The 72089-nt window shown below is 44.2% G+C and overlaps 1 long non-coding RNA gene across 6 annotated transcripts; it reads left to right on the top strand.

Moving 5' to 3' along the window:
• Positions 1-8743: 8743 nt before the first annotated feature.
• Positions 8744-16107, top strand: LOC123187439 (uncharacterized). 6 transcript variants are annotated; one of them, XR_006494003.1, is made up of 5 exons: positions 8756-9311; positions 9464-10906; positions 11041-11186; positions 11864-15494; positions 15607-16107. It is a non-coding gene; the product is annotated as an uncharacterized lncRNA (long non-coding RNA). The 6 variants fall into 6 exon arrangements; XR_006494002.1 differs by lacking the exon at positions 8756-9311 and having other exon boundaries at positions 9321-10906; positions 11864-15117; positions 15218-15494; XR_006494005.1 differs by lacking the exon at positions 8756-9311 and having other exon boundaries at positions 9321-10906; positions 11864-12028; positions 13644-15494.
• Positions 16108-72089: the final 55982 nt, after the last annotated feature.

Below are 72089 nucleotides of genomic sequence, written 5' to 3' on the forward strand. Positions count from 1 at the left end.
TTCTCCAACTAGGAAAGAAGGGAGTCCTACTCCCGGTGGGAGTAGGACTCCCCCTTGGCGCGCCCTCCTTGGCCGGCCGCCCCCTCCCCTTGGCTCCTTTATATACGGGGGCAGGGGGCACCCTAGAACACATAAGTTGATCTTCGTGATCGTTTCTTAGCCGTGTGCGGTGCCCCCCTCCACCATATTCCACCTCGGTCATATTGTAGCGGTGCTTAGGCGAAGCCCTGCGACGGTTGAACATCAAGATCGTCATCACGCCGTTGTGCTGACGGAACTCCTCCCCGAAGCTTTGCTGGATCGGAGCCCGGGGAGCGTCATTGAGCTGAATGTGTGCCAAGAACTTGGAGGTGCCGGAGTAACGGTGCTTGGATCGGTTGGACCGGGAAGACGTACGACTACTTCCTCTATGTTGCGTCAATGCTTCCGCTTCGGTCTACGAGGGTACGTAGACAACACTCTCCCCTCTCGTTTCTATGCATCACCATGATCTTGCGTGTGCGTAGGAATTTTTTTGAAATTACTACGTTCCCCAACATCAAGGTGAGGTACTACAGTGCACCGGTGATGCTGCGGTACAAGGTAGCGTCGTCAGCGGGATCACCATCCGAGGCGGAGAGCTTGGACCACGTGTCGACTGGCGTGGAGGCCGGACGACAGTTCGTCATGCCGGCGCGATGTAGCAAGTCCTCGGCGTACTGATGTTGGTGAGGAAAGAACCCACCCGGGGTCCGCCGCACTTGAATGCCGAGGAAGAAGTGCAGCGCGCCCAAGTCCTTGAGCGCGACGGCGGTGGTGAGCTGCGCGATCACACGGCGAAGTAGAACCTCGGATGAAGGGTGGAAGGCGCGTCCTTATGCCTGGTATTGTTGGGATATCACTATTATATCTTGTCTATTTTAATGCACCTATATACTTGGTAAAGGGTGGAAGGCTCGTCCTTATGCCTGGTGTTTTGTTTCACTCTTGCCGCCCTAGTTTCCATCATACCAGTGTTATGTTCCTTGATTTTGCGTTCCTTACACGGTTGGGTATAATGGGAACCCCTTGACAGTTCACCTTGAATAAAACTCCTCCAGCAATGCCCAACCTTGGTTTTACCATTCGCCACCTAGCCTCTTTTTCCCTTGGGTTCTGCAGACTCAAGGGTCATCTTTATTTTAAACCCCCGGGCCAGTGCTCCTCTGAGTGTTGGTCCAAACTAGAGCCCTTTGCAGCGCCCCCTCGGGGAAACTCGAGGTTTGGTTTTAGTTGTACGGAGCGCTCATCCGATGTGCCCTGAGAACGAGATATGTGCAGCTCCTATCGGGATTTGTCAGCACATTCGGGTGGCTTTGCTGGTTTAGTTTTACCATTGTCGAGATGTCTTGTAACTGGGATTCTGAGTCTGATCGGGTTGTCTTGGGAGAAGGAATATCCTTCGTTGACCGTGAGAGCTTGTGATGGGCTAAGTTGGGACACCCCTGCAGGGATTTGAACTTTCGAAAGCCGTGCCCACGGTTATGGGCAGATGGGAATTTGTTAATGTCCGGTTGTAGAAAACCTTAACTTAACTTAATTAAAATGAATCAACAGAGTGTGTGGCTGTGATGGTCTCTTTTCGACGGAGTCTGGGAAGAGAACACGGTCTCATGTAATGCATGATCGTTTTCTTGATCATAGTTTATCGACCGTGCCTTTGTCTCTCTCTCTCTCTCTCTCTTCTCGCTCTCTTTTGCATATGTTAGCCGCCATATATGCTAGTCGCTTGCTGTAGCTCCACCTCATACCTTTTACCCTTCCTATAAGCTTAAATAGTCTTGATCGCGAGGGTGTGAGATTGTTGAGTCCCCGTGACTCACAGATTACTTCAAAACCAGATGCAGGGACCGATGATACCGCTCCAGGAGATTCGACTGAGCTCAAGTGGGAGTTCGATGAGGACTCAGGCCGATACTACGTTTCCTTTCCAGACGATCAGTAGTGGTGCCCAGTTGGGACGATCGGGGACTTTGTCGCATTTGGGGTTGTTTCTTTATTTTGGTTCCGTAGTCGGACCTTGATTGTATCTGGATGAATGTAATGATATTTATGCTATTGTGTGACGTGGCGAGTGTAAGCCAACTATGTATCTTTTTTCCTTATTCATTACATGGGTTGTGTGAAGATTACCTCACTTGCGACATGGCTTACAATGCGGTTATGCCTCTAAGTCGTGCTTCGACATGTGGGAGCTATAGCCGCATCGTGGGCGTTACACATGAGCCCGAGCCCGTGGCCCGGTGAGGAAGACTGGCGGCGATGGATCCCCAGGGATGGCGCAGTTCGTGGGAGCAGGAGACGCTGAGACCTGCGCAAACGGGAACGAGTGCCCGTCGAAGAAAACATGACGGGAGAGGATGATTGTTCTGGTGGCAGGGTCAAAGCACTTGTAGCCAGCATGGTCGGGAGGGTTGCCCAGAAACACGCACGCCCTAGATCGAGGGGATAATTTGTTGGGGGTCGTGGCTGAAGTGTTAGGGTAATATAGGCAACTGAAAACACGTAGATGGGAATAAGAAGGGGGTTTTCCATGGAGGAGTTCGAAAGGTGTGACGTGTTGACGGGGCCGACACGGTCGTAGGTTCAGAAGGTGAGTCGCGGTGGCTAGGGCGTCATGCCAATATTTAGAGGGCGTGGAGGAGTGGAATAGGAGGCTACGCAGCCCCTCGGTGAGGGTCCTAATGATCCACTCAGCTTGCTCGTCCTGTTGAGAGGTGTAGGGGCAGGTGAGGTGGAAAACGATGTCATGTGTGGAGAGAAAACGGCGGAACGCTTTGTTGTCGAATTCCCGTCCATTGTCGGTGTGGAAAGTGAGGATGGGCGTTGAAATTGTGTGGCGACATACGCATGGAAGTTGATCAACACCTCAAAGACGTCGGACTTGCGCCGGAGGGGGAACGTCTAGGCAAAGTGCGTGTGATCATCAAGAACCACCAAAAAATATTGAAATTCGGAGTTGCTAAGGACCGGAGCAGTCCACACATCACATTGTATAGTATGGAAGGGGAACGGTGCAATATTATTTGATTCATTGAACGACAAGCGTACATGTTTGGCAAGCTGACATGCATGGCAAGTATGAGAGGTAGTTTTATTACAATGGAAATCAAAAGTGTCTAAAACATGCGATAAAGCGGCACGTCCGGGATGTCCAAGTCTTTGGTGCCATAGATCAGCAGTGATGGCGACAAAGGCAGTGGGAGAAGTAGCAGCGCCGGAGTAGAGAGGGTAAAGATCATCGTTGCTATTACATTGGAGCACCACCGTCCCAGTGCGCAGATCCTTAATAGAAAAACCAAAGGGGTCAAACGTCACAGAGACAAAGTTTTCACGAGTAAGTGCACGAACAGATATGAGGTTTTTAACGAGGGAAGCAGAGATGAGAACGTGATTGAGAGAGAGGGGGGTGGAGGATGTGGTGATGGGTGTGGTTCCAGTGTGAGTAATGGGCATGGAAGCACCATTGCCGACAAGTATATGGGATGGGTGGGAGGAAGGCTGGACAACCGAGAGCATACTGGGGTGGGCTGCCATGTGCGACGACACACCGGTGTCGAGGATCTAGTCACCGTCGCCGGAGTAAGGCTGCTGCTGCATGGCGAGAAGGGCGGCTTGGAGAGCGCTGGTATCCCACGGGGTTGGTGCAGCGGGCGGACCGGTGCCGTAGGTCGTCGCGGTGAGCCCGAGAGGAGGACGCGGGCCAAGGAGACCGGCGGCCGGCGAGCGCATCATCACGGGCTGATGTCGGCGCTGCCGTAGGAGGGTGGCCGCGGGGTGTAAGTCGGCGAAGAGGGCGCGGCCTGGTGGTAGGGTGCCCCGCCTTGGCCACCGGAGCCGCCTTTGCGTCGTTTGCGGCCGCGCTGCCCGCCACCATTGCCCCCATGGCCACCGTTGTCGTCGGGACCACCTTGGCCGCCGGTGCCATTGGGCAGAGAGGGTGCTGGAGGTGGTGGAGCAGGGGCGGGCATGGGTGGTGCAGGGGCGTGCCGACCGGCGTAGAGAGCCTTCGCCGACTTGTGGGAGGCCGCGTGATCAATGCGGCGCTCTTCCTGAAGGAGATACGTACGCGCCTGAAGGAACGACTGCAGTTTGGAGTCGTCGTAGGTCATCGTCGAGATGGCGTGGATGAACTTGTTGGAGAGCCCGCGCAACATGTTGGAGACGAGGCCACGATCAGTCACGTGCATCCCACAGTCGAAGAGCGTGTCGGCGAGGGTTTGGAGGCGCGTGCAGTACTCCATGACGGAGATGTCGTTTTGGTGCAGGCCGTGGAACTCCTCGAGCACAAGAACGCCCTGCTGGTTCCGGTTGGAGAGGAAGAGCTGTCGGATCGCCGTCCAGAGCGAGTACACCGTGGGATTGCGGTGGTTGACGGTCCCCCGGACCTGGCCGGAGACGGAGCCGAGGAGCCACCGAATGATGCACCAGTCGATCTGCGTCCAGACAGTATCGGTGAGCCGCGACCGGGCGTCCACAGTGCCATTGACATGGTCCTGTATGTTGTACGACATGAGCAGGGCATGAAGGAAGGAACTCCATGTGGTGTAGTTCGGTGGGTGGAGCTCGAGGGTGACTGGAATGGCAGTAGCTATATTGAGGGAGAGGATAAGGGAGAGGGGCACGGCGGGGCCGGCGGGGGAAGGATCGCCGAAGGGATTGGTGCCGCCGGAGCCTGAGGAGGAGAGGTCAGAGAGATCCATTGGGGAGCGGAAGCGAGGAGGAGGGAGATCGTGTGAGTATCTGATACCGCGTAGAGACCTGGACAGAGGGTTTGGGATCGAACACACGAGTTTGTATTGATCTTCAGCTCATATTTGTACAGGTTACAACGCACACAACGCATCTAGCTAACCAACCAACAGATTACCACTAGTCCACCCTAGAAGTTAGGCAGGCATGCAAGGCGTGCCGATCGTGGTTAGAGCATCTCCAACAGCCGCCGAACGCGCCGCGCGTTAAAAACTGCTTTGTCGCGCGTTCATCGTCTGATTTGGCGCGGCGTGCAGCGCTGACTCCAGCAGCCGTGCTAAAATGGAGCGCGCGCGCAACTCTAGCAGTGCGCCAAAATGCAGCGCGCGCGACTCTCGCACAAACAACATATGCATTCCGAAATAGAAGCAAAAAGATCAAACACAAACAAAAATAAATCGAAATAAATAATTTAATTTCGTTATGACAACTCAAACAAACAGTTTATCGTGCAATACAACAAATAATGCAATAAACAGAACAAATAGTTCAACAATACAATATTGAACGCACAAATCATGATGCTCTTTGTCATCCATTCCATGCCCACCACTGTTCGTCGGAGGACGGACACGCGCGAGGGGCGGCGGTGACTAGAGGGGGACGGAGGAAGCCGCCGCGTCACGGGGATAGGTCGGGGAAGCGCCGGAACGGTCACCGGATGGCGCGGACGACGGCGCCGCGGCGGCTAAAGAGGGGGGGTGAGTTGCGAGAGTACAGCGCGCGGGAGCAGGCGCGGCAAATAAGCGGCGCGCGATGCAGTTTCAGCCGCGCGCTGAACTAGATATGCCTCGCGCGCGTGGTTTTTGTGCGCCCGCTGGAGCCACTATATCGGTTACGCACGCTGAAATGAGCAATTTTGCGGCGCACACTAGTTTGACGCAGGTGTTGAAGATGCTCTTAATTGGAGTCGTGTGTGGGCCTCTAGACGTATTGCGCTACCACCACGACGCTCATACCTCGTGTTACGTTCCAGGCTAGAACTCATTTGTACTATAGCCTCTACAATGGGCCGGCTGCTGGGCCGAGTGAGGCCTGCAATTTATTTTGTTTAATTTCTCTTAGGCTTTATTTTTTTTCTGGTTGTGGCTTATTTTTAGGTTTTTATTCATTGAATTGGTTTTTCTCCTGGATTTTTAACATACTTACATAATATTTTTTTAAATAGGCGTCAGTATATGATGAACATGTTTTTAAATACGCATGATTTTTTGAATGCAAGATGAACTTTTCTTTACATATGGGGATTTTTTTAGTATAATGTTCTTTTGGTAATATATGTTGAACATATTTTATATAAAAAATGAAAAAAATTGTAATATATGTTAAACATATTTTAGGTGCAAATTATTTTTTATTAATATACGTTGAATTTTTTTCTTAAGATATGATGAATATTTTATATAATGCGCGGTGAACTTTTTGTAATTTAAGGTCACATTTTCTTACGATTTTTTTACAATGTGTATTTCAAAAAATGTTCAGCGTGTACGGAAAACTTATTGTGTAAAATCATTATTTCATTTCGAGAAACACATCGATTTTTTTAATAAAAGTTAAACAATTTTAATGTATCTTTACCTAATAATAAAGCAAATTGAGTTTTTTTCGTTCTTCATGGCATTTTTCAGAAAAGTCCCTCTATTTTAGAGAATTCAACCCACAGTCCTGTTTTAAGTTAAAACGAATCATTATTTTCGTATTTTACACAAAAGTCTCTGTATTTTCTTGAAATCAACCTGCTGTCCGGATTTAAGTCACACCCAAACCGTTATTTTACATTTTTCAAACCCCCCCTGATGTTTTAGGTAATTCATCCACGGATCATATTTAAGTCAAATAAATGTTTTTTAAAATCATCCATATCTTTTAAACCGTAAATGTTTTTTAAAATCATCCATATCTTTTAAACCGTAACTCCGATTTGAACATGTTATATATGAAATTTGATTAGAAAAATATATAGAATATGAATATGAGATTATTTTTACCTTTTAAGTATTTTAAATATTATTTTGGAATATATTTGAGTCAAACCAAATGATTTTCTAAATTATCTGTATCTTTTAAACCGTAACTTCGATTTTAACATATTATATATGAAATTTTATTAGAAAAATATGTGAAATCTAAATATGATGTTAATTTTACCTGTTAAATATTTTTAATATATTGTTATGGAAGCAAACTTATAATTTATAGCACAAGATTCGCTTTTTTTATACCGGCGGTGATCCGGATTGCAAATAAACACCCCACTATAACCATATACGGAAAAGAAAACATCGATAACTACACGTGCATACCTCTGAAAATTGTCGTAGGGAAAAACAACAGATTTCTCATCGCGAGAATGAGAGAAAGAGAGAGAGAGAGAGAGAGAGAGAGAGAGAGAGAGGAGAGAGAGAGGGAGAGGGAGGAGAGAGGGAGAGAGAGACGCCTTAGGATTAACCATATTCAACACACATTTTTGTTGTTTTGTGTGAACACCGAGGCCATTGCCGGCGAGGGTGAGAGGAGGATAAGCGGCAACACAAATATGATGCCTCGCAAAAATAAAGGAGATGCACCTATTGTGGTCTTGAGTGATGGTTGTTGAGTTAAGAGCGTGTGTTATGTTTTCTCTCTCGTTGCAACGCACAGGCTCTTTTGCTAGTTTAATATCACGATTAAAACAAATCAGTAACTCAAGTTTGGCGCTTGATTGATGAACCTGAATCTTTGTGTGCTAGGGTACTTCGAGCAAAATATTATCCCTCTGGTGACATTTTGAAAGCAGGACCAAAGAAGGGTTCGTCATTTACATGGCAAAGTCTAGTTGCGGTATTCAAACGTTTAAACGTGGGCATATATGGAGAGTTGGCAAGGGAAAAAAGATCAATATTTGGGAAGATCACTGGGTACCTTCCAGGCCCACAAGGCAAGTGATTACACCTAGAGGTGGTGCTATAATCACAAGAGTGAATGAATTGATTGATCCGATTACTGAACAATGGGATGAAGAACTAATACGTAGCATTTTCAGTCCTGTTGATGTTGGGAGAATCCTTCGTATCCCATTGAGCCATAATGGATTTGAGGATTTTGTAGCCTGGCAGGGGAATAGGAATGGAGTTTTCAGAGTTGGCTCAATGGAAAGCGTTGGGATGCCATCGATGCAAGATCTCTGGTATGTGTGGAATGGACGAGGCTACAACAGTACTATTATGAATGGAAACACCAGTTCGGTGCAAGATCTCTTCTAATAACTACAGGACCATCGATGCCAAATCCTGTTTGGTCTATAATTTGGAAACTAAAAGTGCCAGGCAAAGTAAAAATCTTCTGTTGGCGGGCTCTTCATGGTTTAATGCCGTTGAAGTCCATCTTGACTAATAGGCATATTGGTACTGATGGAGGGTGCCCAATTTGTCATCAAGGTGCAGAAGATATCCTACATCTAGTTTTTAAATGTGGAAGGGCAGAAGAAATGTGGAGGCTCCTGGGGATTACAAATTTAATCGCTGATGCATGTCACATAGACAGACCGGGTTCTGCAGTTCTCGAACACTTGTTACGGTTGCCACCCGCTACATTACCACACATGCCAAGCGTTGGGATGAACGAGGGGATCATTACCGCTTGTTGGTATTTATGGTGGCTTAGGAGAAGGCAGACCCATGACGAGGCTGTTCCTCCAATGGCTAGAAACGTTGTTGTTGTCCAGGCTATTTGTGCTAATCAAGAGATAAGAGAAGGATGTGACCACAGGCCTCCTCAGAGCTCAGTGAATCTCGGCCGTTGGATTGGTTTCCTTGATGCGTTTGTGGACGTCGGATCAACATCTGGATGAACCTGGGCCGTCGGATCTGAGGTAAACACTGCTGAAATGAATAGCAATGGCAGCAAAATGTAAATACCATGCCCCCACTGGGATATTTTGGTCATTTCACATAGTGGCCTATAAAAGCCAGCAGCTCCCGTGGCAAGCCCTAGCCGCCTCTCTCTCCCGCACTCGCGCAGCCCCTCGCCTCCCCCTCCCCCTCCTGCCCACTCGCTCGATCCTCCGTCGCCGCCTCGGTCGCCGGTTGATTCCGGCCGCTCCGGTGAGCTCCGGCTCCGCCCAACACACGCACGATTGCTCCTCGACGAGCTCTACCACCTTCACCGCGCCGATCTACTTTTCGTCGCCTCCTGTGGTCGCCCCTTTGATTTCCCCCGCTAGGGTTTCAGTGGTGGAGGTGGACCTCGCCTCCAGCGGCTGCCTGCTCGTTGCGCCGGTCATCTCCGCCCCCGTCAAGGTCGCCCCTCGGAGCTGCTCGTGATCCACCGGGGGAGGCGAGGAGCACCAGCAGATCGAGTCCCTGGCGTTTTCCTCTACGAGCTGGGGCTGGCGTGCGCTTCTCCTCGCCGGTATCACTTCTCCCCTTCCTCTTCTATGGTGCTCGACAGAGGCAGCACGGCCGCCCCTCTTCTCCCTCGCTGTTGGCTGCCCATGAGCACCACGCTGCTCACCGGACCGATTTGTGACACCCCCACCGACCTGAGGTCCGCCTCTGCAGGTATGAGCTCCCCCACCCTCCCCTCCCACCCCAGCTCCTCCTCCCCCTACTCGCCTCCTTTGCTTTCCACGGTTTTGGCCCTTGTAACCTAGGATTTCCGATCTGAACTGTTGTTACCGCGTGCGTGACGATGGTAATTTGTGGTGATGCAGGAGGACAACATTATTGGTTATGTCTGCAATTACTGCTACTGCTACTGTTTTTGGTTTTGAGTTATGTCTATATCTCAGTTGTTCTCTTTATTATTTTGGTTTCAATTTCCTCTCACAAGATCTCAGGTGTCTCTTTCCTCTCTCCAATTTGCTAATGGTGGTCATGTGAATATTTTTGTAGATCAGATGTAGTAGGTTCCAATAGCATATTATGGTCTGTTTTCCTTTTTAGGCAAAAGTAGCAGTGTTTGGTTTCATATCTGACTAGATTGCTTTGAAATATAATTGGTTGTTAAACTCAATTCATTTGGAACTGAGTGAGTAGATGAAGTGATTTAGCTTAGCCTCCTCCAGCTAATTTAGGTGTTGGCCATCCATTATTAGATTGTACGAATCGAATAGAAGTAATCTTTGTGAAATCTTAGCTTTGCCCGGTTCATTCGGCGCCCTCGGATGCAAGGATTTTTTTCACATTCGTGATGGAACTACACTGTTTCCTCTGAAATTGACTTTCAAAAGCAGAGCTCTGTATTATGGGTGTTGCCTGATGCCCCAATGCAGATTTTTGGCTGTGCCCTTAGTTAGTCAATTATTTTAAGGAAATTGTGAGGGGAATGTGTGTGCACTCATAGACATCCCAAACTCTTGTTTTGTTGGTACCATGTTGTCTAGGGGGGCATTGGATCTAGCTACATTTTTTAATAAAGTATGTCTTTGTTGTTGAGGTGGGGTTCAGGCCTGACAGGTGGGTCATACGATAATTAGATGGCTTCATATTTTTTTGGATGAATAGATGGATCTTGTGGGAGATGATGGCATCAACTGTCTTGCGGTTTTGCTACATGGATCAGATGACAGCCAGGGCTAGAATAGATTCAATTGTCTTGGAGATGTTTCTGTCATATGATAGTTAGGAGATGCTTTGCCGCTTCATTTGTGCCCCTTTTGATTGGTATTTTTGGATGAATAAATGGATATTCTGAGGGATGAAGGCTAAAATATATTCAGTTGTATTAGAGTTGTAGTGTATGAATCTGGTGAGAGATAAGGGCTGAAATACATTCGGTCGTTTTGGAGTTTCAGGTTTTTTGTGCATTTGGTTCTGGTTGTTTTGATCTGACTAAGTGACACCTAGGTTTCATTGATTTCTTGGGATTGTTCATTATCTTGATCCATGCCTGGTACTGAATCTGAATGTTTTCATCTCCGGTACCATGGCACGGCATTGGCGGCGGCATCTTGGTGAGGAAGAGGACGACAGTAGCTTAGGGAGGAAGATGACACTGGCAACCTGCAGTGTAAGAGGCTGCCGATGCCGCCGTTGGTGAAGAAGATGCTGGGTTGCGTCATCTTTGTGGGAGTATTGTGGTGAATTACATATTTAGATTATGGTATGGTCATGGAAACCTAGAGAAGGAAACTGACTTGGGTCTCTAGAGCCAGGTGTGTGCCCAGACAGCTGAAAAGCTGATAGAACCACTATAAATTGAGGGACAACAATCTTCATTGCCTAATTCCCTTTGTATTTAAATCATAATTATATCTATCATCTCCTAACCATCGGCTCATGGGGACAGGACATGATCCAGGAGATGTTCGTCATGTCGAGCCTCCTAACCATCAGCTCCAGCCATTGGCAGCTAGAGTTCCTCGATGGTTCATGTGGCCTTAACCGCCGCTGGGCTCCCTGCGCCCACGCCTCAATTCTTCTACCTCTTCTCAGGTATATTTTGTGTCTCCTTTTCCTTATTTATTTCTCTTCCATGGTACTATCGATGTCTGTTGATATGTGTGTCCATATTTTCACTGATGTCATGTTTGTAGTATATGAGGTAGCTTTCCTGTTAAAATGGCATTGCATGTCATGTTTGCTTTAAGGAAATCTTCCTATTTTTATTTTTCTACAATGTAGGGCACAGTTTATACATGTTTCCTTTCTTAACTCGACCTGTTCCTGAAACTTTTATATTGATATGGTCTTGGTGGTCTCTGGTTTTGGTAATTAATTTGAAGGTCCATTTATCAAAAATAATAATAATTTGAAGGTCTACCTTTCTGGTTTTCATTACTTATATGTGTGTATAGTCATGTATATGTTAATTTGATAGCGGAGTTAACTTTACAGAACATATAAGTTACCACTGTTTTGTTAGTTCATTGATGGTCAAATATACTATTTTTATATCATCCTATAAGTGCCACAAAAATTATGCAGTTGATTGTAGCATGTTGTCATTGGATTAAAAATATATTTTTTAAAATGTGGTCTTTATATGCTCATTGTATGCATTTACAATGGCTTCTGGTGGTTTAATATGCCCAAGGTTGTTACAGAACATGTAGATACCACTGTTCTATTTTCATGGTCAAACATACATCACCTCCTCGCCTCCTTGGCAGCTTCGGTGCCTGTGGCGTTTGTGCTCATCGGTGGGACGGTGCAAGGCGCAACTCCGATGCAGCGGCGTGGATGTGCGGTGTAGGAAGCGGTTCCTCGCCGGCTGGACGGCGTTCAGGCGCAACCCTGGCGCCCACTGAGTACTGCCTCGGCTACAGTCTCCCTCAGTGAGCCCCGTCTTCCTTCTGCTCTGCTTCGGCTACTATATGGGGCATGGCCAGAGCTATGATGATCAGTTATGGCTGATATAGGCATGCTCTCGAGCAGTCGAGGCACTTGTGGGTATTAATTTGGGTCCCCCTTGTTTCTTTGAGCCATTTTGATCACGTTCTTATTTTAGTGGCTCTGTCCTTGGATGGTCATTTCTGATGAGTGATAACCAGGTCAGTTTCACCCTCGTAAGAACATATTGATCTGGTGATCCAGAAACAAGAACCGCAGAAGCTTCCGTGCGTTGTCAGCAATTTGGCACATCCGGCCGTGCATTCCGGTTCCTTGATGCGATTCTGGTTGTTGGATTGAGTGCGTGGAAGGCCTCGGCCGTCGGATCGAACCCGTGCTCCTGTGCCAATTAATAGTTACTCCCGCGGTGAAATATCTCGTGCCGCCGCCTGTAATTCACATGCCCCACCGGTTGGAAGCCATTCTTGCTAGGGCGATGATGATTCACCGTGGTTGAAATAAGTGTGCCTTTGAGCAGTCGAGGCACCTGTGGGCATCAAGTTGGATCCTCCCTCTTGTCTCTAGAATCCTTTTCGATCCTGTGATACTTATTGTTCTGTCCTTGGATGGTCATTCTTGTTGAGTGATAACCAGGGCAGCTCCACTGTATAAACAGATTGAGATATGGTGATAAGAGATGACGGGGGTAGGTTATATGATCGAGGAAAGACGAATCTGAGCCCGCTATGCAATTAACCCTGAGCCCTTTTTATTTGTATTCAAACGTGTTGCCTATTTATGCTCCAGTGTTTATAGCCGTCTTATGTAAAGATTTCTTCTCTCTCGTACCTTTATTGCATATAAGTTTTTTTGATCTTTTATTGTTTGTTGTTGGTCCTTGATTTAGTCTGCTTAAGAGTAAGTTGCACTTTGTTATACTAGAATTACCCGCTCCCAGCAAGTTATCGGCTCGAGGCACCTACGTGTATCAAGTTGGATCCTCCCTCTTGTCTCTAAATCCTTTTTGACCATGTGATATTTGTTTTTTCCTTGGATGATCATTCTTGTTGAGTGATAACCAGGGCAGCTCCACTGTATAGACAATTTTTTTACTGCTGTGATTAAGTGCTCGGTTGATCCGAGTCATTGAGCGGACATTTCCTTTTGTTGTCTTTAGTTTGTTCGGAAGCTTTCCCCAGTTCTGTTTGTCACCACTGCATTCTTTGGATCATGCACCAGACTAAATGTAGGTAAACTGAGAATTGCTGAAAGGCAGACTATGACATTGTTACAATGCCTATGCTAAAATAAAATGTATGTTGCTCTCACACCTCAGCTATGATGCTCTAGCATCATTGATTGTAGTAGCCGCAGATCACTAGCTAGCTCTTCTTAGTTAATTTGAGTCAGAGGATGGAAACTTGACCTTCAATGCTAAATGTGGATAACATATACTAGGATACAGAGGTTGGAAACTTCAATTTTAAGACTAATGAGATTCCTTGTAAATCCTCACTTTGGTTTTAAATTTTGCAATGCTCTACACATCTTTGATTAAGGAAACAATGTTCCAAGTGAATAGATTTTTAGTAGATTCATTTTGTGTTATTTGTTTTGCAGCACAGGGAATGTCTTTTGCATGGCAGAAAGAGTTGTGGTGGGCAAAGAGGTCATAATTAACAAATAACCAACTTAATTACTTATATACCTAGAGGTTGTATTTTTAATCAACTTAGTCTTTGCATGTGCGGTGGTTTCAACATGTGCTTTGTCGAAAATCCTTGGTTCATGGCAAATTCAATCAATACTGTGAGTTTATAATCTAGCGGATGTGGAGCCGATGGATTTTTTTCTTGGAGAGTGTATGTTTGTCTGAATTAGTGTTCGCGTCGCCTATGTCATGTAGAAAGCTTGCAAACTTGCATTGATACATCGTTTCCAAATTAGTGTTCGTGTCGCCCATGTCATGTAGAAAGCTTGCAAACTTGCATTGATACAAATGTGCAGATCATATCATATGCCATGCCTTTGACCTTGCGTTATTCAAATTTAGTGCAAACATTTTGTAGAATTGCTGCTCTAATATTTTGTGCATTTGAATTTAATATGCACTTTATCTTCAAGGTTTTCCCATTATGGTTCTGTTTTGTCACAGATAAGTGTCAATTTCTTTAGTATGTACAACTGAAACATGATCTTCCCACATTTGTTCACCCATGTCTACATGTGCATTGTGATGTGTGCAGTTAAAAAATGTCCATGCTGATGCCCGATGAGTTCCGATCATTTATCTGCAATACTGAATAAATATCTCAATGCTTTTCTCTAAGAAATAGATACACTTTTGTACTGGCCTCGGCCCATTTAATGATCAAGAATATTATCAACTACTCTGTCAATAACTGGTAAATAATCTCTCTTTTACTGGTCAAAGAAAGTTATATAATTGTCTGTAGATTAGCTAGATAGGAGTCTATTGGATCGACAGCTAGCAAGTTACAAAAAAAATTCTCTTTTTGTGCTCAGATGTTGAATAGTCACCGAGTTGTTATGTTTTGGGCTCTATTCAAAACATGTATTCTTCTGTAATTTTTTTGGCCCATAATAATCAGACTCGATTCCGAATAGCAAGTGCGCCTGATCACTGTTCGTCCACCTCCAGTGGTTTTTGCTTGTTTTACCTTAGCCTTCATAGTCCCTCAAGGAAATTATCACTGAACTCCGACAATGGCATTCTCTCACTTTTGTGAGCGACGCTTGATTTTCTCTTAGTATTAGTTCTTTACTGAATTTTGTTGGTACATAAATGGTTCTTTACTGAAGATACTTGTATGTGTCCATGTGTATGGAGAATGGTGATGAAACCCGCGCCCACCTCCATGCCCCACCGTCATGCTGCTGCAGGTTCACCTCTCTCTCTCTCTCTCTCTCTCTCTCTCTCTCTCTCTCTCTCTCTCTCGGTCTTGCCTCTCCTTGCAGGTCGACGCCGTCGTGCAGCCACGGACGTGATCTCCGACCATCCCTCCTCATAGCTTGCAGTCCAGGTCGATGGCAAATTCGAGTTCCAGGAGGCCTTTTTGTGCTGCAGCTGCAGGTTTGTGTTCTTGGGAAAAATATTTATTTTTTTCTTATATTGGTGATGCGGGTGAGTTGATTTCTGCCTGATTTGTGCCTTTTCATCTTGATCTGTTTAGCATTGGAGCCCTTGAAGCATTTGAATGGAGCACATATAGGCATGCTCCGGTTCATCTTAGGTAAGTGTGAATCTGCAGAGCACGGCGGAGAAGAGCCAAACCGTGGTGAGTCGATTACATCTTGCGGCTATGCCCGTGATGCAGTGGCTGGTACGCTCCCATGGTGGCGACGCAAATGCACTTGATCAATTCTCTGGAGCGACGCTGACGACGAGTTATGGACCATGACGCCGCCTCCCAGTCTCGCCCTCTGCTACGTCCACCAGTACACAGGGAGGTGGGTACTGCTATGTACTGAAACTGGGACTGCAAGTTTCAGTTCTCAAATATTGTGTCATCACTGTTTGCAAGTTCCAGTTTATGATTGTCAAATTGTTTTATGTCTGCAGTGTTTCAAGCGACAGCAGAGCGAGTACCGAGAGAGGAGATGAACCTGGGCGAGCAAAATTGAGAACTATGGCAGCGGTGAGTACTCCAATGGGCGAGCAAAATTGAGAACTGTGGCAGCGCCTGTACACCAACTCGCCTCCACCTTGGCGGGGGCGAGGAAGAGCCCAGCACCAGCAGGCGAGGAGATCCTGAGATTAGGAGAGAAGGAGATCATGGGCGTGGGAGAGGAGCAGATACTGGGCGTGGACATCTTGGTGCTGGGGATTTATTTTTCTCTTGAACCTAAAAATCAATCGTCTCTTGAGTAGATGTGTGCTAAACTTGCCTTCCTATTAACACAACATGTATTTGATCTTTATTCTCTTGGACAAGTCGTTTGGACCGGCACCCTCGCGCCATGGCGCGATCCTGATCTAGTTTCTAGCAAGCTACAACAATGTACAGGTCATTCATAATGGTGAACAGTGGAAGAAACCCACCTCAGGTCTTGTAAAAATAAATGTTGATGCATCCTACCATGACGAAGAAGGTAAGGGCGCTACAGGGGGCGTGGCAAGAGATAGATATGGAGTTTTTATTGCGGCTTCATGCGCTACAATCCCATATGTCGCTGATGCTTTTCTAGCAGAAGCAATGGCTATGAAGAGCAGACTAATTTTGGCTGAATCTCTTGGATATACCTCCATACAAATTGAATCAGATGCCTTAGAGGTTGTTAATGCATGTTCAGGCCAAGAGAGGATGTGGAGCGAAGCTACTGCTATATATGCGGACTGTTTTATTATAGCTGGAATGATTGGGAATGTTGAGTTCACACATTGCCGATGGGAAGCAAATGAAGCTGCGCACAATTTAGCTAAATTTTCTTATGAGAATAATGTTTCTTGTAATTGGGTTGATGAACCCCCAGATTTTCTTATAAACTCTTTAGTGAACGATGTAACGATTTTGCCAAATCAATAAAGCTAGCCATGGTGGCATTTTTTCAAAAAAAAAAAAATCAGTAACTCACCGCGCCCAACAGCATGCCCAGCGTGTCGGTGCTGTATAAAATGAACCCCGTCTTCCCTGGAACGTAATGGTTGTAATGGCGTGGTGGCTGGGACGCGCTGTGCGCGAGCGAGCGGCAGTTCCCAGGGTTCGAACTCTGCTCTCGCTTTATTTATTTGTTTAGTTTGACGAATACTTTCAAACGAGTCCTCTTCGGTGCTGAAAATACCCATATGATCTGAAATAAATAAAAGAAGTTTGAAAGAAAAATATTTAAAAAAAGTTGAACGGCGGAACATATAAAAATATAAGTGCCTGGTTTTACAACATGGCGCAATGGCAACGAGCATGCACCGTGAAAAATCTTTCTCGGGTTCGAACCTCTGCGGCAGCGTTCGTGCACGTGCCTTAATTTTGTCGGAATTTTTTTTCCAGTCGGGTCCTTTTTTTTGCAACTAAGGGATTTATGCGTGATTAAATAAAAGGTAGAGGGGTTTTCCGCAAAAAAATATGCCACGTCAGGCCCTGACATGCTGGCCCCAACGATCAGATACACCGTCAGTATGTTGTTATATAGAGTTTAGACCATTTTGCAACACTTAGGCTCTAAAGTGGTACTGACTCGTAACATGATGCCAAAGTGTGATACCTTTCTGCAATTAACTCCGGCGCAGGGCATGAACGTTCTGGTGCCACCTACGACAAGGACGACACGGCAGAGCGGAGCAGCAGCTCCATTTCCACATCCATCCTTGGATTCCTCGAGGTGACGTGCATACACGGCCATGAAAACAATACGACTAATTCGGTTATCGATTCAACAACGACGTGAATTGCTTCAATGGTAAGCGTTCGATATGTGTAGAGAGCAAAATCATATTGATTCTCAAAGAATAAAACATGAATGTTACTCAAGTAACTAATAGAATGCATGTGCGTTTCAACGGGCTTTTGAAGCGCTCTTCATTTGTTCCTTTTTTCTCCCCTTAACTAAAATGTTTCTCACAGTGATATATGAATTCATAAATTTACAACCAAAATAACATATCAAGAGGTAAAAACATATTTATGGAAGAGCATATGTACATCAGATTTGACATTAAGGTTCTGATGTCTGGTAGATTGAGAACAAAAAAATGATGACTTACCAACAAATCTCATTTATATTTCAGAACATGGTTGTCCTACAATTATGTGCCTACAAGATCTTTCTCCCCCTTCCTCCCTCGATATATCGTCCCTCTCTCCCCTCTCTCTCACTCACTCTCTCTTGATCTCTCTTAATATCAAATGTGTTGCCTTCTGAAGAGGGCTCTAGCGGTCTAGTAGTTGTCTCATGAGCTGATCGTCATTCTTGTTGTTGGGGGCGACGGCGGATGAATGAGACATGGGTATGTGAGGCATCACAAAAACACGATTTCAAAATTTTATTTGGAAAACTTTTCTAGCTCAAACTGCTTATTCAAGTTTGAAAATCAAATCACATGTATAGAAAACATTTTTTTCACAAACAGTATGGGTGCAAGGAGACATGTATTAGGGCATATGTTGTAGAGGAATACCGACTTTTTATACATGGGAGGAACCAACAAAGAAATACAAATTTGAGAAAATATTGGGCACAACTGTATTCTCACATGTGGACCTACAATAGATGTTAGTAAATATATACTCCCTCCGTCATCCCAAAATAAGTGTCTCAACTTTATAGTTGTAGACGGGTATTTTAACTGCTTTATTTTTTGAGACACTTATTTTGAAACGAAGGGAGTACTTCAGAAGTCACAACGACATTCTTAAAAGTGTTATCACCCATCCGAAGACAGATATTTATGTTGCATAAACATCAGAAACCAAAATTCAGCCCAATAAAGTGTATTGATCTTAGTTATTAGCATTACTCAGATAGGAGCCGTAATAATCTGCTCAGATGTTGCTCCCTTAAGTCTAAGGGTGAGATCAACAACAGAAAAAATCAACAGTGGGAACATGGAAGGCCATTTCAATCAATTTTCTAACAAGTTCTGGAAGCACCTTACCAACAGCATGCAAGAAATGAAGCAGTTAAAATACCCGTCTACAACCATAAATGACGTAGTTTACGTATCACGAGAAAGTATGTTCAGTCCTAGCTTGTATTACGAGTAATATACTCCCTCCGGTCCTTTTTAGTCTACATATAAGTTTTGTCTGAAGTCAAAGTATCTCTATTTTGACCAAACTTATAAAAAAAAGTATCAACATTCACAATGCCAAATCGATATTACTAGATTCATTATGAAATGTAGTTTCATAATACATATATTTGATATTGTAGATGTTCATATTTTTTAATATTAATTTGGTCAAACATTGCAAAATTTAACTTGACACAAATCTAATACGCAGAGTAAAAATGCAGGAGGGAGTATGTAAAACAAGTTTTTTCAAGGCGGACAATACTATGTTGTGTCCATAAGACTGAAGATATACTATGAACATATCACCTTCTAACATGCCTGCAACTCTTGAATTTACTTCTCGGAGGATGATTCAACAATCTTCAAGTGTACTGTAGAAGCTCCATCTTTTCCTTTCCCCACACCCGTGCAAGAATGCCGCAAGTTCCACGTCCACCTCCCTCTCCAGCAAGACTTAACCGACTGCCTCTCCCCTCCGGCTTCCTCCACCTCAAGTCCACATAAAAAAAATCAGAAACCACATAAACCGGACCACAAAGCACTGAACAAAATTAGAACATACTTGAAGTCGCATACACCATGTTTTCCATCGATGGCGCCTACATCCCATGGCACATCAATCATAGGCTAAAACGCTCAGAACTTCCAATGATGACATGATAAATATCAAGCATGTGATAACAGTGCAGTCTGATGTACAAGAACTCTGATGAAAGCATCACTAAATCTAGCAATACTTGGTTATGTAGTTTCATGCATGAACAATTGAACATTCATACACGCTCAAATAAAGAGAGCATGTTATATATTCAAATTTCGAGCTTGGCACAAAAACTGAACATAGTCTAAAAATTCAAGCATTGGTGTTTTGATGATCCTGCTAGTACAACTTTTATAGTTAGGATAGTCACCTTGCTATTTCCATTTGAAAGAGAGAGAAAAAAACCAACAATTGGGATGGGTATGGCGATACGACCCCTCACTTGCGTTCTGCAAAACCTTGTTAGTTACTAGCATCCATAGCTCCAGCTCACCCCTTCGACTAACAGCGTGCGAGAGAGCGCACCGGCCGGCCCCTGCTCACTGGCAGGAGCAGGTGAGGAATGCAGCAACACACACACATCATCAAGCAAGCAGCCAAGCACACATAATTATAGAACTAAAACTACGTTTTTCATAGTTGAGAAACAGGGTGGATGTTGTTGGAGCTGATCCCCAGCTCCTTCTTCCTCTCAGCTTCTCAAAAGTTCACACAGGAACAATGGAACACACAAGTTTTTTGGCGTCGTGCTGCTTCACACAGCCACGACCTTTTCTCTCTGTATTTCTTCTTCTCAAAGCAAACATACGTACAACTTTTAATTTTTAAATAAAACACACACGCACGCACATAGCCGGGGCAAAGCCGCCATTATTTTTGTGGCACTAACCCACGCACCAACGCACCACTAACCAACTATCCCATGTGGCTAATCTTCTTCCTGGACCTGGCATGCAATCTATATCTATATCTATACTACTATTAAAAGAGCAAACATAACTCCCTCTAAAGCCACACAACAAAGTGTACACAAAATAACCAGAACCCTCCGATCAAATCGGTTAAAACATATTCTACCATCGATATTAAGTTAATAGTCTGCCATCCTAATCGATGGCTAGGATTGAATGTTCTGCCGAGCAGACGTCTGCCAATCCCCCTGCTGTCGTCTTCATCCGCCTCTCGCTTCATGATTAGCGTCACCCACAAATTGCTAATCACATCTGGTCGCTAATGAGCCTCCGCACATATCTGCCTCCTTCCTTTACGCGTTCTCCTCCACCTCTGCCACTCCCGCACGCCGCCGCCAGCCTTAGCACGCGTACTCCCCTCCTCTGCGTTGACGCTGCTCAAGCACGCTTCCTTCTCTGCACCTTCCTCCGGCCGCCGGCCTCCTCTGGCCGGCCGGCCGCCGGCCATGGGATATGGGATGTGATACGTCTCCAACGTATCTATAATTTTTGATTGTTCCATGCTATTATATTATCAACCTTGGATGTTTTATATGCTATTTTATATGATTTTTGGGACTAACCTATTAACCTAGAGCCTAGTCTAGTTTCTGTTTTTTCCTTTTTTTAGAGTATCGCAGAAAAGGGAAATCAAACGGAGTCCAATTGACCTGAAACTTCACGGAACTTATTTTTGGACCAGAAGAAGCTCACGGAGTATCGGAGTTGGACCAGGAGAGTCCCGGGCTGCCCACGAGGGTGGGGGCGCGCCCCCCTGCCTCGTGGACAGCCCAGAGATCCACTGACGTACTTCTTCCTCCTATATATACCCATATACCCTAAAAACTTCGAGGAGCACAATAGATCGGGAGTTCCGCTGCCAGAAGCCTCTGTAGCCACCGAAAACCAATCTAGACCTGTTCCGGCACCCTGTCGGAGGGGAATCCTTCTCCGGTGGCCATCTTCATCATCCCGGTGCTCTCCATGACGAGGAGGGAGTAGTTCTCCCTCGGGGCTGAGGGTATGTACCAGTAGCTATTTGTTTGATCTCTCTCTCTCTCTCTCTCTCTCTCTCTCTCGTGTTCTTGAGGTGGTACGATCTTGATGTATCGCGAGCTTTGCTATTATAGTTGGATCTTATGATGTTTCTCCCCCTCTACTCTCTTGTAATGGAGTGAGTTTTTCCTTTGAAATTACCTTATCAGATTGAGTCTTTAAGGATTTGAGAACACTTGATGTATGTCTTGCGTGGGATACCCGTGGTGACAATGGGGTATTCTATTGATCCACTTGATGTATGTTTTGGTGATCAACTTGCGGGTTTCGCCCATGAACCTATGCATAGGGGTTGGGACACGTTTTCGTCTTGACTCTCCGGTAGAAACTTTGGGGCACTCTTTAAGGTTCTATGTGTTGGTTGAATAGATGAATCTGAGATTGTGTGATGCATATCGTATAATCATACCCACGGATACTTGAGGTGACATTGGAGTATCTAGGTGACATTAGGGTTTTGGTTGATTTGTGTCTTAAGATGTTATTCTAGTACGAACTCTAGGGATTTTTGTGACACGTATAGGAATAGCCCAACGGATTGATTGGAAAGAATAACTTTGAGGTGGTTTCATACCCTACCATAATCTCTTCGTTTGTTCTCCGTTATTAGTGACTTTGGAGTGACTCTTTGTTGCATGTTGAGAGATAGTTATGTGATCCAATTATGTTATTATTGTTGAGAGGACTTGCACTAGTGAAAGTATGAACCCTAGGCCTTGTTTCCTAGCATTGCAATACCGCTTACGCTCACTTTTATTACTTGTTATATTGCTGTTTTTACATTTTTAGATTACAAATACCTATATCTACCATCCATATTGCACTTGTATCACCATCTCTTCGCCGAACTAGTGCACCTATACAATTTACCATTGTATTGGGTGTGTTGGGGACACAAGAGACTCTTTGTTATTTGGTTGCAGGGTTGTTTGAGAGAGACCATCTTCATCCTACGCCTCCCACGGATTGATAAACCTGAGGTCATCCACTTGAGGGAAATTTGCTACTGTCCTACAAACCTCTGCACTTGGAGGCCCAACAATGTCTACAAAAAGAAGGTTGTGTAGTAGACATCAGGATGAAGGAACCCTTCCACCTTGGGATGGACGCCACGGAAGCGACTATCTGGATGCCGCCACCTGGCACTGGCCAGGGTGCTTGCGATGTGACCAATCGTCCATGTCGGCCCCTCACAGATCTGTGCCGGTTTTGCATCGCCATGCCGCCGTCTTCATCCACCTCTCACTGCGTACTATTATGGGTGGCCGGCGAACAAATCCACCTACTGCCATATCTGTCTCAAGATTGAACGCACCTCACCCATCCTTCGTTTCACTAGTCAGCCCCCAATTTGTTGTGCCACCATCCTTGTCACTGGTACAGCAGATCCATTCGTGGTTTTTTTCACATTTGGGAGAAGACGGATAAGTAACAGATTTGTGTCTAGATTATCAACAGTTCGTGCTATTTAACCATCAGTTTGTCATAATCATGTTTTGACCCTAGGCACCCATATCCCAAAGTGTTTATGTATTTGTGCTTCAAGAGATGAACAAATGCGCTCCTGTCCGATCGATATTTGTGAAAAACATGTTTTTGTTTGGCCATGCGGGAGGTGGATTTTCCCTTCAGGTTTTATTCATCTCTGTGATACAAACTTCACCACATTGGAGCTGAGATGATGCGTGTGATGTAGCCTTTGTTCATACTTGAATTGAATGCTCATGAGCTTTGGTGGTTGATATTTTGCTGGATGTTTGAACAGCCCTGGGCGGCTACATTGACGACCGAGGGAGCAAGCAGACGTGTAATGCGAAACATCTGATGTGCAGTTCAGGACTAAATCCACTGGGACCGATCGATGGAATTCAGAGGTGCATGTACTGACGAAATCTCATGTGACTGTTAATGTAGAATCAATTTTTAGAAAATGACTTTTCTTTGTTACCACTTAGCCGCAGTCTATCGTATACCACAAGGATCGTTATGCATATTTTTTCTGTGTCTTATATCCTAACATTCATTTCTTTGATGATCAGTACAACAAAACTTGTTGAGACCTTTAGAATGGTTATTTTAGTGACTTAACTTCTCTCTTTTTTGTAAGGAACCTTTAGAGAAGTCGAAGCTGAGCATCAAAGTTTGGAATATTTTTTACCAACAACCAAGAGATTCCCATGTCCTAGGGCCCGGTCATGTGCAGGTTGTGTCGCTCAGCAAGAAAAGACACCATCCATGATTGTTGATGGCTTTGGCCTTTTGATCATGTGCTTTGTTGCCATAGAGAATTTGAGTGTTAGAGTTCTCAGGAGTCAATCACAAGTTCACCATCCATGATTGTCGATGGTAAACATTTACTAAGTAGTGACTTCCTATTTTTGCATTCAATCTAATCATCAGTTCATTAAGTTGAGTTCTACGAGATGCTCTAGTGCTCTATAGAATATAGCATTAGATATACAAAGGTTTCTACAAGATTTGCATAAGAAGGTAATGTTCCATCTTTAAATTATCTGAGCTTGTGGGACGGAGCCAACTTTCTTACTTACTCGACGTCTATATCATGCATGTTTAGGGCGTTGTATCTATTTTTTAATGCGAATTACAGAGTAATATGTGAATGACATTTGCACTGGTGTAAGCTTGCACGTTTGCTACATTAGGGAGAGTGTTGGTGTAGCATCATTAGTTTCTTTGTTGATATACTAACAAGTTACCCTATTCGATTTCTCGACTATTTGGAGCCCTATTCGCTTGCAAGATTACTAAGAGCACCCTGCACAAATTCCTTGACTGTTTGACACAGCGAGCGTCGAACGGAAGGGCTCCTGGGGGACGCACAGCCGCCAGGGCATCTCCTTCGTTTGGCTACCACTTCCCTTGGCCAACAGTGAATAGCAGTCGTGGTATCGTATCATTCACTTGCCTACCATAGATTGACCACTAATGCGGGCGCTCCGCTCCACTACTCCATCTCATACTGTATATTTCCCCTCTTTATATCTAGATAAAGTATAGCATGTAAATATGGTTAAGTTCAGAAATAGCTTTTTTTCCCTGCTATCTTCACTTATATTCTTTGGGTTAGTAAAAATGTAACTAAATTCAGCGGATGTGTTACTTGAAGCCAGATTATAGGATTACTCAAGTGGTGTTGTTGATGATCTGATCTAGAATTTGGTATGATGTATAACCATCAGTTCAGTAGATGATTCCTTTATATTATTCCAAAGGCTTGGCAATGAATTTGGATTAAAGTTATGAACATGATACACTGAAAATTGGTAGACGGACGTCATGAATTTGTAATTATAGGAAATGAATGTACTTTCTAGGTCTATTTCTCTATGGTCTTGCTTCTTAATTTGATTTTATCTTGGGTGGATTTTCAAAGCAGACATGACTGTTATCCTTTGTGTTTAGCATGCCTTCTTTAATGGTAAGAAACACATTAGATATATTTGAATTTTAGTTGAGTAAATGAGTATGAGTACAAATAAATTAAAATCACGAAGCAAAAGCTTTGACGTTTCATTGATTAAGCAGAAGATTGTCCAGTTAATCACGAAAAACCGGGAGAAAAGCAAAATAAAAGGGCCAAGCCCACTCTAGAACACCGTAAACACACATGGCTAAGCCCACACTTGACGGCGTGGTGAATGCCACAACGCCAACCACACAAACACACACTAGCTAGGGGACTCGCTCCGCCGAACAAGCCGCTCTTCCATCACCTACCGGAAAGAAGTCATGAGGCACTCTCTTGCGACGATGAAGAGACAAGAATTCCACATGCCTGTAGTAGTTGCAACACACACGGCACGAGGGCCAAGTCGTTGACGGTGTCCTGGACTAGGGGGTACTCACTACGTCGTCTTTCGATCAACTGGATCGGGCCAAGGACCCCCGTGGCGGTTCACTCATGGGACACTTCGGGCAGTCCATGTCGTACATAGAAAGATTCCACAAGACTTGATGATCAAGACAAGGACTCTTCTCCACCAACGTATTCAACTAAGACTCTTGTTATCCTAGGCCTCCGGTACATTATATAAGCCGAGGCTAGGCTAGTCGCTAGATTATTATGACATTATTCATCATACCCTCAGGTTTTAGACCACAACATATGATCTCGAGGTAGATCAACTCTGTACTTGATACTTCATCAATAGAAACAAGAGCAGGACGTAGAGTTTTACCTCCATCAAGAGGGCCCGAACCTGGGTAAAATATCGTCTCATTCGTTCCTGTTACCATTGATTCGAGAATCCACAGCTTGGAACCCCCTACCCTGAGATATGCCAGTTTTGACACCGACAATGATGCTTTCATTGACAGTTTCGCTTTGAGATCGACAAAGGATCAATGGCTCGCCTGCAGATCAACTGCAACATCGGCGTCTTCATCGCCGGCTCGACTGGTCATCTTGGCTTGACCAAGGACTGTGCCCCACCTCCAGTCGTCATATTTGGCGAGGGCCTTCATCAAACATCAACTCCGATCTCTATCATGATCATGGAGGAATCATACTTGGAGCTCGGGGGCTCAACGCCAACATTGCCCTCGGGCGACCGTGCTGGTCTTCCGGACAGCAAACTTGTATCCGCTTCCACCACCTCCTTGAGCATCGCTTTGACGATTCCTTCGGTGGAATTGTGTGGAATTGAGTATTCAACAACCCTATAAAATTTCTTTGCGTTCCGATGAAGCAATCTCCGCCGATGTCCGATCTACAGGAGCCCTGTCGAGTTTGGACGGGAATCAGGACGAGTTTAGGATGTGGTCTCCAGAGCCCGGCTCGGAGGTTATTTGGAAGATCCAACCGTTCATCTGCTGCGGAATTTCCATATCTACCACCTCTCCAAATTTCAGCTTGATCTGACCGTTCAAACTCTGGTAACCTTCCGATTAGTGCATCACTTTTCGGATCTATTTTCTGCGTGAATACGAATCTGACTTGAGATCATCTCTCTTCATGAACGAGATATTGGACAACCTTTTCGGAAGAATCTCTTTCTAGGGTATTGTGTTTTGTATCCGAACACAAGCTCACGAATTTTGATCCTTTTCGGAGGTAATCTTCACCGTCATGCTGGTGTCAAACCAGTCCAGCAATATTGCTTCACGGCTGCCGACCTGCACTAGATACGTCGTCGCTTTGTTGAGCCGAGCTCAACTTCTTCGGATTATCATCTCGGCGAGCCGAACAAAGAGTTCAGAATCGCAAAGGATAAATCATCACCAACATTGCCACCTTACGGATCACACGGAGCGGGCACACCGGCATCGCCACATGGTCACTTCATCAAGCCGGCATTGACCGCGTCACAAGTTACGAACTGCGTCGGCATGGCCGCATTGTTGCTTCTTCAAGCCGATGTCCATCACGCCGAACTGCTTCAACACCACGGCTGGCACACAGCTGCAACGTCTCCTTACCAACCTGCTCCATCACCTCGGCTGAACCGGGGGCTTCACCATTTCTTCATCAAACCTACTCCAGTGACTTTGGCGTCACCAACCGACCTTCTTTGACTCATAGGCTGACATGGAGGCTTCGACACCTCGGCTGGATCGGGAACTTTGCTATTTCTTCATCAACATACTTCAGTGACTCCTGCGTCACCAGCCGACCAGCTTCGTCACGTTAGCTGGACCGGGGGCTTTGCCTCGGTGAGCCAACCATTGCCAGCATTGCCATACCGTCGATTTATCGCCCATCAAGCAATGGGTGTGCGGATCGAGTCCCAATTTTGGGAGTCACCTTTCTTTGGATTGCTACAACAAATAAACCAGGTGCTATTAATCCTAGTATTTTTTGCTTGTTTGGGTTTATTTTTTCCAAGGAATTATTACTATGGTTTGTTTCATCATCTGTACACAGGTCTATCAAATGGTGGCCGCATTAACGACGGTTGCGTGGTGGTTCGGCTTTGCCACGCCTTTACCGCATCACGCCGACGCCCTGCATCGACATTGACTTCGGCGCCAGGCCACATATCTTTAAATAAATTACTTTACGTAAATTAATCACGCGAAGATTTTTATGTATTTATATTATTATTATTAGACTACACTATTTTACATGTGTATGTAATCGACTTCGACTGCGTCACGCGGTCACTTCGGCAAGCCGACGTCATCGTCCCAATCGGCCTAAATCGGCTCGCGTGATCACGCTTGTTGGTCGAATTGCCATACCGACATGTTGATACGTCTCAAACGTATCTATAATTTTTTATTGATCCATGCTATATTATCTTCTGTTTTGGATGTTTATGGGCTTTATTATACATTTTTATAATATTTTTGGGACTAACCTATTAACCTAGAGCCCAGTGCCAGTTTATGTTTTTTCCTTGTTTTAGAGTATCGCAGAAAAGGAAAATCAAATGGAGTCCAATTGACCTGAAACTTCACAGAACTTATTTTTGGGAGGAAAGCAACCCGAGAGACTTGGCGTCCACGTCAAGGAAGCTTCGAGGAAGCCACGAGGTAGGGGGGCGCGCCCTCCACCCTTGTGGGCCCCTCGTGGCCCCCCTGACGTACTTCTTCCGCCTATATATCTCCATATACCCTAAAACGATCGGGGATCACAATAGATCGGGAGTTCTGCCGCCAAAAGCCTCCGTAGCCACCGAAAGCCAATCTAGACCCGTTCCGGCACCCTGCCGGAGGGGGAATCCCTGTCCAGTGGCCATCTTCATCATCCCGGTGCTCTCCATGACGAGGAGGGAGTAGTTCTCCCTCGGGGCTGAGGGTATGTATCAGTAGCTATGTGTTTGATCTCTCTCTCTCTCTCTCGTGTTCTTGAGATGATACGATCTTGATGTATCGCGAGCTTTGCTATTATATTTGGATCCTATGATGTTTTCTCCCCCCTCTACTCTCTTGTAATGGATTGAGTTTCCCCTTTGAAGTTATCTTATCGATTGAGTCTTTAAAGATTTGAGAACACTTGATGTATGTCTTGCCGTGCGTATCTGTGGTGACAATGGGATATCACGTGATTCACTTGATGTATGTTTTGGTGATCACCTTGCGGGTTCCGCCCATGAACCTATGCATAGGGGTTGGCACACGTTTTTGTCATGATTCTCCAGTAGAAACTTTGAGGCACTCTTTGAGGTTCTATGTGTTGGTTGAATACATGAATCTGAGATTGTGTGATGCATATCGTATAATCATACCCACGGATACTTGAGGTGACATTGGAGTATCTAGGTGACATTAGGGTTTTGGTTGATTTGTGTCTTAAGGTATTATTCAAGTACGAACTCTGGGGTTGTTTGTGACACCTATAGGAATAGCCCAACAGATTGATTGGAAAGAATAACTTTGAGGTGGTTTCGTGCCCTACCATAATTTCTTCGTTCGTTCTCCGCTATTAGTGACTTTGGAGTGACTCTTTGTTGCATGTTGAGGGATAGTTATGTGATCCAATTATGTTATTATTGTTGAGAGGACTTGCACTAATAAAAGTATGAACCCTAGGCCTTGTTTCCTAGCATTGCAATACCGTTTACGCTCACTTTTATCATTAGTTACCTTGCTGTTTTTATATTTTCAGATTACAAAAACCTATATCTACCATGCATATACCTCTTGTATCACCATCTCTTCGCCGAACTAGTGCACCAATACAATTTACCATTGTATTGGGTGTGTTGGGGACACAAGAGACTATTTGTTATTTGGTTGCAGGGTTGCTTGAGAGAGACCATCTTCATCCTACGCCTCCTACGGATTGATAAACCTTAGGTCATCCACTTGAGGGAAATTTGCTACTGTCCTACAAACCTCTGCACTTGGAGCCCCAACAACGTCTACAAGAAGATGGTTGTGTAGTAGACATCAAGCTCTTTTCTGGCGCCGTTGCCGGGGAGGTGAGTGCTTGAAGGTATATCTTTAGATCTTCCAATTGAGTCTTTTAGTTTCTTGTTTTATCACTAGTTTAGTTTATAAAAGAAAATTAAAAAATGGAATTAAGTTTGCCTCATACGCTTCATCTTTCTAATATCTTTCGTGAGTATGATGGAAAGGAAAATTGCGCCAAAGTTTTAGAAGAAGAATGCATTAAAATGTTTGGCACTAAATATTTGAATGATGAGCATGATTGCAATGTTGTTAGTATGAATTCCTTGAATATCCATGATGCTAATGATATGCAAAGCCACAAGCTTGGGGAAGCTATGTTTGATGAAGATGAAATATTTTGTCCCCCAAGTTTTGATGAGCAAATTTATTATGATGAAAGCATGCCTCCTATCTATGATGACTATTGTGATGACACATATGCTTTAAAGAATAATGATAACAATGAAACTTGTCATCTTGATTTCAATTTTCAATCCCATGATAGTTACTTTGTTGAGTTTGCTCCCACTATTATTCATGGGAAGAATTTTGCTTGTGTGGAGAGTAGTAAATTTTCTATGCTTGTAGATCATGAAAAGAATGCTTTAGGTGCTGGTTATATTGTTGAATTCATTCATGAAGCTACTGAAAATTATTATGAGGGAGGAATATATGCTTGTAGGAATTGCAACAACATCATTTTTCCTCTCTATGTGCTTAAAGTTTTGAAATTATGCTTATTTTACCTTCCTATTCAAGTTGATTCTTGTTCTCACAAGTTGTTTGCTCACAAAATCCCTATGCATAGGAAGTGGGTTAGGATTAAATGTGCTAGTCATATTCTTCATGATGCTCTCTTTATGTTTCAATTCTTATCTTATATGAGAGCATCATTGAAATCATCATGCCTAGCTAGGGGCGTTAAACGATAGCGCTTGTTGGGAGGCAACCCAGCTTTATCTTTGTTCCTTGATTTTGATCCTGTTTAGAAATAAATAATTTATATAGCCTCTGTTTAGATGTGGTTTTATTCTTTTAATTAGTGTTTGTGCCAAGTAGAACCTTTGGGAAGATTTGGGGAAAGTCTTGTTGATCTTGCTGTAAAAAACAGAAACTTTAGCGCTCACGAGAATTGCTGTCATTTTTTATTGGAGAGTACTGTTTAGTTAATTATTTTTGAAGATGATTAATAGATAAATTCCTCACGTCCCGAAATTTATTTGAGAATTTTATGAGTTCCAGAAGTATACGTTTGATCCAGATTACTACAGACTGTTCTGTTTTTGACAGATTCTGTTTTCGATGTGTTGTTTGCTTATTTTGATGAATCTATGAGTAGTATCGGAGGGTATGAACCATAGATAAGTTGGAATACAGTAGATATTACACCAATATGAATGAGTTCACAATAGTACCTAAGTGGTGATTTATTTTCTTATACTAAGGAGCTTACGAGTTTTCTGTTAAGTTTTGTGTTGTGAAGTCTTCAAGTTTTGGGTAAAGATTCGATGGACTATGGAATAAGGAGTGGCAAGAGCCTAAGTTTGGGGATGCCCAAGTCACCAAAAGGTAATATTAAAGGACAACCAAAAGCCTAAGCTTGGGGATGCCCCGGAAGGCATCCCCTCTTTCGTCTTCGTTCATCGGTAACTTTACTTGGAGCTATATTTTTATTTGCCACATGATATGTGTTTTGCTTGGAGCGTCATTTTATTTTCTTTAGTTTTGCTTTATGTTTGAATAAAATACCAAGATCTGAAATTCTTAAATGTTAGAGAGTCTTCACATAGTTGCATAATTGTTCGACTACTCATTGATCTTCACTTATATCTTTCAGAGTAGTTTGTCATTTGCTCTAGTGCTTCACTTATATCCTTTTAGAGCATGGTGGTGGTTTTATTTTGTAGAAATAATTGATCTCTCATGCTTCACTTATATTATTTTGAGAGTCTTTATAACAGCATGGTAGTTTGCTTTGGTTATGAAACTAGTCCTAATATGATGGGCATCCAAGAGGGATATAATAAAAACTTTCATATAAGTGCATTGAATACTAAGAGAAGTTTGATACTTGATGATTGTTTTGAGATATAGAGATAGTGATATTAAAGTTGTGCTAGTTGAGTAGTTGTGAATTTTAGAAATACTTGTGTTGAAGTTTGCAAGTCCCGTAGCATGCACGCATGGTAAACGTTGTGTAACAAATTTGAAACATGAGGTGTTATTTGATTGTCTTCCTTATGAGTGGCGGTCGGGGACGAGCGATGGTCTTTTCCTACCAATCTACCCCCTAGGAGCATGCGCGTAGTGCTTGGTTTTTGATGACTTGTAGATTTTTGCAATAAGTATGTGAGTTCTTTATGGCTAATGTTGAGTCCATGGATTATACGCACTCTTACCCTTCCATCATTGCTAGCCTCTTCGGTACCGTGCATTGCCCTTTCTCACATTGAGAGTTGGTGCAAACTTCGCCGGTGCATCCAAACCCCGTGATATGATACGCTCTATCATACATAAACCTCCTTATATCTTCCTCAAAACAGCCACCATACCTACCTATTATGGCATTTCCATAGCCATTCCGAGATATATTGCCATGCAACTTTCCACCATTCCGTTTATTATGACATGCATCATCATTGTCATATTGCTTTGCATGATCATGTAGTTGACATCGTATTTGTGGCAAAGTCACCGTTCATAATTTTTCATACATGTCACTCTTGATTCATCGCAATCCCGGTACACCGTCGGAGGCATTCGTATAGATTCATATCTTGTTCTAGTATCGAGTTGTAATCTTTGAGTTGTAAATAAATAGAAGTGTGATGATCATCATTAATAGAGCATTGTCCCCCCCCCAAAAGAGAAAGGCCAAATAAAAAAAGGAAGGTCCCAAAAGAAGAAAGGCCAAATAAAAAAGTAGAAAAATAAAAGGGACAATGCTACTATCCTTTTTTGCCACACTTGTGCTTCAAAGTAGCACCATAATCCTCATGATAGAGAGTCTCTTGTTTTGTCACTTTCATATACTAGTAGGAATTTTCATTATAGAACTTGGCTTGTATATTCCAACAATGGGCCTCCTCAAGTGCCCTAGGTCTTCGTGAGCAAGCAAGTTGGATGCACACCCACTTAGTTTATTTTGTTGAGCTTTCATACATTTATAGCTTTAGTGCTTCCGTTGCATGGCAATCCCTACTCCTTGCATTAACATCGATCGATGGGCATCTCCATAGCCCATTGATTAGCCTCGTTGATGTGAGACTTTCTCCTGTTTTTGTCTTCTCCACATAACCCCCATCATCACATTCTATTCCACCCATAGTGCTATGTCCATGGCTCGTGCTCATATATTGCGTGAAAATTTATAGGTTTGAGATTACTAAAGTATGAAACAATTGCTTGGCTTGTCATCGGGGTTGTGCATGATGAGAGCATTCTTGTGTGACGAAAATGGAGCATGACTAAACTATATGAATTTGTAGGGATGAACTTTCTTTGGCCATGTTATTTTGAGAGGACATAATTTCTTAGTTAGTATGCTTAAAGTATTATTATTTTTATGTCAATATGAACTTTTATCTTGAATCTTATGGATCTAAATATTCTTGCCACGATAAAGAGAATTACATGGATAAATATGTTAGGTAGCATTCCACATCAAAAATTCTATTTTTATCATTTACCTACTTGAGGGCGAGCAAGAATTAAGCTTGGGGATGCTGATACGTCTCCAACGTATCTATAATTTTTGATTGATCCATGCTATATTATCTTCTATTTTGGATGTTTATGGGATTTATTATACACTTTTATATTATTTTTGGGACTAACCTATTAACCTAGAGCCCAGTGCCAGTTTCTGTTTTTTCCTTGTTTTAGAGTATCGCAGAAAAGGAAATCAAACGGAGTCCAATTGACCTGAAACTTCACGGAACTTATTTTTGGAAGGAAAGCAACCCGGGAGACTTGGAGTCCACGTCAAGGAAGCTTCGAGGAAGCCACGAGGTAGGGGGGCGCGCCCTCCACCCTTGTGGGCCCCTCATGGCCCCCCTGACGTACTTGTTCCGCCTATATATCTCCATATACCCTAAAACGACCGGGGATCACAATAGATCGGGAGTTCTGCCGCCAGAAGCCTCCGTAGCCACCGAAAGCCAATCTAGACCCGTTCCGGCACCCTGCCGGAGGGGGAATCCCTCTCCGGTGGCCATCTTCATCATCCCGGTGCTCTCCATGACGAGGAGGGAGTAGTTCTCCCTCGGGGCTGAGGGTATGTACCAGTAGCTATGTGTTTGATCTCTCTCTCTCTCGTGTTCTTGAGGTGATACGATCTTGATGTATCGCGAGCTTTGCTATTATATTTGGATCCTATGATGTTTTCTCCCCCCTCTACTCTCTTGTAATGGATTGAGTTTCCCCTTTGAAGTTATCTTATCGATTGAGTCTTTAAAGATTTGAGAACACTTGATGTATGTCTTGCCGTGCGTATCTGTGGTGACAATGGGATATCACGTGATTCACTTGATGTATGTTTTGGTGATCAACTTGCGGGTTCCGGTAGAACCTTTGGGGCACTCTTTGAAGTACTTTGTATTGGTTGAATAGATGAATCTGAGATAGTGTGATGCATACCGTATAATCATACCCACGGATACTTGAGGTGACATTGGAGTATCTAGGTGACATTAGGGTTTTGGTTGATTTGTGTCTTAAGGTGTTATTCTAGTACGAACTCTAGGGCTGTTTGTGACACATATAGGAATAGCCCAACGGATTGATTGGAAAGAATAACTTTGAGGTGGTTTCGTGCCCTACCATAATCTCTTCGTTCGTTCTCCGCTATTAGTGACTTTGGAGTGACTCTTTGTTGCATGTTGAGGGATAGTTATGTGATCCAATTATGTTTATTGTTGAGAGGACTTGCACTAGTGAAAGTATGAACCCTAGGCCTTGTTTCCTAGCATTGCAATACCGTTTACGCTCACTTTTATCATTAGTTACCTTGCTGTTTTTATATTTTTCAGATTACAAAAACCTATATCTACCATGCATATACCACTTGTATCACCATCTCTTCGCCGAACTAGTGCACCAATACAATTTACCATTGTATTGGGTGTGTTGGGGACACAAGAGACTCTTTGTTATTTGGTTGCAGGGTTGCTTGAGAGAGACCATCTTCATCCTACGCCTCCTACGGATTGATAAACCTTAGGTCATCCACTTGAGGGAAATTTGCTACTGTCCTACAAACCTCTGCACTTGGAGGCCCAACAACGTCTACAAGAAGAAGGTTGTGTAGTGGACATCACATGTTCGGTTGCCTTGGGACTTCGGCATCGCTGAGGGAGCTCTACCTCATCGAGTGTTCGACACACATGCCATATTTCTTTTATTACCCACTTTGCATAAAATATTAATCATGCATCCTTTTAAAAAATATTATTATTATTATTACTATTGTCTCCGGCTTGCACTATCTTCTGTGCACAGGTAAATGATCCGGATTGGGCAGCGTTGTCACCTCGGCGTATCGACATACCACGTCACCTTGGCCGGATCGGGGGCTTCGTCATCACTTCATTAACCCACGCCGGTACTTTGGCGTCACACTGCCGGCCTGCATCGGCCGTGCTATGTCGCCACTTCGGAGCGTCGAGCTCTTTGCTCTGTCATCTTGGGACCGGCTTGGGGGCTGGGAGCTCATCCCGCCGTAAGCTCGGACCGCATCATCAATACCGAGCACATTAACCAGGTAAGTCGCTTTCATTCTCAAAAACTTTTAGTTTTCAATTTTGTTCGGTTCGACCAAGCATTATACTTTTTTGGCAAAAAGTTCTTTGTGAAAAACCTCCTTGTCAAAACTTTGTTTGTGACACACAAATTCAAATACCCTGTTTACTTGGGGGCTTCCTTTATGAAGCCTTTCCTCTTTCATATGATTATACTTGTATAGCTTCGTTCCTTGTTCATGTATTATGCCACAATATGCACCATGTTGACTTAAGTGTTTCGCAAGCTGGGTTGCCTTGCTCCTGTGTTTATCCCTACGTTCCCGATTGTTCGGCTAGGGAGTAAAGGGAGCACCTCTGCGATTGTCACGATCGGGTCATCCGAGCTCGGACCTCAGACTGGGTGAAGCCGAAAGCTAGCGCTCTTATTGTTTTCAATCATGGTCGGCACACAACAGAACTCATGAGTACAAAAATCTATTGCACAAGTCTCATAGTAACAATGAGCAACCGAAGAAAGGTATCAATGGGGGTACTATTTTCTTCGAAGATGCTTCTTACACTTCGTCAGTAATATAGCATAAGTTCCCTGAGCGCGCTTTGTCTGTTACAGCCTTATGTCCTAATTGCCTGGTTATTGGAAGCACCGTCGATATTCTCGACAGATGGAGTACATAACACTTTTTGGCCCTTGACCGAAGAGGGAGAAGCCGACGGTCGGTTAAGACGCGTTTAAAAGTTCGGGTGAACACATATATGATATAAGTACTTCGGTACATACAATCATTATACATAAAATTCTTTTACCCAAGTTTACTGGGGGCTCTTAAATTTATATGAGCCGTTTTATAGTAAATGTGTTTTCTTCCTAGTCGTTGCAAAATCTTTTTCTATCACTCTTTTTTCGACGCGCGTGTGTGGTCAATAGCCGGATAGCCCATTTTCTCTCTAGTGACCGCTCGAGTTTAGTTCGCTAAACTGGTCTAACGAGAAGTACTCCGCCTTCGGGATAGGAGGTTGCAGCCGTAGGCTGACCCGCTTGAAGTCTTGCGATTGGATGTGTCATATTAATGCACGACAGAAGCACAAAAATAAGACCAATTTTCGGATTGGCACCAAATGACTTGATTTAGTTCGGGCGTAAAGTTTTTACTAATTTTTTTTGTTTTTTCAAGCCTATGGCGCTTTTAAACTATTTGTTTGTTTCCAGCATAAGTCTCGTAGTGCAGCGTTGGACACCTTTAGAGATTTGGCACAAAAATTCTCGGATATTGCTATATATGCATCGGTTTCGAATTGTGTCTTTGGTCAATAGTTGGGTTGCCCGGCTCCTGTGCTTGCATCCTACGTTCCGCTTTGTTCGGCTAGGTGTGCAAAGGGAGAACCACTGCGATTGTGCTTCCAACTCGAATGGTCAAGCACCTCAGTGGAGAAAGCCAAAAACTGACTGTCACAATGGGCGTAAACTGGTCAGCGATCCGATGACGGTATCAAACTATAGATCGATGATGACCCACAAGTATAGGGGATCTATCATAGTCCTTTTGATAAGTAAGAGTGTCGAACCCAACAAGCAGCAGAAGGAAATGATAAGCGGTTTCCAGCAAGGTGTTCTCTGCAAGTACTGAAATAAGTGGTAACAGATAGTTTTGTGATAGGATAATTTGTAGCGAGCAACAAGTAACGAAAGTAAATAAAGTGCCGCAAGGTGGCCCAATCCTTTTTGTAGCAAAGGACAAGCCTGGACAAACTCTTATATGATGTAAAGCGCTCCCGAGGACACATGGGAATATCGTCAAGCTAGTTTTCATCACACTCATATGATTCGCGTTCGGTACTTTGATAATTTGGTATATGGGTGGACCGGTGCTTGGGTACTGCCCTTACTTGGACAAGCATCCCACTTATGATTAACCTCTATTGCAAGCATCCGCAACTACAACAAAAATATTAAGGTAAACCTAACCATAGCATGAAACATATGGATCCAAATCAGCCCCTTACGAAGCAACGCATAAACTAGGGTTTAAGCTTCTGTCACTCTAGCAACCCATCATCTACTTATTACTTCCCAATGCCTTCCTCTAGGCCCAAATAATGCTGAAGTTTCATGTAGTCGACGTTCACATAACACCACTAGAGGAGAGACAACATACATCTCATCAAAATATCGAACGAGTACCAAATTCACATGACTACTAATAGCAAGACTTCTCCCATGCCCTCAGGAACAAAAGTAACTACTCACAAAGCATAAACATGTTCATAGTCAGAGGGGTATTAATATGCATATAGGATCTAAACATATGATATTCCACCAATTGAACCAACTAGCATCAACTACAAGGGGTAATTAACACTACTAGCAACCTACTAGCACCAATCCCGGACTTGGAGACAAGAATTGGATACAAGAGATGAACTAGGGTTTTGAGATGAGATGGTGCTGATGAAGATGTTGATGGAGATTGCCCTCTCCCGATGAGAGGAGCGTTGGTGATGACGATGGTGATGATTTCCCCCTCCGGAAGGGGAGTTTCCCCGGCAGAACAGCTTCGCCAGAGCCCTAGATTGGTTCCGCCTCGTGGCGGCGGAGTTTCTTCCAAGAAGATAGATTATGATTTTTTTCCATTGAAAGACTCCATATAGCAGAAGATGGCCACCGGAGGGCCACCAGGGGGCCCATGAGGTAGGGGGCGCGCCCAGGGGGGTAGGGCACGCCCCCACCCTCGTGGGCAAGGTGTGGCCCCCTTGGTAAAGTTCTTGCTCTCAGTATTTTTATATATTTGGAAAACATCTTGCGTGAAGTTTCATGACTTTTGGAGTTGTGCAGAATAGGTCTCTAATATTTGCTCTTTTTCCAGCCCAGAATCCCAGCTGCCGGCATTCTCCCTCTTTATGTAAACCTTGTAAAATAAGAGAGAATAGACATAAGTATTGCGACATAATGTGTAATAACAGCCCATAATGCAATGAATATTGATATAAAAGCATGATGCAAAATGGACGTATCAACTCCCCCAAGCTTAGACCCCGCTTGTCCTCAAGCGAAAAGCCGAAATCGAAAAATATGTCCACATGTTTAGAGATAGAGGTGTCGATAAAAATAAAATACAGACATGAGGGCATCATGATCATTCTTAGAACAGCAACTCATATAATTCTTCGTCATATAATATCTAATGTTAGAGTAATAATTCAATCACAATATCAAGTATGAATCGTAAACTTCATTGAAAACTAACAAACTATAATCTCAGTCATTAAAGCAATTGCAATTTATCATAACATAGGAAAGAGTCAATGTATAAGAGCTTTTTATCAAGTCCACATACTCAACTATCACATAATCTTTCACAATTGTTGACACTCACGCAATACTTATGGGTATGGAGTTTTAATCGGACACAGAGAAAGATAGGGGCTTATAGTTTTGCCTCCCAACGTTTTACCTCAAGGGTAATGTCAACAGTAATAGTTCATGAAAACTCACATCCAATTAGCCATATATACCAGGATCTTTCCAACATACTGTGCTTGCCAAAGGATAAAGTGTAAAAAGGAAGGGTGAAAATCACCATGACTCTCATGCAATGCAGGAGCTAAAAGTAAAAGATAGGCCCTTCGCAGAGGGAAGCAGAGGTTGTCATGCGCTTTTATGGTTGGATGCACAAAATCTTAATGCGAAAGAACGTCACTTTATATTGTCACTTGTGATATGGACCTTTATTATGCAGTCTGCCGCTTTTATTACTTCCATATCACACGATCGTATAAAGCTTATTTCCTCCACACCAATAAATCATACATATTTAGAGAGCAATTTTTATTGCTTGCACCGATGACAACTTACTTGATGGATCTTACTCAATCCATAGGTAGATATGGTGGAATCTTATGGCAAGACTGGTTTAAGGGTATTTGGAAGCACAAGTAGTATCTCTACTTGGTGCAATGAATTTGGCTAGCATGAGGGGGAAGGGCAAGCTCATCATGTTGGAGATCCAAGACAATATAATTCATCTCACATGTAAGAAAACATAACCCATTACGTTGTCTTCCTTGTCCAATGTCAACTCTTTAGCATGTCATATTTTAATGAGTGCTCACAATTGTAAAAGATGTCCAAGATAGTATATTTATATGTGAAGACCTCTCTTTCTTTATTACTTCCTATTAATTGCAACGATGACCAAAACTATGTTTGTCAACCCTCAACAACTTTTATTCATCATACTTTTCTATGTGAGCTCATTACTCTCCATAAGACTCACATGATCTCTTTGTTTCTTTTTATTTCTTTCTCTTTTCTTTTATTCACTTAGGATCATGGCAAAATAATCAAGCCCTTGACTCAACACTAATCTTTATTATATAGCTCATGGACTCGATTACATAGAAGGATAATAAAGCAAAACTCACAACTAGATCACACTAAGAACTTTTATTCTACTAGATCAAGATATTACCAAAAGGATCGAACTAAAAAAGATAAAGACAAAAGTGATGGTGATACGATACCGGGGCACTCCCCCAAGCTTGGAAGTTGCCAAGTGGAGTGCCCATACCAGATACTCAATTCTTCTTTGTTGGTGGAGACGGTGGTGATTTTGTTGATGGCGTAGGCTTGTCGTCCTTCTTCCAAGGTGTAGGCTCACCATCATAGAAGGATGACCGAGTCTACGGGATCCTCAAATCTGCATCCAAACTCATCCTTTTGAATCTATATTCATACTCACAGTTTTGGTTTTGCAGGCCATAGATTTGAGCTTGAAGGTGCTCAATTTTCTCGTGAAGCTTGAAGATGGTCTCCCCGATGTTGTCAGCATCCAGCTTGTGTTTGTTGGTGAATTCTGCGATCATCATGTGGTTGGAGTTGAGTCCACGCTCCACCATCCCCTGACACTTGAAAACTTGTTGCTCCATTGCTTCGAGCCTCATCTCCATGCTTCTGGTCCCCTTCGGTCCCTCAGCATCACGGATGTGCAGCAACCCATCACGCATCTCAATAGTTTGAGGGTGTCGCTGCACCTCCGCGAGGTAAGGGTTGATGACCTTCTCGAAGAACTTGTCCTTGGGAGCACTTGGAGACGTCATGATAATCTAGATCTGTCAGAAAAATAGTTTGAAACAAAGACAAGAGATTTTTGCGTGATACAGGCGTCAAAACCCCCGGGAGATTATATAATGAATTTTTACCGACCAAAATACGTGTCGTGTACGAAAACAGAGTTCGGAGAGCACACAAGGTGCCCACAAGGTAGGGGGCGCGCCCAGGGGGTAGGGCGCGCCCTCCACCCTCGTGGAGCCCTCGTGTCCTTCCCGGACTGCTCTTATTTTTCTATTTTTCTAAATATTCCAAAACAGAGAAATATTGCCTTAAAAACTGTTTTGGAGTCGGTTTACTTACCGTACCACATACCTATTCCTTTTCGGAGTCTGAAACGTTCCGGAAAGTGTCCCTTATGAATTCCTCCGGGTTACGGTTTTAATAACATTGGTTTCAACATTTATGGGATTACCTGAGATATAGTGTTTGATTCTTTGACCGTTCACCACCTTCGGATTTGTGCCTTCGAAGTTGTTCATTTTTATGGCACCGGAACGGTAGACCTCCTCGATAACATAAGGACCTTCCCATTTAGAGAGAAGTTTTCCTGCAAAAAATCTTAAACGAGAGTTGTATAGCAATACATAATCACCTACATTAAACTCACGCTTTTGTATCCTTTTGTCATGCCATCTTTTAACTTTTTCTTTAAACAACTTGGCATTTTCATAGACTTGGGTTCTCCATTCATCAAGTGAGCTAATATCAAATAACCTCTTCTCACCGGCAAGTTTAAAATCATAATTAAGTTCTTTAATAGCCCAATAAGCCTTGTGTTCTAGTTCGAGAGTTAAGTGACATGCTTTTCCATAGACCATTTTATACGGAGACATACCCATAGGATTTTTATATGCAGTTATATAGGCCCATAATGCATCATCAAGTTTCTTGGATCAATTCTTTCTAGACCTATTAACAGTCTTTTGTAAAATTAATTTGAGTTCTCTATTACTCAATTCTACTTGACCACTAGACTAAGGGTGATAAGGAGATGCAATTCTATGATTAACATCATATTTAGCAAGCATTTTATGGAAAACACCATGAATAAAATGTGAACCACCATCAGTCATTAAATATCTAGGGACTCCAAATCTTGGAAAAATAACTTCTTTAAGCATTTTAATAGAAGTGTTATGATCAACACTACTAGTTGGAATAGCTTCTACCCACTTAGTAACGTAATCAACAGCAACTAGAATATGTGTATAACCATTAGAGGAAGCAAAAGGTCCCATATAGGCAAAGCCCCAAACATCAAATGGTTCAATAACAAGTGAATAATTCATAGGCATTTCTTGACGTCTACTAATATTACCAATTCTTTGACATTCATCACAAGATAAGACAAACTTACGGGTATCCTTGAAGAGAGTAGGCCAATAAAAACCAGATTGCAGTACCTTATGTGCAGTTCTATCTCCAGCATGGTGTCCTCCATAAGCTTCGGAGTGACACTTGCGTAGGATCTGTTCCTGTTCATGCTCAGGTACACAATGTCTAATAACACCATCCACTCCTTCTTTATAAAGATGTGGGTGATCCCAAAAGTAATGCCTCAAATCATAGAAGAATTTTTTCTTTTGCTGGTATGTGAAACTAGATGGTATAAACTTAGCAACAATATAATTAGCATAATCAGCATACCATGGAGCAGTATGAGAAGCATTTATGACATTTAATTGCTCATCAGGAAAGCTATCATCAATAGGTAGTGGGTCATCAAGCACATTTTCTAACCTAGACAAGTTGTCTGCAACGGGGTTCTCAGCTCCTTTTCTATCAACAATGTGCAAATCAAATTCTTGTAGCAAGAGAACCCATCTAATAAGTCTAGGTTTAGCATCTTCCTTTTCCATAAGATATTTAATAGCAGCATGATTAGTGTGAATAGTTACTTTAGAATCAACAATATAAGGTCTAAACTTATCACAAGCAAATACAACTACTAAGAATTCTTTTTCAGTGGTAGCATAATTTCTTTGAGCATTGTCTAGAGTTTTACTAGCATATTGAATAACATTTAGTTTCTTATCAACTCTTTGTCCTAGAACAGCACCTACAGCATAATCACTAGCATCACACATAATTTCAAAGGGTAAATTCCAATCAGGTGGCTGAACAATAGGTGTAGAAATCAATGCTTTCTTAAGTATTTCAAATGCTTCTACACAATCATCATCAAAGACAAATGGTATATCTTTTTGTAATAAATTAGTCAAAGGCCGAGAATTTTTTGAGAAGTCCTTAATGAACCTCCTATAAAAACCGGCATGACCAAGGAAACTTCTTATACCTTTGATGTCCTTGGGACATGTCATCTTTTCAATACCATCAACCTTGGCTTTATCAACTTCAATACCTCTTTCAGAAACTTTATGCCCCAAGACAATACCTTCATTAACCGTAAAGTGGCACTTTTCCCAATTCAAGACAAGATTAGTTTCTTCACATCTCTACAAAACTCGATCAAGGTTGCTCAAGCAATCATCAAAAGAAGATCCATAGACGGAAAAGTCATCCATGAAAACCTCACAAATCGTTTCACAGAAGTCAGAGAATATAGCCATCATGCATCTTTGAAAGGTAGCAGGTGCATTACATAAACCAAAAGGCATACGTCTATAAGCAAAAGTACCAAAAGGGCATGTAAAAGTAGTCTTTGATTGATCTTTGGCTGACACAAGTATTTGAGAGAAACCGGAATAACCATCTAGAAAGCAAAAATGTGTGTGTTTGGACAATCTTTCTAGCATTTAATCGATAAAAGGTAAGGGGTAATGATCCTTTTTAGTAGCCTTATTTAATTTGCGGAAATCGATTACCATCCTATAACCTGTAATAATTCTTTGAGGAATCAATTCATCTTTATCGTCAGGAACAATAGTAATACCTCCCTTCTTAGGGACACAATGGACAGGGCTTACCCACTGACTATCAGCAACGGGATAAATTATACCTACCTCAAGGAGCTTTAGTATCTCCTTTCTTACCACTTCTTTCATTTTAGGATTCAGCCGGCATTGATGATCACGAACTGGTTTAGCATCTTCTTCCAAATTAATTTTATGTTGACATAGAGTGGGACTAATGCCCTTAAGATCATCAAGAGTATACCCAATAGCAGCACGGTGCTTCTTCAGAGTTTTCAATAATCTCTCTTCCTCATGCTCTGAAAGGTTAGAACTAATAATAACATGATATATCTTTTTCTCATCAAGATAAGCATATTTAAGAGTATCAGGTAACGGTTTAAGCTGAAACACGGGATCACCCTTGGGTGGAGGAGGATCCCCTAGGATTTCAATAGGTAAATTGTTTTTCAGAATAGGTTCCTGTTTAAAGAATACTTCATCTAATTCCCTTCTTTCATTCATAAACGTATCATTTTCATGGTCTAGCAAGTATTGTTCTAAAGGATCACTAGGAGGTACGGCAATAGAAGCAAGACCAATGATTTCATCCTTACTAGGTAATTCTTCTTCACGGTGTTGTCTACTAAATTTAGAAAAATTAAATTCATGAGTAATATCATCTAAACCGATAGTAACAACATCTCTTTTGCAATCTATGGTAGCATTAACAGTATTTAAGAATGGTCTACCAAATATAATGGGACAAAAGCTATCTTGTGGGGAACCAACACTACTAGGGAAAAGCCTATACACAGAATTTTACTAGTAGCACTGTACAAAATCAAGCGCTGCTGCTACTTAGTAGCAGCGCGCGTAAATAAACCGCGCTACTGCTATGACTTTAGCAGTAGCGCGTACTAGCGAAAAGCGTTGCTGCTACATTTGAACTGGGCCCACATGGCTAGCCCAATCTAGCAGTGGCGCGTATAATGGCCCAGTGCTACTACTAATCTCCTTAGCTGCAGCGCGCTTACATGTAAAGCGATGCTGCTAACGGAAATAAAATAAAGTGAAAAAAGGGGGAAAAGGAGAAAGTAATAGCAGTAGCGGGTTTCAGTAAACGCGCTATAGCTAACTTAGCTATAGCGCGTTTCCGGAAACGCGCTACCGTTACATTTCACTTAAACAGCGGTTTCCCCCCATCCCGCCCCCGGCCACCAATTCTTCGCCAAATCGTCCCTCGCCCTCGCTGCCGTCTCCTCACCGCCACCGCCTGAGGCCGCCCTCAGCCTCACCGCCGCCGCCCAAGGCCGCCCTCAGCCTCACCGCTGCCGCCCTCAGCCTCACCGCCGCCGCCCGAGGCCGCCCTCAGCCTCACAGCCGCCGCCCAAGGCCGCCCTCCACGTCACCGTCGGTGTCCTCCACCTCACCGCCGCCCGAGCCCGCCCAGGACCGCCCTTGCCCGTGCCTGAGCCCGCCCTCTCCGCCCCTGCCTCCGTCACCGAGCACCTCCCCGCCACCGTCTCTCCCCTCTCTGTAAGTCCCCCACCCCTCCCCCTCACTCATCTCTCTCTGTATTTTAGAGAAAAAATTAGATGTTAATTAGATGGTTTTCAGTTAGGGCACTAGAGTTTTGCTAGGTTAATTAGGTTAGTAGTGCTGCTAGTAGTATTGGTACAGTAGGTTAATTAGGTGATGTTAAATGAATAATCTAAATGAATGAAATTAGTAGTTAACTGAGTTTTTTTCCTTTCATCATTATAGAGCACTAAAGTTAACTGAATTTTGTTCTATTAGTAGTTAAATGAATTTTCTTCTACACTTTGTTTTTGAATTAGCTTGCGAAATTTGGACATGTGGTTGCTCGTGTATATTTGGATACTGTTTGCAGGGAATGATGCTTAGTGGCCTATGTTTTGCTGGAATGTTGATTCATTTCTTTTCCGGCAAATTTCAGGTTCTCGATTTGTCCACTTTTTAGCAAAGCTCATGCCGAAATTTTCTGTGAATTTCGGCATGACTTGTGCTACAAACTAGGACATATCGAGTGCCCGTGATTTGCCGCACCAGGAAGGAGTCAACATTTATGCAAAACAATAGGCCTTTTTTATGTCATTATTCATTTTATTACGTCTAGAATTAATTGACTAGATTTAATCATAGGAAACATGGCTAGAAACGATGAAGGGCAGGGTTCTGGTGATTGCGACGACGCCTACCGGACGACAGACGATTTTTTTAGCCTTACCGATGATCAACAAATGTTATTGCTGGGCCCACCGGTGGCATCAGGGACTGATACCGACACGCAGACCGGTGCTAAGACTGAGATTGGCGCTCAGACTCAGACCGGCATCGAGACCGGCGCTGCCTCGGGGAGCGGAGCCGGTGTAGAACCGAAAGCAAAGAGGCAACGGGTTCCTAACAAACTCAGGACTACTAGAGTGGTGGTCACGGAGGTGGACGACGACAATTTTGAGCCAACGGCGCCTGAGGAAGCGCGTCGATGCTACGTCAATCAAATAGGCTGCATCGTACGGACAACCGCCACCATCAACGATGAGAAACTACAGAAGATAGAAAATATGAGGAGCTCCCTCCTAAAGAAGTTTCACCAGATATTCTTGTTCCCGAGCTGGAATGAGAAGGATTATAAAGATCCAGATGAGGACCCGGCAATGAAGAAGATAAACAAACACGCCATGACCTAGTTTAGCGACGCGTTGGCCGCCTGGAAAAATCGAGTGAAAGCAAGGATCATTGACAAGAAGGAACCCTACTCCGAGATTGTAAAGGATAATTCGACAATCACAGAAGAGCAGTTTCAAATATTCAAGGAGGCTTGCGAGGCCGAAGATGCCAAAAAAAATTCTAAGTACATGAAGGGGCTTCAAGAGAGGAACATTGGGAGCCACCACCTCGGAAGCCGTGGTTACGGCGGAAAGAGGTCCAAATAGGCCAAGGAGGACGCGGAAGCCGCGAGTCTAGGCATCCCAGACCCCTTGGCGGAGTTCATTGTCCCGCAGGAGCGTGACGTCCTCAGGGCCCGGCACCATTGGGACCCAGTGAAAAAGGTTAACGAGACAACACCGGTCATTACGGAGTTCATGAGACTGCTGGTAATTTTAGTTTCTGATCAATTCGACTGCACACGTTAGTCATATTTGTAAACGATCGTTGTGCCTTTTGGAGAGAGAGCAGCACAGGATTGCGGCCGAAAGCGAGTCGCCGTCTGAGGCATTGGCGAGGCCCAAGTGGGACACTCCATTCAACTGGGCGTTGAACATATTGAAACAACAACCGGTGGATACTCGACCGTCGTATGGACGTGTGCACGGTGTTGGAGACGGCGCCACGTGGAAGAAGTACTACCGTGAGACCACGGAGGAGATAAAGGGAAGCTGGAGGTTAAATGAAGAAAACATCGACAAGAGGGTTGAGATTGCGGTTGAGAAGAAATTAACTGAGACAGTCGCAACAGCGGTAGCTGCCGCAAAACAGGTGGGTTTAGATATTTCTACTACCTTGGTTCTGGCCGTTTTCAATTGGACCAGGCAAAATCCAAAAAAAGATGCAGCGGACTTTCCCCTTGCTGACTTCTTGGCGGGGAGCAGCTCGACTAGCGTTGCACCAGCACCTGCAGCTGCACCTGCTCCCGCACCGGCTCCCGCACCGGATGTGCTAGGTGGTGCTTCGTATTTGGCTGAGCTCGACGCCCTCACGGTATCTATCACACCGGCCCCCTTCAATATAAATGTATAATCTACCGTTTTCGTTGCCTTTCGGATGTCTCACGTCGCAGACTTTTCTTTGCAGGCCGACGAAACCCCGTGCACCATATTGTACACCATCGGCGACCAGAAGGTGGACGTGGGGAAGGCAACGATAATGGAGCCGAACGTCTTCAAGGTTTCCGTGGCCAGTGTCAAACTGGGCCACGAGAATTTGCCTCCTCCAGTACTACTGGGGGATGACGACAAGACACCGGGGCGGCTTGGTGATTGTTGCAATGCTTGGTGGTTCCTGTTGTGGCCAAAGAGTCTGCTTCGTCTGGAGGCGGCCGGGAGCACACCCACGAGCACGCAGCCTCAGCAAGGTATGAACATCAACACCCCACCTACCCAATTATCGTCGGGTGTCGGGTTGGGTGATAGCGGACAGGGTAAGGAGGAGGCTCCATTAGTCGCTGATGACGTCGCCATGGATGAGGATGAGGACGACGATGGCGCTACTGAACAGTATGTCTATACTGGCGCCTCCTCAGGGTTTGAGCGTCATGAGTCAGTGCCTGAATTGTCGTCTCAACATATTATGGACGACCTTTCAGTAGTAAAGAAGTTTAGGAAGAGTGCGAGGAAAGGCAAAAAAGCTGTTTCTATGATCCAGCCGCCTCAGCAGCCTCGGCTTCAGGACCGTATAGATATCCCTGGTGCGGATAAATGGCATATCCCCGATCAACCAATCCTACCTGCAATAGCGCTACAGGCCAGATTCGGTGATCTAAAGAGACTTCATCGCCTCGAAAGATCCAGGATACCCACTCTACGTGGTTAACGTTCCGCGGCAAATGTCGTACGTCGGCAGCTTCCCCGCGGATAAGTTCTTCCTCTGATTCGATTACATATTCGACATGTTTCACGTGAAGAAGCTGGATTTTACGTTTGTCCGCCTTTATGCCTTGCACATGAACTACATCATCGGGGTTGAGCAGATATCTCATATCTGTGTCACTGACCTGTACTACATGCACGAGGGCTTCTTGGGAGTCTGCACAAATCACCGTGAATACGCGAGGGATTACATCGTCAGTTTCATGCTCACCAATAAGGACAAGGGGGCGATTCTCGTGCCTTATCATCCCGTGTAAGTCATCCGCGCTGCTATCCTTCCTTCGATTTCAATCATTCATTTGCATGGTGGAGGCTAATTAATTTGAGGACTTATTTTGCGCAGCGGCGGGCGCGCCGTCCTCATCATCCTCTACCCCCGATTCTCCCACGCTCTTTACTTGGACACGTCGAAGAACATTCACAAAAAGGATTACACCCACATCAAGGATGTTCTAGACAGTGCTATGTATCACTACCAATCACTGGGTGGAGAGGTCAGGGACAAGAAGATGAGGGGCGGCAGGGTCGCCTTCGGCCATAAGACCAACTTCTGCTGCATCCAGCAACCGGACGATTCTCTTAATGATGGATTCTATGTCCTACACCACATGCTGGAGTACAGACGGGATCACCAGAACCTTCGCATGGCACCTTCTTCCGGCGATGCCCATATTCTGCAATGGGCAAAGGACATAGGAGATATCGAGGATCATCGACTTTGAGCTGAGTTCTATAACATCCAACGCGAACTTGCCCAAATCATCATGAAGGAGGTCGTCGGAAAAACAGGGATGTTCTACGGAGAAGGACAAATGTCGCGGGAAGACGTCCGAACATGGATAGCCTCTCAGCGTCTCGACCTGAAGCCTTTCACTAGGCTCGGGGACTATCTCCCTGACTTGGATGGATGGAACGACATGTTGGAGTGATTGTCGATATATGACAATGTGTCCGTTTAGTCCATACTTTCTGTATGACAAAACTTTGAGTTATGCACGGTGAAACTTTATTTGAGATGTAATTAAACCGTCCTCCTCCTCGACTAGCGAAAATCACTCTAGTTAGGGCATTTTGGGGTACGATGAACTTTGTTATTTATGCTTATGATATGTTGTTTTTATTTTTGCCAAGTCTGTCTCTTTCTGTTGCTCAACTATATATGTTGCATATCATCGACTCATGTGATGATGCAGGTGCATAGATCATAGATGGTGAAGAAGTGTTATGCCAGGAGTATATATACGACAAGTGGCCGGAGTGTCAGGCCCTTCCGGTTTTCGAGCGACAGTCAGTAGTTAGTTTAGAGGTTCACGCTAATGCGAAAGAGGGATACGAACTCATGTTCTCAAAGTGATAGCTCTTCTCGCGTATATCATTGTCTAGATGGATGACGATGTATTTGCATATCATTCGAGACTTGTATCGCTATTTTCGAGATGATGACGAGAGACCACTTTGTGTTGGATGATGATTATGATGATGACATGATTTGATGAGACTAATTGTATGTATATGCTATGATTACATTTGTATGTGTATGATATGCTAAAGATTATTGTATAAAGCCTATTCAAATACAAAACAAATACAAAACAAATATGCAGGAAAAAAATAATAAATAAACTAGTAGTAGCGAGGGGGGAAATTTAGCAGTAGCGCACATTGTCAGTAGCACGTCCCAGCAAACAGCTATAACGCCCTCGATGCGCCTATATCTCCCACGTGTCGAAACACGACTTAGAGGCATAACCGCATTGAAAGCAATGTCGCAAGTGAGGTAATCTTCGCAAACAACCCATGTAATACAATAGGGGAAAAGGTACATAGTTGGCTTACAATCGCCACTTCACACAATACGTGAATATAACATTACATCATCCAGATACAATCAAGGTCTGACTACAGAACCAAAATAAAAGAAGCACCCCAAATGTGACAAGGTCCCCGATCGACCCCAACTGGGCTCCACTGCTGAACAACTAGAACGAAACAACACAAAGGACAAGATCTTCATCGAGCTCCTCCTTGAGCTTGGTTGCGTCATCTGCATGGTTTCATCGGCACCTGCAAACTGGTTTTGGAAGTATCTGTGAGTCACGGGGACTCAGCAATCTCACACCCTCGTGATCAAGACTATTTAAGCTTATAGGGAGGGTAAAAGGTATGAGGTGGAGCTGCAGCAGCGACTAGCATATTTGGTGGCTAACATACGCAAATGAGAGCGAGAAGAGAAGGCAAGGCATGGTCGTTAAAACTATGATCAAGAAGTGATCCTAGAACAACCTACATCAAGCATTACTCCAACACTGTGTTCACTTCCCGGACTCCGCCGGAAAGAGACCATCACGGTTACACACGCGGTTGATGTGTTTTAATTAAGGTCAACTTCAGGTTTTCTACAACCGGACATTAACAAATTCCCATCTGCCCATAACCGCGGGCACGGCTTTCGAAAGTTCAAATCCCTGCAGGGGTGTCCCAACTTAGCCCATCACAAGCTCTCACGGTCAACGAAGGATATTCCTTCTAGCGGGAAGACCCGATCAGGCTCGGAATTCCAGTTACAAGACATCCTCGACAATGGTAAAACAAGTCCAGCAAGACCACCCGCTGTGCCGACAAATCCCGATAGGAGCTGCACATATCTCGTTCTCAGGGCACACCTGATAAGCTAAGCGTACGGGAGCCAACGTAACCCAAGTTGCCAAGGGACGGCCCCGCACGGTGCTCTGGGTTGGACCAACACTTAGAGAAGCACTGGCCCAGGGGGGTTAAAATAAGATGACCCTTGAGCCGGCCGACTCAAGGGAAAGAAAAGGCTAGGTGGCAAATGGTAAAACCAATGTTGGGCCTTGCTGGAGGAGTTTTATTCAAGGCGAACTGTCAAGGGGTTCCCATTATAACCCAACCGTGTAAGGAACGCAAAATCCGGGAACATAACACCGATATGATGGAAACTAGGGCGACAAGAGTTGAACAAAACACCAGGCATAAGGCCGAGCCTTCCACCCTTTACCAAGTATATAGATGCATTAATTAAATAAGAGATATTGTGATATCCCAACAAGTAAACATGTTCCAACAAGGAACAACATCTCCATGTTCCCACAAGGAACAAACTCCAATCTTCACCTGCAACTAACAACGCTATAAGAGGGGCTGAGCAAAGCGGTAACATAGCCAATCAACGGTTTGCTAGGACAAGGTGGGTTAGAGGCTTGGTTCAACAATATAGGAGGCATGATAAGCAAGTGGTAGGTATCGCATCATAGGCATAGCAAAAGAGCGAGCATCTAGCAAAGCAAAGATAGAAGTGATTTCGAGGGTATGATCATCTTGCCTGAAATCCTGCAAGGAAGAAGAGCGAGTCCATGAAGAAGACAAACGGACGTGGACGAACGGGTCCTCACAAACGCGACATTACCGGAACCAATCCGAAGAAGCAACACCGGAAAGAAGCACACAACATAGTAAACAACCACCACATAAGCATGGCATGATGCACAAACAATTATGATGTATGTCCGGTTTAAGGATGCATGGCATGGCAAAGTGCACAATCAATCCTACAAATTAAGTGGGGCTCATTATGCAACGGAGTTGCATATTGAAGAAAACACCACATGACTTATTTAGTTCTCTCTCATTTAGGTACTCAACAATATTAAATGTTGTTAAACATGGCAAGAGGGTGAAGCAAAAGAAGACTACACATCTAGTCAAGGTTAAATGAGGTCGGAAGCAACGAACAACAAATCCGGAAACTCCTCATGTGCATATATTAGGTTAGGTCATGTTCTGTCCTAAACCATATTTTAGAGTTGTTTAACATGCAAAACAATGTCACCATGATAAACTAGGCAAAATTCTACCCCATTTACATATAAAGTTTATTAAATTCCGAGTTACGGTTAAATAGTTATGAATTAAAGCATTTTAACATGACATAGGAGCAAATTTAATCAAACAGCATTTTAAACATTTCAAACATAGATGAAAGTTGGATATTATGAATCCAGACAAAATTCTAAGCAAGTTTCATATATAAATCATTTTAATCCGGTGCACCAATTGTGAGTTATTACATGCATGATCCACAAGGGCTTTCCTGCAAAAATGCTCTCCTCTGGAAAAATAAACAAATTGCAGATCTGAAAAAAAACAGAGGCGGGCTGAATCGGACTGGGCCAACAGTGCACAGCGGGGTTCTCACCCAGTGGGCCTTGGCCCAAGGCGGTGGAAACAGCAGGCTGGGCGACTGGGCCGGGAGCTGGGCCTTGGGGCGCATCTGGCGGTAGCTCGTGCGAGGCGCAGTCAACGCGAGCGTCGACCGTGTCGTCCTCCTCTCGAACGGAGGTGGCAACTGTACTTGGAGGCGGCAAGAATGCAGGCGTGCGTGGACTCCAGGGCGCGGGGAGGCGATGTAGGGACCAAGGCGAAGCAGGGGAGGTCCGGCATGGGCGTGGGACTCCGGGACGGCGGATCTGGCCGGGAACGGGCTGAAGCTGCTGCTAGTTCGGGCGAGGAGACAGGCGCACTTGTCCTGGACGAAGCAGAGGACTTGGCGCGGCTACAATAGTGAAGACCTGCCATGTCCGACGAGGAACCGAACAAGGAGGACGGGGAGGGGCGTCGGGGCCGGATCCTGCTCTGCTGCTGCGGGCACGGGGATGAGGAGGAGGGAGCTCGTGCTCCTGCGGGTTCGGGCAAGGAACAGAGCAACTCCGGCGCTGCATGGGCGGGAAAAGGCATTGACGAAGACTCGGGCTCCTGCTCAGGGTCTGAGGCGGGCGCACCACGAGCGCGCGGGGATGGTGGTGGCACCATTGCCCTGTTCACAGAGAGACAAGGGAGAACAAGGTGAGGTTTGGGGGGAGAAGAAAAGGGACGGGGAAGGAAGAAAAGGCAGGGGTGCGGTTCCTCCGGCGACTGGGAGCTGCTGCTCCGGCTGCTTGCAGGTGAGGAGGCCCGCAGGAGGTGCGAGGTAGGGGCTCCTGCTACTGGCCGGAAAACACGGGAGGTGGTCGGAAGCCATGGGTTTGAGGCGGAAGGATCTGAGAGGGGTGGTGGTTGGCTCGGTGCTGAAACCAAGGAAGAGAGTGGCGGCAGCGTGGGGATTTGGTGGAGATTGGACAGGCTAGGGCTAGGGTTGGACTGTTATTTATAACAAGATGAATTTAGGTTAGGGGATACCTCGTCCCTCCGATCACAATTGGACGGTCGGGAAAAATATACTAGGGAGTCCAAATAAGAAAACGGTGATGTTTTGTAGATGTTTGGGGATGATCCGGACACAACGGTGACGACTGCCCGGGTCGGGTCCGGGGAAGTTTCGGACGCGCACGTGAGTGGGGTTGATGCACTGAGCAGAGAGGGTTAGGTTGGGCCTGGCGGTGGACTGTGGAGAGCGGGTTGGTCTGAGAGAAGAGGGGAGAGAAACAGCTCGGCACGGTTTCCGGAGACCGAAAACGTCCGACGTTAGACCGGCTATACTGCCGCTATAGTTATCCGTTGGGGCGTCAAACGGACTCCGAATGCGATGAAACTTGACAGGCGGTCTATCTGCATTATAATAAGACCACACGTCAACTCTCATCCCATTCCGAGAACATTTTCCGGCCACTTATAAAATACTATTTTGGACATGCCGCGGGCGCGTGCAAGTGTGGTTGGGCTCAGAAAGGACAACAGAGAGAACTCGGAGAACCCGGACGAATGCAAGTTTTAAAACATGATGATGCAATGCGCGTGATGACATGATATGCAATGCATGACACGCAAGCAAAGACAAGGCAACAACAGTGAAAAACTGGAGGACACCTGGCACATCGGTCTCGGGGCGTTACAACAGCGCTGCAGATAATATCAGTAGCGCCCTTTCCCAAAGAGCGCTACAACTATTCATGTATAGCAGTAGCGTGGGACAACCGGCGCTACTGCTATACGTTAGTTGTAGCGCCTTATTAGTAGCGCCGGTGCCCGTGCTACTGAGAGGCCCAAAACCCTCGCTGCTGGTAGGCTTTTCCCTAGTAGTGCAAGAACAAGAAAATCAGCAGGATATTTAGTTTTCCCACACAAGACTTCAACATCTCTAACAATTCCCATTGGTGAAATAGTAAGTCTATTGGCAAGTTTAATTGTGACATCAATATCTTCCATCTCAGCAGGTGCAATATCATGCATAACTTCTTTGTATAAGGAATAAGGTATTTCACTAGCACTAGCACCCATATCACATAAGCCATGATAACAATGATCTCCTATTTGAACAGAAATAACAGGCATGCCTACCAGCAGTCTAGGTTTATCTTTATCACGGGGTTTAGCAATTCTAGCAGTTTCATCACAGAAATAAATAACCCATCAATATTATCAGACAAGAGATCTTTAACGATAGCAATATTAGGTTTTAATATTGCTTTTATGAACCACAGTTGAAGCTTTAGCATGATCCTTTATCCTAACAGGGAAAGGTGGTTTCTCAACATAAGAAGTAGGAACAATAGGATCATTATAAGTGATAGTCTTTTCTTCAGCTTTAATAGGTACAGCTACTTTTACTTCTATGGGAGGATGATATTTAAACCACTTCTCCTTGGGGAGATCAACATAGGCAGCAAAAGATTCACAGAAAGAAGCTACTATCTCAGAATCAAGTCCATATTTAGTGCTAAATTTACAAAAAATATCGGTATCCATAAAAGATTTAACACAATCAAAACTAGGTGTCATACCTGACTCCTTACCATTCTCGAGGTCCCAATCTTCAGAGTTGTGTTTAATTCTTTCCAATAAATCCCATTTGAATTCAATAGTCTTCATCATAAAAGAGTCAGCGCAAGAAGTATCAAGCATGGTGCGATTATTACCAGAAAGCCGAGCATAAAAATTTTGAATAATCATTTCTATTGAGAGCTCATGATTGGGGCATGAATATAACATTGATTTAAGCCTCCCCCAAGCTTGAGCGATACTTTCTCCTTCACGAGGCCAAAAATTATATATATAATTGCGATCACGATGAACAAGATGCATAGGATAAAACTTCTGATGAAATTTCAATTTCAATCGTTTGTAATTCCAAGACCTCATATCATCACATAGCCTATACCATGTCGATGCATCTCCCCTCAAAGATAAAGGGAAGACGTTCTTCTTAACAACATCTCCGGATACACCTGCAAGCTTAAATAATCCACAAACTTCATCCACATATATCAGATGTTCATCAGGATGTTTTGTTCCATCTCCTAAAAAAGGAGCTAGCAGTCTTTCTATCATACCCGAAGGAACTTCAAAGCAAGCATTTTCATTTTCATTTTCAGTAGGTTCAGTAGGTTGAGGAGCAACTCTTTGCTCTACTGGTCGGGGTGAAGATACCCCGAACAAGCCCCTCAGAGGATTACTTTCCATGGTAACAAGTGACAGTAAATTTCAGCACACTATATAAATTTTTCCTTACCAAATTCCACCCACCAAAGGCGCTTCACTCCCCGGCAACGGCGCCAGAAAAGAGTCTTGATGACCCACATGTATAGGGGATCTATCGTAGTCCTTTCGATAAGTAAGAGTGTCGAACCCAACGAGCAGCAGAAGGAAATGATAAGCGGTTTCCAGCAAGGTGTTCTCTGCAAGTACTGAAATAAGTGGTAACAGATAGTTTTGTGATAGGATAATTTGTAATGAGCAACAAGTAACAAAAGTAAATAAAGTGCAGCAAGGTGGCCCAATCCTTTTTGTAGCAAAGGACAAGCCTGGACAAACTCTTATATGATGTAAAGCGCTCCCGAGGACACATGGGAATATCGTCAAGCTAGTTTTCATCACGCTCATATGATTTGCGTTCGGTACTTTGATAATTTGGTATGTGGGTGGACCGGTGCTTGGGTACTGCCCTTACTTGGACAAGCATCCCACTTATGATTAACCTCTATTGCAAGCATCCGCACTACAACAAAAGTATTAAGGTAAACCTAACCATAGCATGAAACATATGGATCCAAATCAGCCCCTTACGAAGCAACGCATAAACTAGGGTTTAAGCTTCTGTCACTCTAGCAATCCATCATCTACTTATTACTTCCCAATGCCTTCCTCTAGGCCCAAATAATGGCGAAGTGTCATGTAGTCGACGTTCACATAACACCACTAGAGGAGAGACAACATACATCTCATCAAAATATCGAACAAATACCAAATTCACATGACTACTAATAGCAAGACTTCTCCCATGTCCTCAGGAACAAAAGTAACTACTCACAAAGCATAAAAATGTTCATAATCATAGGGGTATTAATATGCATATAGGATCTGAACATATGATCTTCCACCAATTGAACCAACTAGCATCAACTACAAGGAGTAATTAACACTACTAGCAACCTACTAGCACCAATCCCGGACTTGGAGACAAGAATTGGATACAAGAGATGAACTAGGGTTTTGAGATGAGATGGTGCTGATGAAGATGTTTATGGAGATTGCCCTCTCCCGATGAGAGGAGCGTTGGTGATGACGATGGTGATGATTTCCCCCTCCGGGAGGGAAGTTTCCCCGGCAGAATAGCTCCGCCAGAGCCCTAGATTGGTTCTTGCCAAGGTTCCACCTCATGGCGGCGGAGTTTCGTCCGAGAAGATGGCTTATGATTTTTTCCCATCGAAAGAATCCATATAGCAGAAGATGGCCACCGGAGGGCCACCAGGGGGCCCGTGAGGTAGGGGGCGCGCCCAGGGGGGTAGGGCGCGCCCCCACCCTCGTGGGCAGGGTGTGGCCCCTGGTGAAGTTCTTGCTCTTAGTATTTTTTATATATTTGGAAAACATCTTCCGTGAAGTTTCAGGACTTTTGGAGTTGTGCAGAATTGGTCTCTAATATTTGCTCCTTTTCCAGCCCAGAATCCTAGCTGCCGGCATTCTCCCTCTTTATGTAAACCTTGTAAAATAAGAGAGAATAGGCATAAGTATTGTGACATAATGTGTAATAACAGCCCATAATGCAATAAATATTGATATAAAAGCATGATGCAAAATGGATGTATCAATCGATACCGATTACTCCGTGTTAAACGATGTGCCTTTCATAACATTGCCCGAAGTGATAATGGCTAGACTTCGATCGGTGTCGAACACTAACCGGGGGCTCGTAGCTAGCTCCCCTAGTTTAAAGCTCCTATGACTAAGTGAAAGTTATAAAGCCTGCATATCTGATTGCCTCGTTTATGCTAACACAACCGCCTTCGGGCACCGAGATGTCGGCTAAGGGTTGTCTTGTTATTGCGGAGACACCCTGCGTAGCATCTACAAGGGGGTGAAAGCCGACGATGGGCAACTTTCAAGTGATAAACGATCGCAACGGAGTCAAAATAAATATATCATCGGCGTTCGTATTTTATATACGAGGGCTATCTTCCGTAATCATCGTTATAAAGCCATAAATATGCATCAATTTGACTTAAGATTTTGGCCAAGCTGGGTTGCCTGGCTCCTGTGCTTACCCCTACGTTCCCGATTGTTCGGCTAGGTGGTAAAGGGAGCACCTCTGTGATTGTTACTACCAGGTCATCCGAGTTAGTACCTCAGACTGGGTGAAGCCGAAAGCTAGCGATCTTAAAGGATATAATTGGTCGGCAACGAAGGAAGTGAAAATTTTGGTTCATTAATACCATAGAGTTCGGGAACTTTCCCCGAACTAAATCCTCAATATTTTCCTTCCACATTGATTGAAGGTGAGGCCTCATGATCATGATCAGCATGACAACCCAAAGAAAGGAACCAATAGCAGGATTAGTTTCTTTGGAAGATGTTTCATATCTCTCTGCGTACCTTTGTTTATAAAAATGTATGGCCGGATTGCCTTGTTTTCCATAAATCTTTGCCCTTATAACGGCTTTATAAAGTAGGACAAACACTCCCCAGCTTCTGGCCGAGGAGGTTGAAGCCGATGGTCGGTCAGCAAAGTTTTGTACAATGCGGATCCGAGCATTAATGATGTAAAGTACTTGGATACGTAGAATCATTACACATAATTTGTGATTTTACTCTGGATATCGATCCTTAGTTTGGCCACCCGTTCCCACATTAAGACTCGGGGGCTACTGGGCTTCGGGCTTATCATTCACTAATATTAAAAGGGGCGTATTGATCCCCTGATCTGGTGTTGTCACCTGACCAGTGTCTCGGGGGCTACTGCATTGCCTATTCAATGCAGAAAATTCAAAGTGCTCAGTGTTTGGCTCGATCGAACTATGGGCAAACGCGTCTTCGGACAACAATAAGTACCATCTAGGACTTATCCGGCATCAAGCTAATATATTACGGCGACTTCTCAAAACCCTCTCTCAAGGGTCCGTCCGCCGATCACTATTACCTCTAATATATTACATTGCGTTTCTATTCCTATGTCTGCTGCCGAGCTTGGAGTTGATCCTCAGACCGATTCCATGACCTGAGTCTCAGAAGCTACTAGGATCAACGGTTTCATATTTTCCTTCAGGTGCATCTCGGATTTTAGGCCGACAGACACCTTGAGGGCTACTGGCCATACATCTTGTCAGAAAATAAATGTATACGCATCGGAAATAAAATCCGCAAACAATCAGCCCATGACCGAGGTGCTGAGCCACCTCGGAAGCAGTTCGGCATATAGCTCCAATGCAACTGGCTGGCTCCTTAGAGGGCATTTCCAGCATTAAGCTCGGCTAAAACTTTTTCAAGACCAAGGTAATCTATGACACCTCGGATACAGTCCAGCGTTGGAGCTCGGATACATTCCAGCGTTGAAGCTCGGAAGCGGTCCGGTGTTGGTGCTCAGCTGCAAAAGATACCTCGAATGCAGTCTGATACGTCTCCAACGTATCTATAATTTTTGATTGCTCCATGCTATATTATCTACTGTTTTGGACTATATTGGGCTTTATTTTCCACTTTTATATTATTTTTGGGACTAACCTATTAACCGGAGGCCCAGCCCAGAATTGTTGTTTTTTGCCTATTTCAGTGTTTCGGATAAACGGAATATCAAACGGAATAAAATCTTCGGGAACGTGATTTTCTCACCGAACGCGATCCAGGAGACTTGGACCCTGCTCCAAGGAACAAAAGAGACGGTCACGAGGGTGGGGGCGTCCCCCCCTAGGGCGCGCCCCCCTGCCTCATGGGCCCCTCGTTGCTCCTTCGGCGTACTTCTTCCTCCTATATATACACACATACCCCCAAACGATCAGAACAGGAGCCAAAAACCTAATTCCACCGCCGCAACTTTCTGTATCCACGAGATCCCATCTTGGGGCCTATTCCGGAGCTCCGCCGGAAGAGGGCCATCATCACGGAGGGCTTCTACATCATCATAGCCTCTCCGATGAAGTGTGAGTAGTTTACCTCAGACCTTCGGGTCCATAGTTAGTAGCTAGATGGCTTCTTCTCTCTCTTTGAATCTCAATACAAAGTTCTCCCCCTCTCTCGTGGAGATCTATTCGATGTAATCTTCTTTTTGCGGTGTGTTTGTTGAGACCGATGAATTGTGGGTTTATGATCAAGTCTATCTATGAATAATATTTGAATCTTCTCTGAATTGTTTTATGTATGATTCGTTATCTTTGCAAATCTCTTCGAATTATCCGTTTGGTTTGGCCAACTAGATTGATAGTTCTTGCCATGGGAGAAGTGCTTAGCTTTGGGTTCGATCTTGCGGTGTCCTTACCCAGTGACAGAAGGGGCAGCAAGGCAAGTATTGTATCTTTGCCATCGAGGATAACAAGATGGGGTTTATTTCATATTGCATGAATTTGTCTCTCTACATCATGTCATCTTGCTTAAGGTGTTACTCTGTTTTTAACTTAATACTCTAGATGCATGCTGGATAGCGGTCGATGAGTGGAGTAATAGTAGTAGATGCTGAATCGTTTCGATCTACTTGTCACGGACGTGATTCCTATATACATGATCATGCCTAGATATTCTCATAACTATGCTCAATTCTGTCAATTGCTCAATAGTAATTTGTTCACCCACCGTAGAATACTTATGCTCTTGAGAGAAGCCACTAGTGAAACCTATGGCCCCCGGGTCTATTCTCATCATATCAATCTCCATTACTTTAATCTTGCTTTGCTTTTTACTTCGCCTTTACTTTTTACTTTGCATCTTTATACCTATCAGATCTCACTCTCGTAAGTGACCGTGAAGGGCTTGACAACCCCTAATCGCGTTGGTTGCGAGTAGCTATCGCTTTGTGTAGGTACGAGGGACTTGAGCGTGGGCTCCTACTAGATTGATACCTTGGTTCTCAAAAACTGAGGGAAATACTTACGCTACTCTACTGCATCATCCCTTCCTCTTCGGGGAAAACCAACGCAAGCTCAAGACGTAGCAAGTCCGGCGTTGGAGCTCGGACGCGAGAGGACACCGCCGCACGAGAAACACTTCAAACCCGAGGTGGGCATAAAAATAACAAGGCATTGATAACGACCGATAACTTAAAGGGGCTCCTCTGGATACCCGACATGTAAACTCTTCGGATTTATTTTGGCGATCCTCAAGATCAAAGATAAGAAGATTTGTTGAACCGGTTTTCAAGATCGACGACCGAAGATGAAGAACAATTCGGAAGAATCAAGGAGCGTCCCCAACTTGAAGACCGGTTCAGGGGGCTACTGACGGTGTCCTGGACTAGGGGTACTCACCACGTTGTCTCCCGACCAGCTGGATCAGGCCGAGGACCCCCATGGCGGTTCACTCATGGGCCACTTCGGGCAGCTCATGCCGCACATGAGGAAGATTCCACAAGACTTGATGATCAAGACAAGGACTCCTCTCCACCAACGTATTCGACTAGGATTCTTGTTATCCTAGGCATGTGGTACATTATATAAGCCGAGGCGAGGCTAGTCGCTAGATTATTAGGACATTATTCATCATATCCTCAGGTGTTAGACCACAAGATATGATCATGAGGTAGATCAACTCTGTACTTGATACTCCATCAATATAAACAAGAGTAGGACATAGGGTTTTACCTCCATCAAGAGGGCCCGAACCTGGGTAAAACATCGTCTCCTTCGTTCCTGTTACCATTTATCCGAGAATCCATAGCTCGGGACCCCCTACCCTGAGATCTGCCGGTTTTGACACCGACAATCGTCAAAGTTGCAAAGCTCTCCGGGCCGCTGCCCTGACGTCCACTGCTCCAAAACGCGTTGCACTCAACTGGTACCGTTTCTAGGGTCGTTGCCCTGACATGCCATGGCAGAGACGTGTGTTGCACGTGCACGCTTACTAGTACTAACAAACTCACCCGTCTACTCCTTAGGGCCTTGGCTTCAGCTTGCCGTTTCACACGACACCAGGCATCTCACCATCTAGATCGCTTCACACGATTTGGCATCTCGCCTTGCACACTTGCTGCTCCAAGACTCCTACCCACGACTCACCTGATGAACTACATGCAGTACAAAAGCAAAAAAACACATGCAGATATGAAATCAAGATTAAACCTAACAGGTGTAATGATGTAACACCCTCGATGCGGCTATATCTCCCATGTGTCGAAGCACGACTTAGAGGCATAACCGCATTGAAAGCAATGTCGCAAGTGAGCTAATCTTCACAACAACCCATGTAATACGTAAGGGAAAGAGATACATACTTGGCTTACAATCGTCACTTCACACAATACATGAATAAAGCATTACATCAACTAGATACAATCAAGGTCCGACTACGGAACCAAAATAAAAGAAGACTACCCCAAATGCTACACAGATCCCCGATCGACCCCAACTGGGCTCCACTACTGATTAACTGGAAACGGAACAACATAACGAACACGATCTTCATCGAGCTCCTCCTTGAGATCGGTTGCATCACCTGCACGGTATCATCGGCACCTGCAAGCTGGGTTTGGAAGTAAACTGTGAGTCACGGGGACTCAGCAATCTCACACCCTCGCGATCAAGACTATTTAAGCTTATAGGTAGGGTAACAGGTATGAGGTGGAGCTGCAGCAAGCGACTAGCATATATGGTGGCTAACATACGCAAATGAGAGCGAGAAGAGAAGGCAAAGCATGTTCGAGAAACTATGATCAAGAAGTGATCCTAGAACAACCTACGTCAAGCATAACTCCAATACCGTGTTCACTTCCCGGACCCCGCCGAGAAGAGACCATCACGGTTACACACGCGGTTGATGCATTTTAATTAAGTTAAGTTTCAGGTTCTCTACAACCGGACATTAACAAATTCCCATCTGCCCATAACCGCAGGCACGACTTTCGAAAGTTCAAATCCCTGCAAGGGTGTCCCAACTTAGCCCATCACAAGCTCTCACGGTCAACGAAGGATATTCCTTCTCCCAAGACAATCCGATCAGACTCGGAATCCCGGTTACAAGACATCCTCGACAATGGTAAAACAAGTCCAGCAACACCACCCGAATGTGCCGACAAATCCCGATAGGAGCTGCACATATCTCGTTCTCAGGGCACACCGGATAAGCAATCCGTACAACTAAAACCAGCCCTCGAGTTTCCCCGAGGTGGCGCTGCAAGGGGCTCTAGTTTGGACCAACACTCAGAGGAGCACTGGCCCAGGGGGTTTAATAAAGATGACCCTTGTGTCTGTCGAACCCAAGGGAAAAAGAGGCTAGGTGGAGAATGGTAAAACCAATGTTGGGCATTGCTGGAGGAGTTTTATTCAAGGCGAACTTGTTGGGGAACGTAGTAATTTAAAAAAAATTCCTACGCACACGCAAGATCATGGTGATGCATAGCAACGAGAGGGGAGAGTGTTGTCTATGTACCCTCGTAGACCGGAAGCGGAAGCGTTAGCACAACGCGGTTGATGTAGTCGTACGTCTTCACGGCCCGACCAATCAAGCACCAAAACTACGGCACCTCCGAGTTCTAGCACACGTTCAGCTCGATGACGATCCCCAGACTCCGATCCAGCAAAGTGTCGGGGAAGAGTTCCGTCAGCACGACGGCGTGGTGACGATCTTGATGTTCTACCGTCGCAGGGCTTCGCCTAAGCACCGCTACAATATTATCGAGGATTATGGTGGAGGGGGGCACCGCACACGGCTAAGAGAACGATCACGAAGATCAACTTGTGTGTCTAGAGGTGCCCCCCTGCCCCTGTATATAAAGGAGCAAGGGGGGAGGCAGGCCGGCCCTTGAGGCGCGCCAAGGAGGGGGAGTCCTCCTCCTAGTAGGAGTAGGACTCCCCTTTCCTAGTCCAACTAGGAAGAGGGAAGGGGGAAGGAAAGAGGGGGAGAGGGAGAGGGAAAGAGGGGCTGCGCCCCCCTCCCCTAGTCCAATTCGGACTCCCCATGGGAGGGGGCGCGCCACCTCCTGGGCTGCTGCCCTCTCTCCCCTCAGGCCCACTAAGGCCCAATACTTCCCCGAGGGGTTCCAGTAACCCTTCCGGCACTCCGGTTTTCACCGAAATCATCCGAAACACTTCCGGTGTCTGAATATAGCCGTCCAATATATCGATCTTTATGTCTCGACCATTTCGAGACTCCTCGTCATGTCCGCGATCATATCCGGGACTCCGAACAACCTTCGGTACATCAAAATATATAAACTCATAACGAAACTGTCATCGTAACGTTAAGCGTGCGGACCCTACGGGTTCAAGAACAATGTAGACATGACCGAGACACGTCTCCAGTCAATAACCAATAGAGGAACCTGGATGCCCATATTGGCTCCCACATATTCTACGAAGATCTTTTATCGGTCAGACCGCATAACAACATACGTTGTTCCCTTTGTCATCGGTATGTTACTTGCCCGAGATTCGATTGTCGGTATCTCAATACCTAGTTCAATCTCGTTACCGGCAAGTCTCTTTACTCGTTCCGTAACACATCATCCCGCAATTACCTCATTAGTTGCAATGCTTGCAAGGCTTTAAGTGATGTGCATTACCGAGAGGGACCAGAGATACCTCTCCGACAATCGGAGTGACAAATCCTGATCTCGAAATACGCCAACCCAGCAAGTACCTTCGGAGACACCTGTAGAGCACCTTTATAATCACCCGGTTACGTTGTGACGTTTGGTAGCACACAAAGTGTTCCTCCGGTAAACGGGAGTTGCATAATATCATAGTCATAGGAACACGTATAAGTCATGAAGAAAGCAATAGCAACAAACTAAACGATCAAGTGCTAAGCTAACGGAATGGGTCATGTCAATCAGATCATTCACCTAATGATGTGATCCCGTTAATCAAATAACAACTCTTTGTCCATGGTTAGGAAACATAACCATCTATGATTAACGAGCTAGTCAAGTAGAGGCATACTAGTGACACTCTGTTTGTCTATGTATTCACACATGTATTATGTTTCTAGTTAATACAATTCTAGCAAGAATAATAAACATTTATCATGATATAAGGAAATAAATAATAACTTTATTATTGTCTCTAGGGCATATTTCCTTCAGTCTCCCACTTGCACTAGAGTCAATAATCTAGTTCACATCGCCATGTGATTTAATACCAATAGTTCACATCACCATGTGATTAACACTCATAGTTCACATCGACATGTGACCAACACCCAAAGGGTTTACTAGAGTCAATAATCTAGTTCACATCGCTATGTGATTAACACCCAAAGAGTATTGAGGTGTGATCATGTTTTGCTTGTGAGAGAAGTTTAGTCAACGGGTCTGCCACATTCAGATCCGTAAGTATTTTGCAAATTTCTATGTCAACAATGCTCTGCACCGAGCTACTCTAGCTAATTGCTCCCACTTTCAATATGTATCCAGATTGAGATTTAGAGTCATCTGGATGAGTGTCAAAATTTGCATCGACGTAACCCTTTACGACGAACCTTTTGTCACTTCCATAATCGAGAAACATATCCTTATTCCTCTAAGGATAATTTTGACCAATGTCCAGTGATCTACTCCTAGATCAATATTGTACTCCCTTGCCAAACACAGGGCAGGGTATACAATAGGTCTGGTACACAGCATGGCATACTTTATAGAACCTATGGCTGAGGCATAGGGAATGACTTTCATTCTCTCTCTATCTTCTTCTGTGGTCGGGTTTTGAGTCTTACTCAATTTCACACCTTGTAACACAGGAAAGAACTCTTTCTTTGACTATTCCATTTTGAACTACTTCAAAATCTTGTCAATGTATGTACTCATTGAAAAACTTATCAAGCGTCTTGATCTATCTCTATAGATCTTGATGCTCAATATGTAAGCAGCTTCACCGAGGTCTTTCTTTGAAAAACTCCTTGCAAACATTCCTTTATGCTATGCGGCGGATGGCAAAGTCGGACGTGTCCGTCGGCGGGATTTGTGTCCGGCACGCAAGGAGAGGGAGGGGGCTAGGGTTAGACCGCGAATTTCGAAGGGATCACATATTTATAGGTAGAGGGAGCTAGGAGAGTCCAAATGAGGTGCGGTTTTCGGCCACGCGATCGTGATCGAACGACCGAGAGGATGGAGGGGGTTTAGTGGGTTTTGGGCCACTTTGGGGAGGTGTTGGGCTATAACACACACGAGGCCTTTTTGGTCCCTCGGTTAACCGTTGGAGTATCAAATGAAGTCCAAATGGTACGAAACTTGACAGGCGGTCTACCGGTAGTAAACCAAGGTCGCATGACAAGTCTCGGTCCAATCCGAAAATGTTTAACACCTGCACACGAAAAGAGGTAGAAAGGGACACCGGAGGACATAGGAGCGCCGGAATGCAAAACGGACAACGGGGAAAATGCTCGGATGCATGAGACGAACATGTATGCAAATGAAATGCACATGATGACATGATATGAAATGCATGACATGCAAGCAATGACAAGGAAACAACAACGAATAACTGGAGGACACCTGGCACATCGGTCTCGGGGCGTTACAAATGAGGTGCGGCAGGATGGATGGATTGTGTTGCCTTTTGAATGTAGTCGAGACATCACATCATGTTGAAGAAGCTGTCCTTGCTGCCGCTCACCCATGCCACCACTTCGCCTACCGCTTTTTCCATAGTGACAATCCGGCCGCCACCAGCGCCAGCCTCACTATAGCGACCGAATCCTCTGTCGTCCCTAGGATTTCCAATACGCAGCTACATCCACGTGCTAGTCCTAGCCGCCGTGAGGACGAGGACGAGATCGTCGGGAGAGAGGGTCACAATCTGGATGAGACCAAAGGAAAGATTGTAGAGTGTTTTGTGATTTGGAATGTGTGGGCCTAGGTCCCTAGCTAGGCAAGGAAAGTTGGGATTTTTGGAAGGAAAGACTAGGGCAGGGATGGGGAGGATCTTCGATGGTGGGGGTATGAAACGAAATCAAGGACCTGGGGTGGGCCTGGGGATTTCGTTCGATCGATAGGTTAAGAAACGAAACGACAACGTACTCGTAGCGAGACGATCAAGGGGCCTCGCTCCCTCCTTCGAGCAAGTCGTGGACGATTTTAGGAAGGTGATCGAAAATTATAATGCAATTGTTTAATCCGTAATTTGATATTAAAATATTATGGATATAAAAACCAAATGGGAAACCAATTCAGTTTTTGATGGGAAGGTGGTCTCACCTAAGAAGGTAAGCAAATTAGCACCTACCAAAGAAAGAAGCGCGGGAATTATTACCTGATATAAACCAGGTGGAGTATTAAAGGGAATTACTTCGGTTTTAGTGCCAGGGTGAAAAAAAACTATGTGTAGGAGAGATGGTGGGAGGGAGGACGGAAAAAAATAGCGAAATAAAACGATTGAAAGTGGTGGTACAAAAATAAACCGTGGATACTATTCAACCAATTCAGGTATTAGGAGTAGAGATTAACATCCTGCCCAATTTTAATGTGCAACTGATATCGTGCCTAATACTCCCTTCGTCCCAAATGTTTTCGTATCTAGAGACGTTTTAGTGCTATATTCATCCATATGCAATAAATTTAAGACACACTTTTGAAACGAGGGCAATACATATTAACATGCAATTAATCTCCTACCTAATATCAGTGTGCATTGCAGTTATACACTCATGGCCCGAACGCCCTAGCTCGGTCGAACCAACTTCATGAAGACATTCCCTCCTCCACTTCAACATGGAGGCAGCCAAAGCGTAGCTTCACGACACCACAGAGCGAGGAGTTTGATAATTACATAGGGGAATCCCACTGCTAAGTCAAAATAATGTTTCGCAAAGGAATAGATCGCCCCCTGACGTATATGGCTCGCTCGCTTGTACCACATCTCATGCGCTGCGGCCAACCCTCACTATCGTCGTGCCCTTCTCCGCCACGCGCCCGCGTTGCTACCTCCTATGCACCGCTTCGCTGTGGCCATGGGCACCCTCATGCACCTAGGCCTGCGTCGCCAACTCTGATGCCCATCGCCTTCATCGTACCCTCCTCTGCCTCGCTTCCTCGTCTTTCCCTCCTTCCTCTGCCTCGTTCTTGTTTGCCACCCTTCTCCTTCGCAATGCAACGTGCAAGCTCTACCCAGCCTTCTGATTGGAGGTGGAAGAAGGGGTTACAACCGTTGGATGGTGAGACGTGGAGGCATAGCGTCCGCCTACGGCTTTTCCTTCGAAATGGATCTGCAACCCGATTTTCTTTCCGTCCCCAACATGTCTTATGCGGTTTTATTTCGGCCACCAGCCCATGGTCTGGATCGAAAACTAGTTTAGGAGCGCTCACTGCACCACCTAGTCTAGTGGGCTAGCCCACGAACGCCCAACACATTGAACTGTATTATAGCGCGAAACCCCCGAAAAAGGTGGTTGTCCTAAGGAATCAAACAAACGCCTGCATGCCTGGAAGTGTTTAGATAACCACTGGAGCTTCTGAATGCTAGTGACTGATAGCAACGTGAAAAGTTTAAGAACCATTGTAGCTATGCTATTTATTGCACAGTAAATTATTGTATCGCTTAGATTTTTTTACATATTAGCAAATTGGAAAAGTTGATTCTTGTAGTAAACAATTGAGCAATTTTTGGAAAAAAAACATTGGTTTTGACAAAAAATAGATCATGAATTTAAAAAAAGTTCATCAATTTTGCAAAAAAAATTCACAAAAATTGGGTAAAGTTCATCAATTTTGAAAAAGAGTTCATCGAATTTCAATAAAAATTTCATATTTTTTTGAAGAAGTTTAAAATTTGAAAAAAGTTCATTGATTTTAAAAAAGAAAAAAATAAGGAAACCGGCCAAAAAAAAGAAAAACCAAAATAGGTTCATGTTGGTTAGTGTAATATTTGAAGAAGAATAAATAAGGAACTAGGCACAACAGGAAAGTTTGTCGAGTTGATTCCAAGAAGCTGGAGGACTTTCGAGCTGGTAGCATCTATACATAGCTTTTTTTTTTTTCTATACATAGCTTGTAGCGACGCAAGAGCTTGCCTCACTTACTGCAAAGGCATATTGGGCCGGCCTTGAAGGAAAATATTAGGGTGACCGCTATTTGGTGTCTGCTTCGCATGATGGCTATTCCATCTGCTCGGAAAAAGTACGATGTTGACACAATGGTGCACTTTCTTCAACGCACATAATGGTTTGATCTGCAATAGGTGATCAAACTAAAATAGCTGGAAAATTTCTTTTATGTGTCTAACTTTAAAAAGTAGAGGCGAAAAATGTTGTGAACTTTTAAAAGTGTGTTCAAGCAATCTTAACATGTTTCATATAATTAGAAAGTGTACCTTTTTCTTTTTGAAATGTTCATGCAATACACAATATATTTTTTAGTTAAGTGTGAAAAACTTTAAATACATGGCAAGCGTTTTTAATACCCAATGAACACTTTTTAAAGACCCGATGAGCATTTTTATTAAACTGAAACATATTTTAATAGACAATAAACATTTATTGATACACATTGATGTATAAGATGAACATTATTCAATACATGGAGAGTTTTTTTACTACACTATAAACATGTTTTAAATATCCAATGAAAATTTTTAACACACCATAAACTTTTTAAATACATGATAAATATTTGTTAATACACAATGAATTTTTTTCAGAAACACACGAAGAATATTTTTTAAATACACAACGAATAATTTTAATGCTCAATAGATATTTTTTGACATACCAATGCAAAAATAAGGGGAAATAGGACAAAAACAAAACAAAAACAACAAAAGGAAAAGAAAAAAAAACATAAATAGCAACATTTTGAAAAGAACAAATTGGAAAAAGGAAATGAAAAACAAAAAATAGGAAAATAGAAAACAAAATAAATGAGAAGTAAAACCATAAAAAATACGAAAAACATAAACTGAACCCCACTTAAAAACCAGCATTAACCGGCATCCCCAAAAAACAACACGCTGGGACCAAAAGAACTGATGCTACTGGGCAGTTGAGCTGGGCAGGTGAGCCCGTGCTATATCTCGTGGCATGCGAGAAATGTAACGTTGCGCAGGTCCAGCACTTTTAAAATAGTATTTCCTCTGTCTCAAAATATAAGAACGTTTTTAACACTAGCATAATATTAAAAACGTTCTTTTATTCCAGGACAGAGGGAATGGATAATTATATCTAAAAAAAGTAGATAATTTTGGATCTGGTTAATCTTTCATGCGAGCAATTAATTAAGAGGTACCCTTTTGAGGGAGAGGGGGACTCAGCGGACACTTTTGGTGGGCTTGGAGTGCGCCATTTGCTGCGTCCAGCCGCCGTCACGGTCTCGCGCGGGGCGCACCCCGCGTGCGCATGTTTTTTTTTTTGCAAATATTTTCATTGTTTTTCTGGGGTTTTGACTTATTGAATTATGCTTGGTTTTTCCAAAGTTTTTTTCTCGAAAAAAATCAATTTTTATACATAATTCTTGGGTGAAGCACAACTTGAGCTTTCAGAGAAAGGGAAAAAGCAAAGTTGTGCTTTTGCAAAAATTACAGTTGTGCTTTCCGAAAAGAAAAAAGCACAATTTTGACGCAGAACATAATTGTGCTTTCCGAAAAGGAAAAAACATACATTGTTGTGCTTCCTAAAAAAAGGAAAAGCGCAAAATGGGCATCCATGCCGAAAAGGAAAAGCACATTTATTCTTCCTCAAAAAGTGTAAAAGCACAACCATGCTTCCTGGTCCCTTTTTTTTGGGTTTTTTGTTTCCGATTTTTGTCTCTAGTTTCTTTTCATTCCCGGTTTTCTTGTTAAAAAATCGTTGAAACCTATTAACATGGATCTAATTACATTTTGAAAAAGGAAAAAAAAAATCCTAGGTTGCAACGTGTGACGTGCATGCAGTTCGTCACTTGCCACCACCAGCGAAGGTGAGGGTGACCTTTGCAAGGGGTACCCCTAATTAATGATTTTGATCTTTTCTCCTTGTCCACCATGAGCGCCGCCTCGGCCGCCTCTAATCTCCGCACGATGCCCGTCGTCGGCCAAATCGCTATGGATGCCTCCTTGTCTGGCGACACTTCTTCTCCGACGCCCTTATATATCCACAACATGGACATCCTCAACCACATTCCCTTCAAGCTAGGCTTTGTTGCCGAAAATTACGCCGAGTGGAGGGAATCCATGCTCGCCGTTAGAAGCTAGACTTAGAAGCCATCAATAGGTTAGACTAAAAATATATTTCTGTCTATAGGATAATCTGCTGAAACTCATGTCAGAAGTGAGCAACTTGCCGAAAAAGGCGATGTTCGCTCTGATGTTGAGAGCGCACAAGTTTGTACATCAACTGCTTAAGAGCAGGTTAGGTGTTTTCTTCTTTTTGGAGTCCATCTCCATTCCTTTCAAAGATATTGCAGGATTTTAGTGGTTTGTTTGTTCTTTGGTACCATAGGTGGTAAATCTATAAGGTTAGCATATTTGCTGTTGAAATAGTTGAAGTAAATAATAATTGTAGATCAATTTTTAAAGAAAGGTACTATAAGTGTAGGCCATGTGTGTGTTAGCTTTTGTTGTTTTATTTTTTATAGGCTTCTCTTTCATTGTACTCCCTCCGTTCCGAATTACTTGTTGCAGGTATAGATGTATCTATATGTATTTTAGTTCTATATACATTCATTTCTTCAACGAGTAATTTAAAACGGAGGGAGTAAATGTCAAGCAGAGGCATGAAGATGGGGATACTACAGATAGAAGGACATGTCAGATTCATGCTTATGTACTGATTTCTTGATTACCTCTGTCATGATGGTTGAAGACATGAAGTGTCGTCCTAACAAGAGAGGAAGAGCTATATTTTCTTCAGATGACCTATAGATTAAGATTTTTCTTTAAACAAAAACGTTGGAAACGTCCGGCTTTAAATTAATAAAGCCACAAAACACCATACATATAAAATTTTAAGACGATAACAAAGGACGATAAGCAATTCCGCACGGCCATCAGCACACAAATACAAGGTTCAGGAGCACGCAGGCTCAAATATTACAACCATGGAACCAACCAGCCTTACTACGCCACGCCATCAAAAGGCTATCCAAAAGCATCTCATCCGTGCGACGGTTCTTGTCTTGCCAAAGTCTGAGTCGTCTTGATGCGCATCATGGCCTCCGTCATGCGCTCAACATCGCGCTTCTTCCCCAACGGTATCCACGTCTGTAAAAATAAGTGGCATTTGAAAATCACATCAGCGGGATGGTTAGGGACTTTCTTCTTAATCGTAATTTTGTTACGGGTTGTCCATAGAACCCACAAAAGTGCCCCTAGGCATCACATCAGCTTGTATTAAGATCCAGAACCTGTAGTATTTGTAACTCTGTACTGTGCTGTGACTTGATGCAATAGAGACAGAAGTTCCACAATCCCTTGGCTATGGGTCGTTCCAGTTGGCAACACCTAAAACAGAATCCTGAGTTTCTTTTGACTGAATCGATACTTCGAGCTCGAGGTACTATCGGTTCCAAAAATTCACGTATATGTTGCTGGAATTTCGTCTATTTTGGGCCTAGCCCAATAGCAGTTTCAGAAATTCCTAATAAATCCTAGAGGCCTAAGTAGCCCATTTGTGCAAGGGAAGAGGTGGAACAAAAGTTTAGTCCCACATTGCTAGTTTATAGGAAGTTGAACCTCTTTATAAGGGAGGTTCTTTCCCCACATGCATGAGCATGAGAACAAAAGGGACATCCACGCGCGCTCCTCCTTCGCCGCACGCCACGCTCATTCTCCTGTGCCTATATAAGAGAGGTCGCTCCGAAACCGCACCTTTTGAGTCATGTACGGGAGAAGGGTGATAAGGTTTTTGGGGAGCGCTCAGCGCGACTACTGGCTGCTTCATCACGGACGATCCGGTCGCCGACGACTTCTTCCCCGACGTCCACGACCTCCTCGACGACATGGCAGGCGAGCAGCGCGACTACTGGCTGCTTCATCACGGATGATCCGGTCGCCGACGACTTCTTCCCCGACGTCCACGACCTCCTCGACGACATGGCAGGCGAGGACACCGACCCCAAGTCCAGCGCTTCTGCTGCTGTTGTCCCGTACGTGTACTTGTCTTTCCTGTTAAAGGTTCTGCCGCAGTTCCTTGTCCTACACATGTTAGGTTCTACTTCATATATGCTACTTGCTATACTGTCTTCTTTAGATATGATAGGCTATGGTTCATATATGCAGAAGCTATTTACCTTCTCTCTGTCAGAACACATGACTTGTTTTATCTCTTC

Source organism: Triticum aestivum, chromosome 2A (assembly GCF_018294505.1).
Source record: "Triticum aestivum cultivar Chinese Spring chromosome 2A, IWGSC CS RefSeq v2.1, whole genome shotgun sequence".
In the NCBI taxonomy this organism is placed as follows: domain Eukaryota; kingdom Viridiplantae; phylum Streptophyta; class Magnoliopsida; order Poales; family Poaceae; genus Triticum; species Triticum aestivum.